At 35.7% G+C, this 72,089-nt stretch overlaps 3 protein-coding genes and 1 long non-coding RNA gene across 5 annotated transcripts in view; 2 read left to right on the top strand and 2 right to left on the bottom strand.

Annotated features, from left to right (window-relative positions):
• The first annotated feature begins 9,737 nt into the window (after positions 1-9,737).
• LOC109001564 lies at positions 9,738-12,952 on the top strand. Its single transcript, XR_001997891.2, has 3 exons — positions 9,738-10,053; positions 10,831-10,935; positions 12,713-12,952. It is a non-coding gene; the product is annotated as an uncharacterized LOC109001564 (long non-coding RNA).
• A 4,397-nt stretch (positions 12,953-17,349) lies between these two features.
• Positions 17,350-18,859, top strand: LOC109001586 (1-aminocyclopropane-1-carboxylate oxidase homolog 4-like). Its single transcript, XM_018978940.2, has 2 exons — positions 17,350-18,303; positions 18,510-18,859. Exons 1-2 carry the CDS (start codon positions 17,446-17,448, stop codon positions 18,786-18,788), a joined length of 1,137 nt encoding a protein of 378 aa, XP_018834485.1. The 5' UTR covers positions 17,350-17,445; the 3' UTR covers positions 18,789-18,859.
• A 1,504-nt stretch (positions 18,860-20,363) lies between these two features.
• On the bottom strand, positions 20,364-27,897 carry LOC109001584 (cyclin-dependent kinase C-1-like). Of its 2 annotated transcripts, XM_018978939.1 has the most exons (13): positions 27,640-27,743; positions 25,504-25,664; positions 25,307-25,388; positions 25,076-25,166; positions 24,939-24,968; positions 24,655-24,764; positions 24,490-24,562; positions 24,237-24,357; positions 23,946-24,063; positions 22,361-22,500; positions 22,185-22,242; positions 21,499-21,569; positions 20,364-21,206 (listed from the first exon to the last, which is right to left on the bottom strand). In XM_018978939.1, exons 3-13 carry the CDS (start codon positions 25,376-25,378, stop codon positions 20,660-20,662), a joined length of 1,431 nt encoding a protein of 476 aa, XP_018834484.1. In that variant the 5' UTR covers positions 25,379-25,388; positions 25,504-25,664; positions 27,640-27,743; the 3' UTR covers positions 20,364-20,659. The 2 variants fall into 2 exon arrangements, with proteins under 2 accessions (XP_018834484.1, XP_018834483.1); XM_018978938.2 differs by lacking the exon at positions 25,504-25,664 and having other exon boundaries at positions 27,640-27,897.
• Positions 27,898-50,958: 23,061 nt separating this feature from the next.
• The window catches only part of LOC109001587 (ubiquitin carboxyl-terminal hydrolase 4-like), a 22,938-nt gene continuing 1,807 nt past the window's right edge, over positions 50,959-72,089 (bottom strand). The window contains exons 2-6 of the mRNA XM_018978942.2: positions 64,562-64,678; positions 54,863-54,961; positions 53,253-53,441; positions 52,676-52,857; positions 50,959-51,726 (exon numbers count right to left, since the gene is read on the bottom strand). Of these exons, the coding sequence (XP_018834487.1) occupies positions 51,321-51,726; positions 52,676-52,857; positions 53,253-53,441; positions 54,863-54,961; positions 64,562-64,678 (993 nt within the window). The 3' untranslated portion in view covers positions 50,959-51,320. The remainder of the gene's footprint in view (positions 51,727-52,675; positions 52,858-53,252; positions 53,442-54,862; positions 54,962-64,561; positions 64,679-72,089) is intronic.

A 72,089-nucleotide genomic window follows, 5' to 3' on the forward strand; every position in this document is an offset into this window, starting at 1 on the left:
CCACTATTATCTTCGCCTTAATCCAAAATTTTGCTTTCTACATTACATCAAAAATAATTTTTTAGATGAATTGATTGTATAAATATTTAAATTTGTTACAAATAATAGGATTTTACCGCCATGGGTTGTAAACTTTTGATCAACTCAGCAACATCACAATTCTCGATTATTTCTCGTATACCAACAGAAGACAGAGATGTAGACGGGTATGTCAAGTATCTTGCAATAATACTCTCAAGTAATGAATCATTAATTACCGCCCTTAAAATTCATAAAAACAAATGCAACATAAGAAATAAAAATATGAAGATTTTAATATTCAAGTGGCATGAAACAAATAATGACTTATTTCTGACGATTACCACTCTTGCAATGAAGTTGCCTCAGGAAGAACAGGATTGATCATAAATTTACCTTTCGGACGTGATGAAAGAGACAATCCTTCATTAGAAATAGAGATCGTGATTAATGCAAACATATACAATATAAAAGAAAAATATAAGATTGTTAATTATTAAAAATACCATTATAAGAACCAACTCTTATTCTTGTTCCAAGTATAACTGGCTTTGTCCCAATTATTTCTGAGATTTTTTTGCATTCATCTTGCACAAATTGACCCCACATAGTTAAACATATGGGGTTTAAACTACAAAAATTGGAATAAAAAAAGAATTAACAAAATATACAAGAAATAAAGATTGAAACATAATTTTAAAAAAGTGAACTACCCAAAAAATATTTTTACCTTTGATCAATGACATATATTTCCTGAATAGTTGTTGGTCCATGCACTGAAGTTATCTCTCTACATGGCTTGATATTGATTGCAACAGCTAAAACATCTGACAAATAAGATTTAAATTTTTAATATTTTGATAATTAAATATTCTAAAATCAAGAGTGAATTACCTATTTCTGCAATTTAGTCTTTGTAAGCGTCTAATTCAATGAACGGAATGAGTTGGTACTTTGGTACCTCCAATTGTTCTTCATTCTTTGGAACTTCCTCAATTATCGTTTTGGAATTTAAGATCCATTGATATTCATGTGTTTCAATTCTATGATCCAGTGGCCTTACATATGCATTACTGATGTAATATGACCGGAAAATATGTAAAGTATCATCTCGCGAGTCTATATCTTTATCAAACATTGTTGCTTGTACTCGATTTCCCTGTATAGTATAAGAAATTGAAATAAATAATTTACAAAAAAAAATACTGTAATAAATAATTGAGTATAATAATTTTGTTTATTTTAAATTATTTTTGGGTTTTAAAAAAATAATATTTTTAAGATTTTTTACAAATTAGTAGTAAAAAAAATAAAAATACAAAACTTAATAAATATGATGCAAAAATAAAAAAATCATTTATCAGTTGTTAGTACACCAAAAAAAATAAAAGACAATAGATAGAAATAAATATTATACCTCTGAATCAATCAATGTTAGGCTTTGGTACTTCACTGGTGAGCGTTGGCCTGTTCGTTTGGGTGACTTGTCTGCCACGATCATTTTGATTTTCCAATTCCTTGTACTTGGAGTGATATCTTTTATCGATGTATAAACCGTCCGCATCTTTAAAACTGTTCACATACAAAAATATTAAATGTGTAAGTATAGTAACCCAATACTAAATTAAAAAAAAAATTACAATGAGAAATAAAGAACACAATACTAAACATACAGAAAAAAGAATTCTATAAAATGCATAATTTTGTTTAAGTAGTTAAACTCAAATTATACAATTGAATCATTACCTGTAGAACATTAATCTGAACATGCTAATCTTAATAATTCTGTATAGATAATATTTTTTGTGCAGTTCTTTTCTGATCGTTCAGTCGACACTGGCCGTATTAAAACCCTTACTGTAGATGCAGTCTTAGCCCTTGATAAAGCCACATATAATTGACCATGTGAGAAAACAGGTTGAGGTAAATATATTCCAACAAAATCCAATGTTTGCCCTTGTGACTTATTTATAGTCATTGCAAAACTTAATCTGATAGGGAACTGGGTTCGTTTAAATGGGAAACTACTATTTTCATCAAGATTTGGCAAGAATGGGATCCTTGGAATAAAGACTCTTTTTCCGCTATGGTGTCCAACTGCGATTTCTGCATCAATTACATTTCGATCAAAAGCCCGACAAATTAGACGTGTTCCGTTGCATAGTCCTTCTGAAGGGTTAATGTTTCTAAGCAACATGATGGGACAGTTTATCTTTAGTAACAATTCATGAGGAGGAAGTCCATTTGGGGTTAGAGTATTTAAAAAATCCTCCATAACTGATTGTTCAGATGCATCTATTGCTTCATCAAAGCTATAATATCGCCTAAGCTCACCAGGAAACCTATGAATCAGTAATGTATTTATTTCATCAACATAACTGTTCTTCGGTGTTAATATGGCCCAATTCATCATAGCTGAAATATTTATTGAATATTCATGAATATTTTGGAAAACAACATCTATTAAATGATCTAAAGAAGTACAGTCATCTTCATAAGGAACAAGCATGCCATTAGGAATTTTTACAGTTTCGTCAATTGTGATTGGTGGCATTTCGTTGCCTAATTCTAACACATATTCTGAAAAAACTGGATCCAATCTTGCTCTCATATTTTCAGTTAAACGAAGTTTGATCAATGTAGGCCACAAATAAGAAGAAACCAAACTGGCATCAACATGTTCTTGTCTTGTTCCTTTACGAACCACAGGTAAAACCTGGCAAAAATCTCCACCAAAAACGACAACTTTTCCACCGAATGTTAACTCTGAATCATTAATGTCTCGTAACATTTTATCTAATGCTTCGATGTATTGTTTTCTTGACATAGGGGTCTCATCACATATAATTAACCTTGCAACACGTAGTAGCTTTGCAATGGCACTTTGTTTACTGACACAACACATGCTATGTTCATCAGTATCTAGTAGAATCTTAAAGCGCGAGTGTGCTGTTCGACCTCCAGGAAGGATAGATGCAGCAACACCAGATGAAGCAGTTGCAAGTGCCACTAATTTTCTTGATCTTGCTGCAGCGAGAAGTGCCTTGTACAGGAATGTCTTCCCTGTTCCACCAGGGCCATCAACAAAGAATGTAGCAGTTTTATTTGAAAAAACATTTTCCAAAACTGAATTATAGACATGTCGCTGTTCACTATTAAGGATTTCTGATGCAGCAGTATCTTCTTCTGGAATTTCAACAGCCAATTCATCATCGATTTCCCTAGATTCGAATTGGTCTTCATCAAAACAAATGTTGTCATTAAGAAGATGAAATGAATTAATGTCTTTCCCCATTGATTCAAGTGTAAAAGAGATTGAGCGCAAAACTTGCATTATTACAGTCAACATAGAATCCTCAGTTGACCTAAAATCAATTGACATATCTTGCTCAAAACGTTCCCAAAGCTCTCTCGGATTGGTTGGATTACAATAAACCAATATAGTTGCAAATAGCTGTCTCAAACTGGACGGCATTTGATATAGAGATGCTTCATGTAAACAATCTTTTAAACCACTGTCTCTCTGTAGCATACCCTGCATAGTTGCTGCCTCACGAAAAGTTGGAGCCACAACACCATCAACTGTCCTAAGATCTTCGAATGACAAAGGTCCTCTTACATGATTTAGCAATATCCGTAGATAATACCTCTCACCTTCAAATAGATTTGCTGTAATAATTCGACCTATAACAGTTTTCTTTTTTCGACAAGTCCACTCTTTGTATTGTTGGCTCCAAACATAGAATTCTGGAAATTCTTTGTACAACAATGTCCTGGCATTCTCATCCACTCGATTTAATGCAAACAATTATGTTAACATCGATTTTGCAGACCGATCAGAGTTGAGAACATTGATTAAGTCTTCATTTGCTCGAAAAGTTACTTGGTGTTGATCCTCAAGATGTAAATGTAAGCTATACACTGCTGGGTACATTTCATTAACAACGAAACCATATATTCTCCACATAGTTTCAGGCGGAGCAATCCATCGAGCTGATTGGAATTGTTGGATTTCATCAATTTGTTGATTATTTTGTTCAGAAACCAAATTGAAAGCAACACGATCATGCCCTTTGTAAATGTACTTATAAAGATATTTAACTGCTGTTATAGTAGAACAATCTCGACGTTAATGTGACAGTCAAATGTTGCAAGCAAATACGGATTATATGGAACGACCTAACGGTTATCCAAATTATGACCACTCACTTTGACAGTTATTCCATTGTCAGAACGCCTATATATTGGGAAGCAATTATTTCCAACAGTCGTACTTGATGCAAAATTTTTTGGATAATGGCTTTTGCAATAACCATTTTTTTTCATGCAAACATTTGTTGGATTTAACACTCCACGTGGTCCATGTATCATATGCTTGACAACGGCGTTATGCAAGTGCAAATTCATATTTTTATCAGGTATTTATGCCGATACAATCTCATCAAAAGATTCAGGTGCATAAAGTTTCCAATCTCTTTGTAATATAATTAAAAAATGAGCATGTGGAAGGCCTCCTTTTTGGTGCTCAATAACATAAATATATGCTGAAACTTTTCCAAATATCTGTTGCTTGAATAATCGATCCTTTAATTCTTCTAATTTTGCATGAAAGACCCGAGCAACTAAATCAGGCCGATTTTGACTCTCCTCATGTAGGCGTAATTCATTTGAAATTTCTTGCCAATTTGGATTGCATGTCATTGTTAAAAAAATGTCTGGTTTACCATAACGCTAAACTAAAGCCATTGCTTCCATTTATCTTTTTCGCATGTCTCTTGGACCCCCAATAAATGGCGAAGGCAAAATAATCCGTTTTCCAACATTAGAAGCGTTAGTTTTTCCTAATGTAATGGTTTCAACAATACCTTGATATAACTCAGATCGAATATGTTGTTGTTTGTTACGGAAATAATCTAATCTTGACGTCTCGATCTTAACATACATATCAACAACGAATTGTTGCAATAGATGACCAGACAGCAACAAAATTGATCTGAAATTTTCTCTGATTTGTAATTTGTAGCAATAATATTCACGGTACAAAACAATTGGATCCTTCATTTTTCTGTTTAATGCTACAAAAGTTGAAGGGGAATGCAATATTAAAAAATTGGACGTGTACAAACTGAGCATTAGCATTGGTCTATGCATATGCATATGCAAAGTCATATTTGCATAATATGATCATAAAATCCTCCACATTGGCTTATGCATATCCAAATATTTAGCTACCTATGAACAGTGCTTATCCAAATTTGGATAACTACTATTCACCTTACAAATAATATTTTAATCATTATTTATCTCTCCTCCCACTCTCTCTCTCACAATCATTTCATTTTCTCCCTCTTTCAACAACACAACAAATTTTCACTTGCACATTCATTTTATTATTATAATATATTATATATATATTTTTCATTTTATTATATTTTTAATATAATATATAAAAAAAATTATATTTTTTATTATTGCATTTATATTATTAATGTCAAATGTATGTAGTGGATGCTAATTGCAAAATATATATAAAAAAATTGATTTTAGCAAAATAATAATAATAATACAATAATAATATTTTATTATTATTTTGTCTCAAATATGCATAAGCCAATGTGATATTTTTGCTTGAATGACAAAGTGGATATGTAAAAAAGGTGATTTTGCATATGCATATGCATAGACCAATGCTAATGCTCTAAGCACAAAATGGGAAGATTAAGATTACACTATAACCTCGTTGTTCTCTTGTAAGTAATTCTTCTGCTGACATTGATTGGTGAGAATCTATTGATCGGGTTGTTTTATTACATATTAATGTGCTTCATCTATTGATCATTTTAATGCCTTGGTGCCAACCAGTATCCCCAAAAGGAAATAACAGCGGATACTGAAGTGGATCATAGCAGCCAAAATAATACTGAACTATATGACTTCCACCAGAATGACTAAAGACACAAATGTCCCGTCCTCCCAACTGATCTGCATCTTCATTTTCAACCCATACTGCTGCAACTTGTAAAGATGTCGGGGCATTGAACACACGCTGATCTAGGCCAGCATCTGATCTTATATGAATTACTTGATTTTCAAAATTTGGCAAATCACCAAGAGATCGGAAAAACACAGAATATGGATTGATGCGAAGAATATCGATGAGTTGAGCTATAATTGATGGGTTCATTCTGTCTGAATCAGAAATACGATTTTCTAATTCATGCTCAGTATCATAGAAATACAATTGGAGAGAAGAAGGACGACCATTTAAAGGGACTAAATCATCGATATAGTGATAGATCTGTCCCTGAGTTCGGAAGGTATAAATCCCTATATTTCGTCTGCAAAGATCTCTATCGAATTTAACTCCAAAAGATGTAAACGCGAACTTGTTATTATAAGTCCGAACATAGGTCTTAAAATGCGCGGCTTCATTTGCATCAGAGGTAAAAAGATCATAAAGCTGATCAGGGACATCATTTGTGGCCAAAGAAATTGTCCCATCTGCACAACGAAATCCGTTTGTTTCATGATAGAATCGTTTTGCTTTACAATGTCTGCAACAAGGCACATACGGCAAGGAATATGCTTCAGATGGCACAACTTGCAATAGTTGTCTACGTCCAACAAAGTGACGATGCCCCTCACCTATTGAGTTTAAAAATGAACAGAAGACAATAGGCGTAAACCCATCGAATTGTTTGAATGATCTGGCTAAGGACACTGCCGGAAGAGTGTCAAGAGTTGACAATGGAATAAGAACGAATAATATAATTATACTTGTTTCTTACCCCTACGAGGTGATGGTATACTTGTTTCAAAACTTGACTCTTCTCGAACAACACATGGAGCCTATTTGAATAGGATGTTCCCAAATTTCAATAAAAAATAATATAAGGCTGCTTGAATAAGAAATATGAAAAAATAATTTCAAGAAAACCTGTTGAATCAAAAACTGATTAGAGACGGTCGTTTCATCTATGTTTGTGTTTCCTAATTTACGTGTCAGGAAATCCATAAAATCACTCGGACAATCAGAACGATTCGCCACATTGTTTAATGATGAAGTTGCCTCTGAATCAACTATACAGACATTAACACCAGGAGGAACACATATTTCATGAGACGAAACCAATTCATCGATATCAACACCAGCGCGGAAAATTCGTTGTCTCTTTGACACTTTTTGTAGAACAGTGAAATCCTGAATGATGTTTATATGTTGGACATAATTATTTGAAGGTTCATCAATTGACGTAGTCATTTGATCACCCCCAAATGAAGCTGAATCTTTTAATTGGATGGAATTGCTTCTAGATGCTTTTTTTTTTAGCATATATTTCTCTCTGTTTTCTACTGAGTTATTCTTTTTTCTCTTCAGGTAAATCTTTATACGAGATTTTCTTCGCCGGTTGTTTTCCATGATCTTCAAAAAATAGTTTCAAAGCTTAACTTTTATAAAACTAATATTACTATTTGAAAACAAAAGCTACATAACTCATTAACACAATCTTACCACTTCTCATTATGTTAACGAAGCAAACAATTCTTCTAAACGTTGGATAATACTGTTAAACACAACCCAAACTAAATGAATAATTAATAACTACTTAATGCGAAATAAACGTCTCCAAGGTAGGGACATATAATAATATATATATATAAAGGTACTTACAGGTCTTGAAATGAACAGCGGAGAGTCTTTTATATATTTAGATCTCTTGATAAGGAGGATAATTCCTTTTTAGACACAAAAGAAATTGTAAGTTTTGATTGCATTGTATACACACAAACACACACACACACACACACACATACACACACACACACACAACATCGTTGGTCTTTGAAGTGCCATTTGTGTATGTCGTTTAGGTTCCTATTTATTTGAGATTTATGTGGTTTCGGTTCCTATTTATTCGAGATTTTTTCCCATCTTGTTGTATTTTTCATGTCCATTTTTGCATTTCGATCTGGATTTGAAGGTTTTCTGGTATCTTTATTCGTTTTGCATTTCCATTTGGATTTGAGATATATTTTCATTTTGTTGTATTTTCATTGTTCATTTTTGCATATGAATCAGGATCTAGATGCAATATATTTTTTCATTGGTCTTCGAAGTGCCGTTTGTGTATTTTTGTTATTCATTTTTTTATCTATATTTGGATCTAAAGGTTTTACTCGCATTTTTTCATTTTCTTGCAATTTTTTTCATTTAATTTTTGGATGTGTAAAACCTATTATTAGAAAGAAAATTATAATATTAGCAAAAATGTTATGATTTTTTTTGTTGTATTATTGTATTTTTTATTTTCATATTTTCACTAAGTTGTGTTCGTTTCGTTAAGTTGATTTTGAGATGACATATGTAGTAGGCCTGCAATCCGAGCTAAAAGTATCGGATATGCTTTCTAATTGAACAGTTAGTCATGTCATAAGAGTAATATTATTATGTTTACATTTTTAAAAGACGAATATTAGATGAGTGATGCAAGGTAGAAATAGTCTTAGGACGTGTAAATTTCGCATAATATTTCATTTAAAAAAATTGGATAAATTTGAGACTCACATAAAAAAATTATTTTTATAATAATGAACTCTAACTTTTTTTCCAGAAATACATGGAACTTGCACATTCTGTAACTCATAAGTTTAGGTTTAGTAGTTTGACTAATCTAATGTAAAAGATTTTACTCATACCTAACCAAAATATGAATATGCATTTAAGTTATATGAAGACCTTTAAATATAATTATTATTTTCATAAATTTCTGTTTTACCACCGGTAAATAAATATCGAATTGCCTCTATCTCTAAAATAGAATTATTATGTGTCAATCTGATATATATATATACATATATAATATTATTCAAACTAAATAATTTAAAATACATTGTAACTATATATATTTTTTTAAAAACCATAATAGATTTAAGATTAACTATACCGGTTAAATAAATAAAATCACGTGACAAGCATAATCATGATGCTTCTTAACTCACTGGACCATGTGATATGAACCTCAGCGTACATTTTTAAAAAAAGAATGAGTTTATAATTAAAAAATATTTTTTTATGTAAATTTTATATTTATCTATTTTTTAGTATATTTAAAAAAAATTATTTTAAGATTTAAAAAAATTGAATTGTTTATTATATTTTATATATAAATTTATATCGATGAAATGAAATTAATTGAGATGAGTTAAAGTGAGTTTTAAATTAAATGAGGCGTTATTTAACCACTATAATATTTATTTTTCAAGCCGTTGATTTGATTCTAACACAAATTACTTCCCACCATTCAATTATAATGATTTGGAGTTATCACTATTGCTGTTTTTATTAATGGTATCAGTTAGATGAGATTGACTGAAGAGACACTCTAATTTTTAAATTAATTAATAATAATATAATATTATTATCATGAGAATTATAATTAACAAGTTGGACGATAATTATACCAATTAAATAAATAAAATCACGTGACAAGCAATGACTGACATAAAATGACATGTATTATTAGTGAAAGAGAAATCAAACAAGTATATATTCACAAGAAGTAATGACCGACATATTATTTAGGCGGGAAATGACTTTAAGTACATATCACGTGACAAACAAGAAGTAATGGCTAACATAATGTTTGGGTGGGAAATGACTTTAACAAGTACAATTCATAAAAAGCATTTATAACATATTCAGGCATTAAGCATATCTTCTACATCTTTTTCCGTCTCTCTCTCTCACTCTCACTCTCACTCGCATTCTTTTATTTCTTTTTTTCACTTTTATTCTTCTCCTTCTCTCATATATTTCTTGCTGTCTGATATCTTCCTCGATTTCTATTAAATAATCTTCTCATCTCCCTCACTCTCGCTCACTCTTTCTTCTTTCTTTCTTTTTCTTACTTTTCTTCATCTTCCCGTCTCTATCTCTCTATCTACCTCCCGTAAGCCCACTCTCACTTCTCATATTTTTGGCCACATTTGCTCTTTGCAGCTGTCTATATTTTTGTTTCCATCGGGGATCTGCAGGTAAATAAAGAGATATTTCCTACAGATCTAAGTTGATCTGGATTTTTTTAACACGTTTTATTTCTATTTTTTTTCTATAGATCTGAACAGCTTTAAAGATGTGAAAGATCAAGTGTTCTTCTTATTTTCAGATCATAAGTGTTCTAAAGATCAAGTGGATTTTTTTAACTCGTTTTATTGATATATTTTCTATAGATCCGAACATCTTTAAAGCTGTTCAAGCTGTTCATATTTTCTATAGATCTATTTTCAGATCTTAGTGTTCTTATTATTTTTTTTCTCTTGATCTTTATTTTTTTTTCTCTTTCACTTATTTTTTTGTGCTTTACTATCGGGTTATTTTGTTTTTCATATATGTGGAGATTTTTTTTTTTTCGGTGTAGGCAAATGAAGAAACCCTTTACTTACAGATCTACTTGAAAGATTTTTTTTCTTCAGTAGATTTGAAAGAATTTTTTTTCCAACTTTTTTTGTTGTAATCTGAACAGATCTTCATATATTTGAAGAGATCTTGTTCAGATCTTAGTGTTATTTTTTTTTCTTTCACTAATTTTGTTGTACTTTCCTATAGGGTTATTTTGTTTTTCATATGTGGAGATTATTTTTTTTTTTCGGTGTTAGAGAATGAAGAAACCCTTTTCATTCCTTATATATTTGAGTAGATCTGAAAGAATTTTTTAACTTTTTTTTTTGGTTGTTGTTGTAATTGGTCACGTTGATGGGATTGGGTTCATTTTCTAAGTTGGGGTAGTCTAACAGACAATTGTGTTTGTGCAGAGGAGAGTGTGATCTCTTACACGCCTGATCAGGTTTTGGTTAGCAACGGGGCCAAGCAGAGTATTCATCAAGCATTTGCTTGAAGTTTGTTCCCCCAGAGATGAGGTAAAGTACTGCATTATTAGTTTTGTATTTAATTTTTTCCATTTTATACAATTTGCTATCTTATTTCTTGAATATACACTTTGGTACAAGATTGCGTTTTGGGAATCTTCACTTTTTTTGTACTTGTTTAGCCGTCACTTCATTTAGGTTAAATTACTGAAAAGCTATTTGAAAGTACGTTTATACAAACCTGTTGAAATCTTAATTCTTCTAAATGTAAATAGCTTGACAATTTTGTAGTCTTAATTCCCCTAAATGTAGATAGCTTGACAATTCTGCATTCCGTATTAAACAAGCAAATAACTTGTTTAAGCTGTTCTTTCCAGATCACGTTTATTGGATGCTGAATGGATGTTTTTTTTCTTCTCTCATGCCTAGCTGTTTATGGTGTTGGTTTCTATAGATTGGTTACTGTGTGGATTTTTTTCTTCTGTTAAGTGTTGGGTTTGAACCAAACCAGTTTGATCTAAAGTATTTTTTTTTTTTGTTTGTATTTTTGTAGTAATTTTTGTTTGATTTCTCACTATATATTGTAAATAAGGTTACCTCTTGTAAATAAGATTATTACATAACCTCTTTTGTAGATAGGGCTTTCAGATGCATTTCTTTTATTTTTACTTGTCTGCCAATTTTTTTTGAAGTGCATTCACAGTTTCTTTTTGGTTTTGTATATTTAATATTGTGTTTGGTTTTTTGAACATGGTATAGTGTCTTTAAACACAAGACTAACGAAGCTAGAAACACAGTATCAAACAGAAAAATAATAAATTAAAAATAGAATAAAAAAATACAACATATGATTTTTTAAAGGCTTTTCTTTATCTCTATTATTGTATATTCTGTGTGAATACAATAGTTTTCTCTAACAAAATATCAACAAAGCGAGAAAGAGAAAAACAATAAATGAAAAAGGGGAAAAATAAATACAAAATAAAAATATTATATACTTACAAAGATAAGAATCAGAAATGTCTAGCACTAAAAGTTTTCAATCAACAAGACCTGAAAACAAATCAGTAATCCAAAGAAAATACTAAGCATGGCAGTAACCAATGAACAAAAAACATGGAAGTAAAAAAATATTTACTCTAAATAACTAACAGAAAATATTACACTAAACAATCATGCACTTACAATGATCAAACACTAAAAAATTTTAGTTTTTGAAATCTGCTGGTAAGAACACCTTAGAAGAACTGGGAAAGAAGCTGAAAAGAACTCATCAGTAGAAGAAATCATCAGTAAAAATCAACAGTAAATATTAAAAATCAGTAAAAGGAAAAAAATAGAGGATAAGAGAAGAGACAGTAAAGAAGCTGAAAAGATGATCAGTACGTAAAAGAAAAAAATGGAGTATTAGAGAAGTAAAAAATACAGGATTTTTCAGAAAATTACCTGTAATGAGGAACAATATCTGGAACCAAACAAAGAACACTATGAAAATAGGAACTATCCTAAAGATGAACACAACATCATCTTTTAAAGTATGTTCCCTCTCTTTCTAGGCGTCCTCTTTCCAGACCTCTTATCTATCACCCATATCACCCATCAGATTGCTGTAAAGTAAGTAAAAGTTGTAAAACCAATCAAATCAGACATCAAATCAGAGATAAAAAGAAAATCTTCCAAATCAGATAGGAAGAAAAAGTCTTGAAATGAAGTATGCATATGGATTTTTTGTTCGGCACATGTTTTTTTTACAGTTTTTATTATTCATTCAGTTGTATTTTTTTAAATTAAAAATTTGACATATATTTTATTTTATTTTATTTTGTAGGGAAGCTCAATTTGGGGTATGAGACAAATATATTTGTCTTGGCAGAAGATTTTGACCGATTGTTTTACAATATTTTTTTAATGTTTCCTTCTTCTGTGGCGATTTTTTCTTTTTCTTTTTTATTATCATTTTTAATTATTTAAATATGTAAATCGGTATAATTATCTATATTCATGTATTGATTCAACCTACTGACACAAGTAATTTTTTTTCCTACTGACACAAGTAATTTCTTTCTCCTACTGATACAAGCAATTTCTTTCTACTGACTTTTTACTGACACAAGCAATTTCTTTCTACTGACTTTCTACTGACACAAGCAATTTCTTTCTACTGACACAAGCGTGTAGAGATTTCTAATAAAATTAATTTTTTTCTCATAATTAAAATATATTCTGACACAAGTAATTTTCTTTATAATTAAAATGATATACTGACAAAAGAAGATAATAAAAAAATTTATACCGGAAATATAAAATTACTGACATTTTATACTGATACAAGCATTTACTGACACAATTCATCCTTTTTCATAATTAAAATAATATATACTGATACATCTATATATAAAATGATATTAAAATAATAAAAAGGCATTTACGGACACAAAATATAAAAAGCAGTATACGTGTGACACAAGTAATTTTTTTCATAATTATAATGATATACTGACAAAAGAAGATAATAAAAAAATTTATACTGGAAATATAAAATTACTGACATTTTATACTGATACAAGCATTTACTGACACAATTTATCCTTTTTCATAATTAAAATAATATATACTGATACATCTATATATAAAAAGATATTAAAATAATAAAAAGACATTTACGGACACAAAATATAAAAAGCAGTATACGTGTTACACGGATGTCACACAGAAAAATAAGAAAAGTACTATTTATTACTGTTCATTTGAGATAGGCTCTTATATAAAGATGAACACAACATCATCTTTTAAAGTATGTTCCCTCTCTTTCTAGGCGTCCTCTTTCCAGACCTCTTATCTATCACCCATATGACCCATCAGATTGCTGTAAAGTAAGTAAAAGTTGTAAAACCAATCAAATCAGACATCAAATCAGATATAAAAAAAAAATCTTCCAAATCAGATAGGAAGAAAAAGTCTTGAAATGAAGTATGCATATGGATTTTTTGTTCGGCACATGTTTTTTTTACAGTTTTTTTTATTCACTCAGTTGTATTTTTTTAAATTAAAAATTTGACATATATTTTATTTTATTTTATTTTGTAGAGAAGCTCAATTTGGGGTATGAGACAAATATATTTGTCTTGGCAGAAGATTTTGACCGATTGTTTTATAATATTTTTTTAATGTTTCCTTCTTCTGTGGCGATTTTTTCTTTTCCTTTTTTATTATCATTTTTAATTATTTAAATATGTAAATCGGTATAATTATCTATATTCATGTATTGATTCAACCTACTGACACAAGTAATTTTTTTTCCTACTGACACAAGTAATTTCTTTCTCCTACTGATACAAGTAATTTCTTTCTACTGACTTTCTACTGACACAAGCAATTTCTTTCTACTGACTTTCTACTGACACAAGCAATTTCTTTCTACTGACACAAGCGTGTAGAGATTTCTAATAAAATTAATTTTTTTCTCATAATTAAAATATATTCTGACACAAGTAATTTTCTTTATAATTAAAATGATATACTGACAAAAGAAGATAATAAAAAAATTTATACCGGAAATATAAAATTACTGACATTTTATACTGATACAAGCATTTACTGACACAATTCATCCTTTTTCATAATTAAAATAATATATACTGATACATCTATATATAAAATGATATTAAAATAATAAAAAGGCATTTACGGACACAAAATATAAAAAGCAGTATACGTGTGACACAAGTAATTTTTTTCATAATTATAATGATATACTGACAAAAGAAGATAATAAAAAAATTTATACTGGAAATATAAAATTACTGACATTTTATACTGATACAAGCATTTACTGACACAATTTATCCTTTTTCATAATTAAAATAATATATACTGATACATCTATATATAAAAAGATATTAAAATAATAAAAAGATATTTACGGACACAAAATATAAAAAGCAGTATACGTGTTACACGGATGTCACGCAGAAAAATAAGAAAAGTACTATTTATTATTGTTCATTTGAGATAGGCTCTTATATAAAGATGAACACAACATCATCTTTTAAAGTATGTTCCCTCTCTTTCTAGGCGTCCTCTTCCCAGACCTCTTATCTATCACCCATATCACCCATCAGATTGCTGTAAAGTAAGTAAAAGTTGTAAAACCAATCAAATCAGACATCAAATCAGAGATAAAAAGAAAATCTTCCAAATCAGATAGGAAGAAAAAGTCTTGAAATGAAGTATGCATATGGATTTTTTGTTCGGCACATGTTTTTTTTATAGTTTTTTTTATTCACTCAGTTGTATTTTTTTAAATTAAAAATTTGACATATATTTTATTTTATTTTATTTTGTAGAGAAGCTCAATTTGGGGTATGAGACAAATATATTTGTCTTGGCAGAAGATTTTGACCGATTGTTTTACAATATTTTTTTAATGTTTCCTTCTTCTGTGGCGATTTTTTCTTTTCCTTTTTTATTATCATTTTTAATTATTTAAATATGTAAATCGGTATAATTATCTATATTCATGTATTGATTCAACCTACTGACACAAGTAATTTTTTTTCCTACTGACACAAGTAATTTCTTTCTCCTACTGATACAAGCAATTTCTTTCTACTGACTTTCTACTGACACAAGCAATTTCTTTCTACTGACACAAGCGTGTAGAGATTTCTAATAAAATTAATTTTTTTCTCATAATTAAAATATATTCTGACACAAGTAATTTTCTTTATAATTAAAATGATATACTGACAAAAGAAGATAAGAAAAAAATTTATACCGGAAATATAAAATTACTGACATTTTATACTGATACAAGCATTTACTGACACAATTCATCCTTTTTCATAATTAAAATAATATATACTGATACATCTATATATAAAATGATATTAAAATAATAAAAAGGCATTTACGGACACAAAATATAAAAAGCAGTATACGTGTGACACAAGTAATTTTTTTCATAATTATAATGATATACTGACAAAAGAAGATAATAAAAAAATTTATACTGGAAATATAAAATTACTGACATTTTATACTGATACAAGCATTTACTGACACAATTTATCCTTTTTCATAATTAAAATAATATATACTGATACATCTATATATAAAAAGATATTAAAATAATAAAAAGACATTTACGGACACAAAATATAAAAAGCAGTATACGTGTTACACGGATGTCACACAGAAAAATAAGAAAAGTACTATTTATTACTGTTCATTTGAGATAGGCTCTTATATAAAGATGAACACAACATCATCTTTTAAAGTATGTTCCCTCTCTTTCTAGGCGTCCTCTTTCCAGACCTCTTATCTATCACCCATATCACCCATCAGATTGCTGTAAAGTAAATAAAAGTTGGAAAACCAATCAAATCAGACATCAAATCAGAGATAAAAAGAAAATCTTCCAAATCAGATAGGAAGAAAAAGTCTTGATATGAAGTATGCATATGGATTTTTTGTTCGGCACATGTTTTTTTTACAGTTTTTTTTATTCACTCAGTTGTATTTTTTTAAATTAAAAATTTGACATATATTTTATTTTATTTTATTTTGTAGGGAAGCTCAATTTGGGGTATGAGACAAATATATTTGTCTTGGCAGAAGATTTTGACCGATTGTTTTACAATATTTTTTTAATGTTTCCTTCTTCTGTGGCGATTTTTTCTTTTTCTTTTTTATTATCATTTTTAATTATTTAAATATGTAAATCGGTATAATTATCTATATTCATGTATTGATTCAACCTACTGACACAAGTAATTTTTTTCCTACTGACACAAGTAATTTCTTTCTCCTACTGACACAAGCAATTTCTTTCTACTGACACAAGCGTGTAGAGATTTCTAATAAAATTAATTTTTTTCTCATAATTAAAATATATTCTGACACAAGTAATTTTCTTTATAATTAAAATGATATACTGACAAAAGAAGATAAGAAAAAAATTTATACCGGAAATATAAAATTACTGACATTTTATACTGATACTAGCATTTACTGACACAATTCATCCTTTTTCATAATTAAAATAATATATACTGATACATCTATATATAAAATGATATTAAAATAATAAAAAGGCATTTACGGACACAAAATATAAAAAGCAGTATACGTGTGACACAAGTAATTTTTTTCATAATTATAATGATATACTGACAAAAGAAGATAATAAAAAAATTTATACTGGAAATATAAAATTACTGACATTTTATACTGATACAAGCATTTACTGACACAATTTATCCTTTTTCATAATTAAAATAATATATACTGATACATCTATATATAAAAAGATATTAAAATAATAAAAAGATATTTACGGATACAAAATATAAAAAGCAGTATACGTGTTACACGGATGTCACACAGAAAAATAAAAAAAATACTATTTATTACTGTTCATTTGAGATAAGCTCTTATATAATAGGGATAGATATACACATAAGCAGGCCATACATTGATACACAACAAAAATTATTCGGCTAGAAGTTGTACTCTATAGTTACTAACAGATACCCAAAAACAAACACATAATTGAAGCCCATGGCAGACGTCGACGCTGGTGCTACTCCCGCATACGACCGTATGAAAGAAGTCAAGGAATTCGACGAATCCAAGGTGGGTGTCAAGGGACTCGCCGACTCCGGCATCACCTCAATCCCCCGCTTCTTCGTTCACCCACCTGAGACTATCTCCGACCTCAAGAAACCCTCTCAAGCTTGCACCACAAAAAGCATACCGGTAATCGATCTAGCCCATTTGAAGTATTCCCCCCTCGAACAACAGAAACTTGTTGCTGAAATCAAAGAAGCAACGGCCACATGGGGCTTCTTCCAAGTGATCAACCATGGCGTACCGGTCTCCGTCCTCGACGAAACGATAAACGCGATCGGAGCCTTCCACGACCAGCCTCAGGAGGTCAGGGCCAAGCACTATAAGCGTCAAGATTCGCATGGTGTCATGTATGCGACCAACAACGACTTGTACCGAGCCAAGGCAGCCACCTGGCATGACACCCTCGCGGTGTGGTTGTCCCCAGAGAAAGTACGAGCAAAGGAGGAGGAAATCCCGGAGATCTGTAGGAAGGAGGTGCTCGCATGGGAATCGCATGCAACAAAGGTGGCTGAGGCTTTGCTCGAGTTATTGTCTGAAGGGTTGGGAGTGGAGGCTGGAAGGTTCAAGGAGCTGGGGTTTTTGGCCCGTAAACTGCTCGTCGGCCACTGCTATCCGTACTGTCCACGCCCGGATCTGACCGTGGGGATCACATCTCACACAGATTCTGGGTTGACAGTGTTGTTGCAGAACCAGGTGGCGGGATTGCAAGTAAAGCATGGCGATGAGTGGGTGAATGTGAAACCCATCCCTGGAGCTTTGACCATCAACATTGGAGACTTCATCCAAGTAAATATCTCATTTCCGTAACTCAGTCACAAAAACATGTTTGTTCATTTCATCAATGAACTGATCTAATAATTTCTTGAGCAAACTCTCGCTTAAATTCACAACATGCATCATGCATATTTGTTAAAGGTTTTCTCGTGCAGGGCGGTTCTTAAAACTTGAAGAAATATATATATTTGAGCTAGATTTCTATATATATCTGGCAGATAATCTCCAACGACAATTACACAAGCGTGGAGCATCGTGTTTTGGCTAATCCATGCAAGGACCCTCGAATCTCAGTAGTGATATTTTTTAACGTGGGGAATCGGGGCGATTCCGAGTACTTTGGACCACTGGAAGAACTAGTATCTGCAGAAAAACCGCGTCTTTACCGGAAATTTACAGTGCAGGAGTCCCAAAAAAACTTTCTCAGCAAGGGATTGGATAGCAAGTCTATCATTGAGCAATTCAAGCTACCGAGAGAAGCGGAAAAGTCGGCATGATTTTCTACCTTTACGTACTTGTTTTTCTAAAGTTGTTATGTACCTATGCAATTATAATGAAATGGAGTGACGCATCCTCTATGTTATTAAACATAAAAAAGGCACTCTTAAGTGTTTGTGAAAAATTCTCTTCATGAAACAGAGTGCAACACTTTGCTGCACAGAATTCTTCTTGTTTTTACACACTAGTCATATACAGTACTCAGAGTATCACTTTATACTACAAGTACTGACAACTCAGAATATTCCTCCTAATAAGCATATAACACCTGTTCATAAATTGTTACAAAGCAGTGTACTGAACGTTATAGAGTGGCTTGACAGTGTAGCTGTTTATTCTGAGTTGCACTCCTTTCCACTATCATCTGAGGAACAACTAGCAGTGTAGCTGTTCTGTTGAGTTGCACTCCTTTCGTTATCATCTGAGGAGTAGCTAGTTGTATAGCCCTTAATATATGTGATCAATTAATTTTCGAACATGATACCCTACAAATCAATCAATCTTTGGATTTGACACCATAGAAATAAGAGTCAGTGCTAAACACACAAAAGATTAGGGTGAACACGAATTGATACAACCGACCTCGTGACCCACGGCCTCGGGACAACTAACATTATTCTAGAAATAAGGGTGTATTAATGTACTACAATAATTCTTTTTATTATTTTTTTATAATCATATTTTATAACAAGAATATTCATATAAAATGATGTTTTTATAAGTTATTCTACACAAATGTCACTCAATTAAAATATAATTATATAAAATATTAAAAAATTGATCGTGTGTCTATCATTTTCCATCTCTAGAATAACCTATTATATGTCAAAATTAGGTAGGCTGATTGATCATGATCTGTCGGTCAGATAACCTTTATCTTGGCAACGTTTTTGGAACGCTAAGGCAGTAGTCATGATGTGCCAATAAAAAACAAATTAGGTAGAGACTTTTGACACTTTCTTCTTTTTATTAAGTGCTGAGAGCTTTATAGCCCCTTGCAACCTTCATGATTAGGCATCTAATAATCTATAAAAAAATTTATCTCAACTCATTATTATAATTTTTTAAAATTTTAATATAAAATATAATAAATAATTTAATTTTTTTAAATCTTAAAATAATAATAATATTAAAAAAATAATATTTTAATAATATTTTATCATCTCAATTCAACTCAACTCACTTTAACATCTAAACACAATGGACATTCTCATTTACAAAAGACTCACAAGCCTTGTGCATTTGAGACTTATCTCTAAAATTACTTTTTTTTTTTTTTCCAACTTCTCAATCTAGTGGTGCCTCTTCCCTAAAAGGAACTATGCATGGAGAGCAACATTGACTGTAGGATTAACCATAAGTTTAAATAAATAGATACATCGGGCTTTAAATAAAAACGACGGCTTCATTTTATATATTGACTAGACGGGTTTGAAACGGCTAAGGTCCAATACCACCCCACCCTCCATTCTTTCCCCATAACGTGTAAGTAAAGGATCTCTGACAGAAATCTTGCTGAAAAGTAAAAACTGCAACGGACTCTGCGAAGGAAAAGAAATTCATAAGAGAAGAAATGGAAAAAACACAGTTTGATATATTGTCTTATAAAACAGCCGGTGGAAAAATAATGTCATACAAATTTACTTCTCTATAATTCTCACCATCTTTACAGCTTCATGGAAAGAGGGAATATGAAAATCTCCCCAAAGAAAACTATATACATCATTTAAGCTTAAGAAACAATTAATGACTAACCAAATGCGTTCTAGACATCACACAAGTTGATCAAGTCTACCTTGGGCCATCTTCACCCTGGTTTCTATATTTCTACTGAACCATACCTATTCAGTTCAAATATCCTCTCGACTGTTTATTGCTGCCAACCATACTGTTGATTTCGGCTGCCACCCAACGGGTTCGGACCTCTACCACCAGCTGAACCTCCAAATTGACCACTTTGTGAATAATTTGGCGGGCCAACTCCGTAACCACTCGCAGCTCCCCTTTGACTGGGGGCAGGCATGCCACTCCCACCATACGGTGGTCCTCGTCCTTGCGATGGATATGGCCCACCACTGTAGCTTCCAACTTGGGCCCCGCGATTTTGGTTATAACCTCCTCCACTCTGATTTGCACTTGGAGGGTACCTATTTGGACCTCCAGGAGGGCCACGGGGCCTTCCATATTGGTTATGACTAGGTCCAGTAGACACGGGAGGCTGTGCATTGTTGATGGGATGATTAGGCCCATGCCAATGAGAAGGATGAGCCTGCCCAGTATGTTGTTGGATGGGAGGCAAACGGGCATGCTGCTGAGGGTGCTGCAATTTCTGTCGCTTTGCTGTCTCTTCATTTTGACGTTGCTGCTGCCTTTTTTTCTTTGTCTGAAACTCATGTGATGATTCATACTTGGGCAGGCTACATGATCCAAATATAGACATGGTCCAACATATTATAAGACTAAGAAAGAGACTACATCTGTTTGATAAGCAGAAATCTGGAAATTCCTTGAGGAGTTCGGGTACAAAGGGACATGTCTATGCAAGCATGAGAAAAGATAAAAAACAATTGTTTGCCCCGGGTGGCATATCACAAATGCCTATACATTTGGGGGACAAGGCTGTTCTCTGCATTACTTTTTTATTTGAATGAAATATATCAAGTTATCTTAGAACTCCTATGAGGTAATTTAAAGATGGGGGAATCATACCTCTTAGGGTCGCAAGGTAAAGGATCATTCCAGAAATACTCAGCAACTAGGGCATCCTGAGCAGATATTCTCTACATAAACAAAGGATCATTAATATAGAAGGAAACACAGGGAGGCAAGAAGCACAATAAGGTAATAGTAAGGTGTTACTCATTAATAGAGAAGGAAACACGGACGTGAGAAGCACAATAAAGGTAACAGTGAGGTGCTTGTTACATATATTATTTAGCATGTCGGGAATAGCTGGCTTCCTTATCCCAGTACTAGTGAACACAGAATCGGTACTGATATTCTTCCTCTAGGATTTATACCTATATCTACTTTATAAGCATGCTCAACCCATGAATAGAATACAAAAAACTTTGAGACCATTCTCAGAGAAAAGATAAAATGGCTAAGCTGTATGATTCTATAATAATGTTTCCATCTGTTTTGATTGCATATTACTTGTGACTTGTCAATGTATGGTCACCATATATGTCAAAACAAATCCAAAAGCTTCAATGGGTCTATATGAAAGAACAATTTCAAGTACAATAAGGATTTTTAAGTCCCAAAATGAAAAGTGGTAAACAAATATTTGAAGAAAATGCGAAAAATTATATTGAAAATTAAATAGTATATATTTAAAACACCAGTAACTATAATGAGGTAAGAATCATGTCGTAATCCAGATTCATTGTTACCTTATCTGGGTTCAGTGTTAACATGCTGTCCAGCAAATCTAGTGCATGGCGGTCAAAACTGTAAACCAAATAAAATTACAAAAAATTGACTTAGAAAATAAGTATTCCAATAACTTCTAGCTGACTAATATTTACCATTATTCTTTTATGCAAAAGATAAATCCATGTTTACTTACTGTCTGAAAACCTCTCTGATACGTCTCTTCATGGGCCTTGATGGCTTGAAATTATTGTACCAAGGCATCTTTGAAACACCAGGCCAGTTGATCTCATCAGGTGATCCACAAAGCTCAAATATCTTGTTCAGTTGCTCAGGCTAGAACAATTATGAATTATTATTTTCAACAGGTATAAATCAAAAACTATTTATTTCAGAATAAGCGGACAGAGATGTGTAACGATATGTATCATCATTTAGGGAGAGTTTGGATCACAAACTCATCTCAACTCATCGCAACTCATCATTACAACTTTTTCAAATCCCAACACAAAATATAATAAATAATTCAACTTTTTTCAAATCCTAAAATAATAATAATATTAAAAAATAATATTCTAACAATCTTTTATCATCTCAACTCAACTCAACTCAACTTACTCCAACATCCAAACACATCCTTAATCTCATCTACAGTCACTTCTTTGAAGGTTTCTCAAAATTTTGCAATGTTCTAATAATTTTTCGTCTATGAACCAAAAACTTCATACTTCGTTTTGGTTTTTATTTTTTTTATCAGTAAAGAGGAACTTTCTTAATGATAAAAGTAAGCATAGCCCAACTTCATACTTAATTGTAATCAAGTCATCATTAACTGCAGCTTGAGTGTTTAGCTTTTTGAAACAATGAAAGGCTTAGCTGAATACAGATAAAAAAAGGCCCCAAGGATTAGCACTATGAATCCTTATCCAAAATGAGGTCATGAGATGTTAGCGGCTTAGGGCTGTAAAATTTATTATGTAATGGAGAATGAGTAGATCTCCACTCTAACTAGACTGTCATTTGGATTTGTCAGCATAGGTTTTTTTTTTGATAAGTTGTCAGCATAGCTTTTATAATAGAAAACCCAATCATTTAACCCAAGCTGAAGAAAAACAGTTCCAACATAAAAGGAAAATTTGTGGCTCTCTCATAAAACTTCTTTCCTCTCTCTTGTACACTGGAAATAGAGAAAACACACAAGGAGAATCTATGGCCCCATTCTAATATTAGAAGCCTTTTCCTCAGCTCATAAACCCCCAAGCTAATATGTGTTTTAAAAAATGTACTTTTGCCAAAATATTCTGGAATTTATTCTTCACAGTATAAATTACTGTTTGAAACTAGATCCCTTTTCTTGATTGACACTGGGTGTCCGGGAACAGCATCCTAACTAATCCTAGGGGTGTACAGGCCCTCGGCAAGGAGTTTCCTCGCAAGTGCACCTCGGGTAATTCAAGGAGAAAATCCCCCAATCCAATGGCCCCTAGAGATTGTTTGCACCCAAGGGGATTTGAACCTTAGACCTGGGGGGATTTGAAACTAGATCCCTGCCAAAAACAAATCTCTCAAGGAAAAAGGAAGAAAAGGAAAATTCAAGTTGAAAAGGCAGGTTGCTGCAATCCATAACTGCAATCCAAAAGTCATATTCACTCCCATTTTACACCACCAACGATACTGAATGCAAAACCAGAATAAGGCTGCATATGCACATCAGAACATGATTCTACATACCAATTATCAGACCCCAAAAAAAAAAAAAAAAAACTGTGAACATATCTAACCTCATTTTTCCCAGGCAAGATCGGTTTTCCATTCAAAAGCTCAGCAAAAATGCAACCAACAGACCACATATCAACAGCTGGACCATACTTTGTAGCTCCTAGCAGCAACTCTGGTGGCCTGCCCAAATCATACCAGTCTGAACCAACTAAATGGAAATTGGGATGCTCAAACAAATTAACGGAAAATGAGGATATTCTTGAAAATATCACGGGCTTGGTGTAGGGAGAATCACACTCACTGACTGAAATTAATTTTTTTTTTTTTATAAGTGACTGAAATTAAATATTTACCTATACCACAAAGTAATAACACGATTTGTAAGATTCCCAGTGTGGTCAGTAGAAAATGATCGTGCAAGCCCAAAGTCTGCTAGCTTCAAATTTCCCTCATTATCTATCAAAAGATTAGAACCTGCGAGAAAGGCATTAGTCAAACATAGGCCCCGATCACAAAAATGAAAAATAAAAAATAATTATAATAATAATAATTAACAGCAGTATGGAATAATATATTTCATTTTAACTGAAAACACAACAAAATCACCTTTAATGTCCCGATGAAGAACTTGATTAACATGACAATAATGGAGCCCAGTCAATAACTGCTTCATATAACACTGGATAAAGAAATATATATCAGTAAATTTGTATGCATTAGGTGTTTGGTTACAAAACGCATAAACTCCTTTCAATTTCAAACACAAATTACTTTGATCTGGGGAACTGTAAATCTCAGCCCAGGACGATCAGCAAGACCAGTCAAGTCATGGTCCATGTACTCAAAAACCATGTAGATGCCTCCCTTAAACTTATTACCATCTGTAGTTCCAACAAACATATAATGATGTTAGAAATTACCATCTATTCCAGACTTTAGGTACCAGGACACCTTTAAACCACATGTACAACCTTAAGGAAATGAGAGGGATGACAAGCAAGAAAAAGTAACTAATAGAACCAACTAATCTGGAAAGCATACAACAGCTCTCTCACCTTGATTCCCTTGCTCATCTGTCTCAGGACCTTGAAGACAAAGGCAAAATAGAGAAGGTATGAACAAAATCAGTTTAATATTGTTGTTGAGAATCTAATGAAGATGGAGTTCCTCAAAGCTGAGAAAATCAAAGTACCTGGAGAGGTCACAATCTCTTTCAGCTTAATAACGTTTTCGTGATGAAGCTTCTTCAAAATTTTAATTTCTCGAATGGCAGTTATAGGAAACTGCATAAAGCAAAACATGGCTGACAAATTATTCAAATAATCATGAATCTGTATGCTTCAGTGCACACACACCTCTATGTTCTTTGGTGGGCTATAATTGACATAGATAAGAAGAAATAGTAAATGGAATGAGAAATTACCCCTTCTTTTTCATTGTCCATGCGTATCTTTTTCAAAGCAACAATTTCCCCAGTTCTGATTTCTCTGGCCATGTAAACTTGACTGCAAAATCACACATGCTCAAATATTCAATTGATCCTCTAGCGCGTAGAGACAATAGAAAAAAACCTAGGAAACAAAATGAAAAACTTGAAAAATCTGTAATTGCCTTACACACCCTGTTGCGTCTCACAGAAAATATCATCAAAACTCCATTTTTTATCGACAAATATCAGGCTCATGGCCCCTCACCACAGCTATTTAAGTTACTATCAAAATCTTCAAAAGAAAAATGAGATAATCACGTATTGTGTCCAACTCCATTCATGTTTTCTTTGCCTGACCAACCAAAAAGAATATGTCATGTTTATAGTAACATAATCAGTTGTTGATACAGTTTTCAAAGCTGTGCTTCAAAAATGTGGCACCATCTAACTACTTCCTATAAGATGAATTCCATGTAAAATCCTAGTCCACATTGAGAATGTGAATAACTCACATGGTGGCTAGGTTATAAATGCAGTCATGTGTGCTAAGCCTCACATTAGCCGCTTACTAGGTGAAATTGAGCTATATAAGTTGTTGGTATTTTTTAATAGATTGTATTTGTTAGTAAGATTTTTTTTAATATTACCGTTGCTTTCCTTAGATTTTTTTGTTGAGAAAGTTTTAAACCAAATCATTCAAAGTGCCAACAATCTGATGAAAATCTTCAAGTTTGTTTTTAACAGGTATGAAAAAAGACAGCCGTTTGGTTTGTTTGGGTGGTTTTCTAGAATCTAGGAGTAAGACCTGCATTTACGGCACATGATGAGATCTGGAAAAACTACCAACGTATAGTATTTTGGAAAAAAAGGGGGGGCTTTAAGAAGATAGTAGTGGGGTGTACGAAAGATTGAGAAAAAAGTTAGAAGCTATCTTTTTGTCCACTATTGTACGTAAAGTGAGAGTTTTTACAAAGATAAAATAAGGTAGTGTTTAGAGATTATTGAGAATTTTTCAGACAATAGAGAGGTGTTATTTTTAGAGGAGTTTTGGGCTCAACCACGTGTGCAAAGTTGGTTTGAGCTATACGACGATCAGTGGGGCTGTTGTATCCTGGAGGAGACAAGTCAAGAGGAGGTCTGCTGCACCGGTTCAATTGAAAATTTACATACAGCAGAAGCATTGAATCTCCTTAAAGAGAGCGAGATTTTCGTGCCTCAGTCCAAGCTGGTTTCGTTTGAATTTTTCATTTCATTGTAACTTTTCATTTTATTACTGTGTATTTCCTAATATAAGTGATTCAGGGGAAGCTTCAAATTTATTAATCTTTTCGAGGTTATTACGCTAGGTCGTTACACTATGTTTGATCCCAATCAAGTGTGGCCAGAATTATCATTGCTGTGCTTCAGATGTGTGGCACCATCTAACTACTTCATATATGCTGTACTCTACATCTGGAAAGCACTAGTATCCCGTGAAAAATGGAAACAAGAACAATTCTAATGACCCCCGGGATTAGTTGGGACATTGTTCATGGACACCCAGTGCCAATCAAAAAAAAATCTAATCCCTTTATAGTTTTAATGCCCAAACCCTCCTAGAGAAGCAAAAGCCTTGGCAAAAAGTTGTAGTTACATTCATTAGGGATTGAGAAACAATGATCACTTTAAGTAGTAACTAATAGAATCCCACTACAAAAAGGAAAAAAACCCGAATGTTAAAGTCATAAGCAAATATTTTTGTTTTATTAAGTAATGAACTGATAAGCAAATAAATGAAACAAATAAAACCTTAAACCATACAAAAAAGAAGCCAATGAGGCTCAAAAATGAGAAATCGAGAATGCTTAAAGCTCTTTATAAGAAAAACCCACAATTTTTCCAAATAAGGGGGGCTTCAACCATCAAACAACGAGATAAACCCCAATGAATCAATTACCCAAACTAGTTTTTGCCACAAACAGCATCCCAATTGAAAAAATAAGATACGATCTCGCACACCTACAGAACTGACCAAAAAAATTATATCTTGTCGAGAAAACTATTCGTCTATAAAACTTGTTCCCACTATTAACTATGAACCCACCAAATAAAAATCCGAGAATCCTCAAAAAATCATTAGGTGACATATTTCAAATAAGAGAACCCGCGGGCCGCAACCCAAAAATAAACCACCACTGCCGGATCCACGACTCCAACTAAAAAAACAACCAAGGCAAAACTATCTCTCGCGTAAGAGAACGAACCAAGAATATAAGAAACAAATAAATCAACGACAAGAGAATTATGTGTGGAGATACTCATAAAAAAATACTGTGGAGGGGACAGACCCGTAGGTGCCTTCGCCGATTTGCTCCAATTTCTCGAAACAGTCGACGCTACGGGACCCCCATGAAGGGTACTCCTCCACGTTCAGCTGCCCTGGTCCAGCTACAGCCATCTCGCTCTATTGCTTCCCTTGCTCTCACTCCCGCTCGCTGGTCTCTTCCTTTTCTGGGAGGGAAAAACGCAGCGGCTGACTCTGCTCTCTCCGGGGTCTTTATTTTCTGTTCTTCTCGTTTTCGGAACCCTTAGTTCGATGAATAATCATACTGGATGACGTGTACGTTTGTTGATATGCTTTGAGCAATACTACTATACTACACAACCTTCGCCCACAATATTTTTAAAATTTTTAATATTTTTTTTAGTTTTTATTTTGAGTTTATTCTTTTTAAATTAATTCAATTCTTCTATTCATTATTTAAATATTAAATATTTGATAAAAAAAATTAAAAAATATGATGTGTGGAGGTTATGTAAATAGTAGAAGATTGTATAGGATTTTTTCAAATAATAAGAGATCTTCTAAGTAACAGCGGTGTACACATTGCACATCATACATGACTGTTTTATTATTATTATTATTATTATTATTATTATTATGATTATTATTATTATTATTATTATTAATGCAAAACGTGTGTTTTGCAAAAATTGTTGGTCAGTAGTGTTTTCTTCCCAATTTGAATTTTGCCCGTGAAAATCCTCGTCATCTTCCTTTGCCCACCCGTTAGAGATCCCGGTATTGTCCCTAACACTAAAGACCACAAGCTCGCCTTGGTGTGAATGATAACCGAGTAACCTTGCAAACTTGCTTGGTCTTTGGCCAATAATAGCACGTAGGATGGCGCAATGATGTATTCTTAAGTTGATGAAGGTTTAGTGTTTGATGATAATGAGTTCGGATGATCTAAGTGATGAATATGGATGTTTAATGCTAAGTGGAATGGCTTGAAGGTTGCCCTTGATGTTAGGGCTTCTTAGATGATGATTAGGGTTGATATGGTGAAATGTAGCTAGGGTTTTGTGTGGTGGCCAATGATGATTTCAAGATTGGAAGAGATTGACTATGGTTGGAGTCTTGGATGAGATGTTAGGGTTTGAGAATGATGTGGATGAGAGAGGCTAGGGTTTGGTGGCTAGGGTTGGCCGACTTTGGGGTTGGATAACCATTAATATTAGGGTGGTTCGGTTTTGGCAAGAGGATTCAGTCTTTGGTTGACTACGTCTATGGAAGGAGTTGAGAGATTTAAGGATTGGATTTAGGAGATGAGATAAAGTTTGAATGCATCTAAGGTTATTCCTTGAGTTTAGGGATTTGCTAGGATAAGATAAGGAATATAGGATTTGGATTTGAATATAGCAAGAGGATGGTGTCTTTGGTTGATTAGGTCTATAGAATGAGTTTAGAGATTTAAGGAATTGGATGAGTGATTGGAGTTTGGCTAGGATGGCAAGTCACTGGTTGACTAGAGAGATTTTAGGAAGAGCGATTTAAGGGATTGGTTGAGTGATTGGAGGGATGAAATGATTCTAGGGAAGTTCCTAGAATTAAGGGATGAGATTGGATTGAGTCAACTTTCCTTGAATTAAGGAAGTTGCCAAAGAGGTCTCTTGATGGACGGCTAGGGTTTGTGTGAGTGGATGGAGGCAAGACTCCTAAAATGAATGAATTACCTTCTAGAGATTTGAGGTAGACGGCTAGGGTTTTATGGATTGAAGACTTTGGTGTGGTCGAATATGCAAGTGGAGTATATGGACTAGGGTTTTATGAATATGAAAATATTTATGGGCAAGCCACTTATGATAAGTATGACTCACAACTAGGGCAAGTTGGATGATGGGAAGTGGCAATTTCGGCTAGGTCAATGAATATGATGGATGAAGGGTAATTATGGAATGTGGCCAATTATGGAAGGTAGGACAACACTAGAGTTGGCCGAGTAGTGTATGTGGGAAATATGGCTAGGGTTTTATGGAGGGGCGGCAAGGTAATTTATGGTAAGTGGACTAGGGCAAACACTATAGTGGGCAAGACTTAGTGTTTGGGTGGATCAAATGAATGCAAGGAAATATATGGATGAACAATATGGATGAGCACGTATGAACATTCAATAACACAATGATGAACAATTTCACCACCAAGTCAAGAATGCACAAAGATGAATTGACTCAACAAAAGAATATGAAAACTCTTTTTGGTTTATATGAATATTTAGATATGAAAGAAAGTGTATATGAACAAGATGAAAAATAAGAATAATGAGGATAATGGATGAATAAGATAGCACTGCAACTATTGATCCACGGATTGCACAATAGTTAAAATAAATCTCCTAGATTGATAAATTTGAAAATAACAAAGATAACACAATTTGGATTCACGAATTACACCAAGTTGAAAGAACAAGATAAGTTGAATCACACATATTCACGAATTGCAAGATGATGATTCTCTACTAGGGATTCACGAACTGCACCCAAGTAGCCCAAGTGCCTAGCACCAAAATGGTGATCTCAATAACAAGTCTACTCACTTAGGGAATTTGACAATGGTTCAAAAGATGTAAACTAAATGCCTAAGGGTCCTATTTATAAAGAATATAAAGTGGAAACCCTAATAGGTCCCTTGATAAATAAAAATAAATAAAATAAATCAGTAAACAAATGATAATGGTGTGGAACCCATGGAAGCCCACGACATTGGCCCTTGGTGGCCTTGGCTAGCCCATGCATGCCTAGGACCATGTCCTAGGACGGTTTTTTATTGGGTCTTGACACCATTGCCACCGGCGATGTCGTCTCTCCACCTGCCGCCACCGGCAACGTTCCTCCGTCTGCACAACACTGTCACTCCCCGCTTCGCCTAGCTCTCCTCCCTCCCTATCGCCTGCCCATCTTCTTTTGGCTAGCTCATGCATGCCTAGGATCATGTCCTAGGGCGGCTTTTTATTGGGTCTTGACACCACCGCCACCGGCGATGTCGTCTTTCCATCTGCCGCCACAGGCAACGTTCCTCCATCTGCACAACGCTGTCACTCCCCGCTTCCCCTAGCTCTCCTCCCTCCCTATCTCCCGCCCATCTTCTTTTGTTCCTCTCCCAGAAGCCCCCCCCCCCCCCCCCCCTACCACTTGTGTTGCCCATATGGTTTTTTTGAAGCTTTTATATGTTATCATATATGCAGTTAAATCATCGACATGAGCCATCCACAAGAACCACACTAGCCTTTCTTCCATTTTGGGGATCCTTTACGATGGTTATCCCCAAAGGGTTCTCATCTGTCTCAAAAGCTTCTTTCACTGTTGAACAATTTTGAGGAAACCTTAGCAAGGAGGCTGAAAAAGCTAAACCCAAATGACAAGAAAGAAATCCTTAGCTTGTCATGGATGAAATTTGAAAGTTTTTTTAAAGCAAATGAAAAGACAGCCCAAGAAAAATCAACATGAAAAACTGAAGTCCTCTTTTGCATAATAGAATATCAACACCCAAAGGTTTCAAACTTTAATATAGAACTTCTCTGCACCTCTTTCTTTAACATCATCACAAAAAGAATCAACCAACCTATTCTACCAAAAATCGCAAAGATCCATAACAACAATTATCCTAACCAGAAATAAAGGAAATAACTCACCTAACCCTTAGATCTTTGAATCAGACCACTGATTAGAGTAATATGAAGCTGAAATTATCATCCGATTGTTAAAAATCAGAGGGGGAGGGGGTGGGGGGAAAGTGCAGACGGAAGGAACACAGGGGATGGGGGAGAGGAGGTTTGCTAGGAAGATTCAAATGGGAAGAACCTAATAGACGCGTGAGTTTTGTTGCAGGGAAATTGGTAATTATGGTAGGGTGTGTAGTGGCTGCTCTCGAGAATTTTTCTTATTATTTATTGAATAATTATTAAAGAATAGAGGAAGGGTAGGAAAACGTTCTCTCTCTCTCCCCCCCCCCCTCTCTCTCTCTCTCTCTGTGTATAAATGAATCCTAAAGTGCATTGGTCATAACTATCTTATCTCATCTAATTATTATAATTTTTTAAAATTTTTAACTAAAATACAAAGAATAATTCAAATTTTTCAAATTTTAAAACAAAAATTATATTCAAATAATATTTTATTTAACTTTTAACTTTCATCTTATCTCATCTGTATAATCAAATCAGACCTGAAATTCCTAATATGGGTTAAAATAGATCAAACCTTTTACCTATGGTCAGCCAAATAAGTTCAACATATTTGGATAGTACTATTTATCAATCATTTTACTTTTTATGTGTTTATTTCATTTCCCTTGTTTAGTCGGGTGGGGAAAGGACCTCATCTTGCTTTTCAGGAGATAAGGCCCCGGCCCACCCGACCAAAGTTATATATATATAAGCAAATTCGTAAATATAAAACGACATCATTTTGAAATAAAATTTCCAAAATAACGTCGTTTTGGTATTTAGCTTAAAACTACATAAAAAAAAAATACAAAATCCTAAATTTCATTTTATTTCTCTCATCTCCTCTCCTCTCTCTCCCTTTCTCGTTCTCTCCTCGCCTCTCCTCTTGCTCCTCCACTTTTTCTTTTTGAAGTTTGTGATTGTGAGACACGCACGAACTACAAGTCATGGCGTGGTCGTGGGTCTGAGGCCACGAATGGTCGTGGGTTTGCGAAGAGACTCACGACCGTTCATGGTTGTGGATCTTTGCTCTGACCCACGGCCACACGTGGTCTTGCCAAAGTAAATTCCAAAAGGTTGTATTTTTTTTAAGATGGATTTTTTTATTTATTTGTATTTGTAATTTTGTTTAATTGTTGTTGGATGTAGATTTGTGGATTTTAAGGATAGATCTGTGGATTTGGTGAAAAATCTGGGCTGGTTTGGGATTTTGTTGTTGTTTTCCAATTGTATTTCGTCATGGGTGAGTGAGTGGTGGGTGGGGTGGGGTGAACAACCATGGGGGTCAATCCGCCCCTCGACATCTGTACGAGGGCACCCTCCCACAAGGAATGGTGCCGAGGTTCGAGGGCCCAAATTGTTCCCCTTTCATGCCCATATGAGGGTAGCGAAGCCCCACCCAACCTGCCTCTGCATGGGTGGCCCGAATGCAGGAGGTGGGGTACCCCGCCCTCATCTGGGCCCCCGTCCACCTTTCCCCCGACCTGCACTGCATAATGTGTGTGTGTGTGTTTAAAAAAAACATATACAGATAGTAAAATGCCGTCGTTTTGGATAAACCCAAAACGACCATGTTTTCCTAATATATTAAACTCCCGCCCCATAACTCCATTCTCTCATATCCCTCTCTTTCTCAATATTGCCCCTCTCTCTCTCTCTTAGACCCTTATTCTCGCACCTCGTAGTCGCCCTTGTCGAGCATCCTCTCCAACATTTTGTAAGTATCCTCGATTCTGAGCCATTTTTTTTAGGTTTATTTCGAATTATGTGTTGATGTGGAGCATGAGATTGATGAATGGAGTTGGAGGATGAGATTGTGAATTGTGTGTTGTGTACATTTGTGTATTTTTTACTGAGTATCTAGGGGTTCAATCCGAACCCCTTAATTATGTTAGGGCTTCAAAATTGAAGCCTCGAACTGTTAGGGGTTTCAATTTTGAAACCACTGATTTAGTCTTGCAATATGGATATTCAAACCCCCAAATTTAATCAAGGGGTTTCAATGTTGATGTTAATGACTATATGATTTTATGAAATTGTGTTGTGATTTTTGCATCATGTCATCATGTCAGGTTTTTGTCAGTCAACAGGAATGAATAGTGAGTCAAATCCAATCACTAGCGTTAGTGCTAGCTCTTCTGGCCCTACCTAGATCCTACCACTACCCCTACCCCTACTCCTGACCCTACTCTTACCCCTACCCCTACTCCTATCCCTACACCCATGGACCCACCAAGTAAGAAACAAGTTTCAATTGTATGGCCTCACTTTACCAAAATAGAAGGTGACCCCAATAACCCTCAAACTAAGTGTAACAATTGTGATAAAGTGTATGGATGTCACTAAGGGAGATATGGTACATCTCAATTGAGGGTCCATTTAAAGAGTCTAATTAGACGTTATTTACAAGAAAATAGTCAATCTAGATTTGAAATTGGACTTAAAAAATGACGGATGAGAGTAGGGAAAACGATGAAGGGGTATACGAAGTATGATTCAGAAGAGTGTAGGAGATACCTAGCTCGTATGGTGATAGTAGACAAGCTACACTTCTAGTTTGTGGAGGGTAAAAGGTTCCAAGAATACTCTAAGTACTTGAAACCTAGGTTTGACATTTATTTTCGCCACACGGTGATAGGGGATATTATGAAACTTTATTGTGTACATAGAGAATTTTGGAGAAACCACTTGAAGGGTCAGAGAGTTTGCCTCACGACTAATACATAGATATCGGTCTAAAATTTTAATTATGTGTCTTTGATGACACATTTTGTAAATTGCGATTGATAATTAAATAAAAATATCCCACGTTCTATCAAATTGCCAATCAAAAGGGTGAGGCCATTGGAAAGGCTTTGGAGGCCGCAATAGATGAGTGAGGCTTGGAGTGGGTTGTTACAGTAATGGTTGACAATACTTCTTCTAACAACACCACTTTGAGGTATCTTAAGAATAAGCTTAGAAGCAAATTATGGTGGTGATTATTTGCATATGAAATGTGCTGCACATATTTTAAATCTTATTGTGGGCGACGGTTTGAAAGATTTGTATGATTCAGTTACAAGGGTTAGAACTGCAGTGAGGGTTATGAGACCCTCACCAGCACGGCTTGATAAATTTAAGGTTGCTGTAAGGGTTGCGGGTATTGAATGTAAGAAGAGGTTGTGTATTGATGTTCCTACAAGATATAACTCAATCTTCTTAATGTTGAAGATGACCTAGGACTTTAAAAATGCCTTTAAATTATTGGGTAAGGAAGACATACAATATGTCAACCATTTTAATGATGAGGGAGAATTCACCAAGCCTCATGATGATGATTAGTGATTGTTGAGATTTTTGTAGAATCTTGTAGGCTTTTCTACGAGGCCACAACCACTATTTCCAATTTTTTGTATGTTACATTTAATGAATTCTGTTAGCAAATATGTCAGGTGAAAGAATAATTGGATAAAATGTGTGGGAGTGACCAAACTAGCCCGTGGAAAATGGCAATGAGCATGTGGTCTAAGTATAACAAATATTGGCGGGGATTTAAGTAGGTTCAAAATTTTCTTATATGTGGGTATTGTTCTTGATCTCTAATACAAATTGATGGCATGATATATAGATTGACATTGGTGAACGAGAAGTCATGGACAGATCATATTGCGATAAAGGTATGGGAAACCCTTAAAAGATTGTTTGATGAGTTTGCTGCATTCAGGGATGGTAATATGGCATCTACACCTACTGCATCGCCTCCTCCCGAAGTCGGAATGAGGAAAAAAAACGTAGGTTAGGGTGAGGTGAGAGGTTGGGGTAGGTTGCCGAGCTTCATCAGCATTCAAACACATAGTTGGAATTGGATAGGTACTTGGCAACGGAGGTGCACCCATTTACACAGGAGTTTGATATCTTATCTTGGTGAAAGGTCAATGTCGTCAAATATCTCAACCTTGGAGACATAGCCCGAATTATTTTGGCCACCCCTATTACCATTACAGCCTCAGAGTTGACCTTTAGCATCGGGGTTGGCATATTAGAGTCATTCCAGAGTTCATTGTCTCTTATCACTGTGGATGAATTGATTTGTACTCAAATTTGGATCAAATGGAAGCCAATTCATATTCTAGATGTGGTAGACTTTGTGGGGACCAACGAGGAGAAGGGTGGTGATCAGCCTACATCCAGTAATCACTCTTACCAATGATATTGCTATAATATTACTTTTGCTTATAATATATTGTGTTATTACTTATACTCAAATTTAATTGCTATAGGGACAACTTCGACAAATGCCCCTAATTAGATCCACCATTACCGTTGATTTGTATAATGATTGTGACAACCCAGACTTAGCCAAGTCTTCATCTGTATTTCATCGCCAGTTTATGTTTAATTTTGGGCCATGCAAAAGGAGTAGAATACCTGGAGACCTTGGATCCTATTTGATTCTAATGCACTAGGCATTTGAGCCCATAAAATAGGCCCAACTAAGCCTTAGAAATTCGGCCAGCCCATTAGGCTAAAGCCAAAAACCCTAAGGGAACAAAGTGCACTCCCAACACATCACACCTTTAGGCCACGTGTCACACATGCAAGGCCCAATGGATCAAGGCATGATTGTGGGAAGAAGGGATGGGGTGAGAGACTTAGGTTTCAGTAACCCAAAAGCCCTAGCATGCCTACCAGGGCAAAGGCCACTTGTCTTGACACTTGTCCCACATGTAGAAGGTTTCTAAAAGGAGGTAATCATGAGGTGCCTAGGGAAGACCATGGATCACTCGGCCAAGGCACCCACTCATCAACCACCTACGTTTTCATTCCACTTTTCAAAACCATGTTAGTGATTGCATAGGGAAATGGTGCATGGGGGAGCTCAAGTGGCTAAGGCACATCCCACTAAGAGGATTAGGGTTTCGGTTTCAAGAAGGGCTTCACGCCTACCCAAGGGTTCCAACTACTTTTTGCCTAATGTCACTCATGCATGGGATTTTCTAGAAGATGGAAATGATTAGAATTGGAAGGGGCACATGGAACAAAAAAAATCCTAGTCCCTAGCTTTCGGCTACCACACCATTCTCCCTCACACACGCCACTTGCTATTCATATGGAAATCCTAGAAGAAGATTCATGGGGAAGAGGAAAAGGTGCTTAGGATACATGCACTTCACGCCACCCAAGTGTCTAGAGGAAAGGAGAGGAAAGGTTGCCTAGGAAAACATCACACATGCCACCCAAGTCTAGAGGAGAGGAAAGGTCTTGTGGGAAAAAACAAGGGGCGGCAACACACTCACACACATTCACCAAGGTTCTAGAAGAATCCTTGTGGGGAAGAGCAAGGGATGGGCGGCAAAAAGGAACTGGCACACATCCCTACATTCCACTTGCCACTTGACAAGCATTTACACGCCTAAGAAGCCCTAGGTCTAAGATTAAGGTTTTGTTAAATGACCAACATGCCCTAGAGGTCCCATGAACCTATACTACTTTATGTCAAACGCCTAAGGGCCCTTAGGAATTCAATTTTTATTAAGCAAAAAGATGAGCCACTTGTCACTTAAACAATAGAAGTCACTTGGACTTCCAAAAAGAGGAAGAGGAAGGATTTCGGCCAAGCCATATGACACATGGCATACAACCTTTGAGATTCCCTATGTCTTGAGAGTGTGAGAACTTATATAAGGGGAAGACCAAGGGTTGGCGCCCAAGAAAGGCACACACCAAGGGGACACTCTGCCCATTTGATTTTTGAATTCTCTCTCTCCCTCTCTCTCTCTCTCTCTCTCTCTCTCACAACCACCTCGAGAAGAAGTTCATATCTTCAATCTCTCACCAACCAAACACCATGTATGTATCCTCCACCTTCATCCAACCAATATCACGATTAAAGAAAGAAGTCGTGAATCTACCCAAGAGGAAGAAACACGCACGGTAAGGACCACTCAACCATTTTTACAACACACGCATGACCACTTAGAGTGAAAAGGTGATGAAAGGGTTTGGATCCATGTATTCTTTTGCACATGCACATTCGGGAAAGGCTAGGGTTTCTCCTCAAGGGAAAGACTAAACCACCACTAGCATTATACATATGAGCATGAGATCTTGGAAGGGAAGAAAGACCACAATCACCCTCTTGAGTTTGAACTAGTATCCTTTTCTCTATAGAGTTTTGGCCTTATAAATGAAGTCCGAATACATGAAGAACCGTTCTAGTAGTGAAATGGATTTCATAAGCCATGAGGGAGTAAACCCTAGGCACGACACACTCACACATGCACCCACTCGGATTAGGGTTTTGTGTGTGTCTTTGTCTAATATTGTTTAATATATTTTCAGCTTGCTATTTGTTGATTCTTTGGACTTTCAGTAAGTAGACTCTCAACCTACTTTGGATAATGTTTGTATATGCCGCATGAACGTTGCATTCTTATTTGTTAACATATGCACTCGTTGATTGATGATAACCTCTTGTTATGTAATTGGATTTATATGATGATCTTGTTATGCTTAATTGTTTATGATGTTTTTGGATATGCTTAGAAATGGTGGTTCAAGTTGTTGATTATAACATGTTTTTATAAGTCTCAATAACCCAACCATTGTCTATATGTATATGCTCGGGTTTAGACATTGTTCTTCCATTTTAGTATGTCATGTTGAGTGCTTTGCCTATATTGTAAACTGAGTATTTGAATGTTCTAATACTTTCAAGCCATAACCTAAAATGTTCCATGTTTGATTTCATGCTTATATGACTCACGACATTCACATATGGTCCATGAAAAGAAAAGTATTACAAGTTTCATGTCACATGCATTTGGGTTGTATATTGTTTTCAAAGAAAAGAGTAACATGTTCTATAACGACCTCAAATGTTAGGATGGAGCAATGTCCTGTGAAACTCTTATGTTCACTCTGAAGTGTTTAAATTGGAGTGGTAACTCCTGAATTGATAAAGTATCGTCTGCGGACCTTGAATGGATCCTTGTGGAAAGGATACCAGAATGGGGTATCACCTAAAGCTAGTGGGTGCCTCACATGCGTTATATTCGATGGAGGCGAAATTGCGAACTACCGCATAGTTAAGGATTATGACGTAATCACCATGATCAAGTGGGCCGTTGGATTATGTAGTAACTAGCAGGGAACCAACGGTGCATAGGGGAGCTGTAAGGTATCAAACTACATGTTACAAGAAGTGAACAAGGTAATGAATTAAAAATATATTACATGTATATTGTTCAATGTGCAAAGATGAAAATGATGTTTTATTTAAAAGTTAAGTTGCATAGGCCAAGTTTTGTGTCAAGTACATGTCTATGCATTCATTTCATGATTTGCATTTATATGCCTATGTTATATGTTGTATATTTTTTGTTTACTTACTGAAATTTCTTGAAATCTCACAATGGTAGTTTCTACTACCATTCCTAACTAGAAATGGTAGAAATTTTTATAGGACAGGAGACTGACTGAATATGGGAAAACGCAAGAGACCAGTACCTTGGATAGTCAATGAGGCCCCGAAGAGCCCTGAGGGCTTGTCAGAGCCATCAATAGTGGAAAGACTAGAAGTCGCTGATCAATTCATTACGAAAGTGCGGTAGCTCAGAAAAAGGAAAGGATTTATTGTTTACTTTTGGAGATCCCAGTTGTTTTTAGAGATTTCACAAAATTTTATATTCTGAAGTAATTTGAACAAATAAAATTTTTTGGGATAATTATTTTATGGTACCATGATATTTTACAAATTTCTCTAAATTTTACTTAGATTTAAATGAATTTCCGTTACGATTTGTTGTATACTGTTAGAATATAATAGGTGCATTGCATCTTAACTACCATGCACGAGAGTACGTAGCCTTGAGTTACATGTCTCGACGCTTCAATCACTGTCCAATCTCAAGCAATGGCTAGGGGCGTCACAATGATTCTCTTATTTATTTGTAGTATGTATATAATGTTTGTAATTCTAATTAATTTTCTTGTATTTTTTTCATCTTTTATAGTCTCACTTAATGTTTTGAATTTCGTACCGTACCAGCCGATATTTCGATTTTTACTTTTTTCTTCTATTTTTGTTTCATTTTTTGACCCTCCAATTCATACCAGACTATTTATAATTTATATATATTTATATAAAATTTATTCATATATAGACTATTATTTTAGAATATAACTTTTATATATATTTATATATATAATATATTCATATATAGACTATTTTGAAATGGTATCCGAAATGGTACCAGTACCAAAATATCTCATTTCAATGCCTCGACTAAAACAGTCACCGGTACAATATTCAAAACATTGGTCTCACTGCCACATGCCTAATCCCAATGATCTCAATCTCATCTTGGTTTGTAATTTTAATTTTTCAACTTTTTCACATATTTATATAATGTTTGTATTTATGATTTTTTTTTTCTTATTTTTTTTTTCAGGTTTTATAGTCTCACACCCTCACTTATCCAACTTAATCCCAGATTTTCAATGATAGTCTCACTTGGTTTCTACTTATAGTTTAATGTTTTTAACTTTTTACATATGTAATTATTGATTGTAATTCTAATTTGTTTTCCTATGAATGTTTCAGGTTTTATAATCTCAAAGTCTCACTTGCCCACCACCTCCCAAATTCCAATCTCAGGATTCAAAGTCATCTTGCTAGCTATTATTTGTAATATTGTAATATTATTCATTTAAATTATTTAACAATATTTGATATTTTATATTAATTTGTAATAGTTTTAGATCAATTTGTATTATTGCAGTAACTTAGAATTCTTAGCTTTTTATGTTTTAAGCTTTAACAACCTTTATTTCATTTTTTGTTATATGTAAAATATAATTTTTATATTTTTTTTGTTTTTAGACATTTTTTTTTTAAATTTGAGCCAAAATGGCCCAGAACTCAAGATGGCCCAGAAATAGGTTCTGGGCCATTATGGCCTAAAAATAGGTTCTGGGCCAGAGTGGGCTAAATGGGCCATGTGCCCATTTGGGTCGGATGGGGGTCAGACAAACCCGGTGTCCAAATCCACACCTCGGCAGCCAAATAGGGGCAAACCCCACCCCCGCCAAGGTAAGGGCGAGGTGCGAGAAGCAGGTGCACATGCCCCAGGGGTGCAAGTAGCACTAGGGTTGTAATCGAGCCGAGCCGAGCCGGTCTTTGTCTTGCCGAGCTCGGCTGACTCAAAATATTCGAGCTCGAACTCGGGCTTGATATTTTTTTTTATTCATTGTTCAAGCTCAACTCGATAAGTTAAACTCTCAACTCGAACTCGAGCTCGTCCCACAAACAAGTTCGAATCGAGCCGAGCTCAAGCTCAAATTGTTTATTTTTTTATTTTTTGAATAAGATTTAATAATTAATAAATTAAATAAAAAATAAAAAAATCTAATATTAAATTTATACAACTAACAAGTAGAACATCTATTGAATTATAAAATTTTAAAAAAATTATAAATAATTAATATCTAACTAGTTGATATTTATCCAAAATAACAATATATTATATGCCTACATATATTATTAATACATACAGTTAATATGATAGTATATATCTATTTCATATATGGTTTCCACATACTAGTATATGAAATTATTCAATTTTATCGACTAATTATTTTAAAAATTATAAAATATATGTATGAAGTATATTTATTATATAGACATAAGTAATTAGATTACATATTATATATTTAATTATAAAAGTGGTATGCTTATATTATTAGTTACTACATATATGTGTGTGTGTGTGTGTGTGTGTGTGTGTGTGTGTGTGTATACATAGGTGTATGTATATATTTATCAATATATGAATGAGTTTTAATTGAGTCGAGCTAATGAGTCGACTCAAGCATAAATGAACGAGCTTTAACGAGCCTTAGCCGAGCTAAGTCGAGTTGGGTATGTGTCATTTACAATTCGAGCGGGTATCTGCTTCCACAAACGAGCTTTTTTTTTCACGAGTCGAGTTCGATACAAGTTTAACCGAGCGAGTATCGAGTGGACTATCGAACAAACTAGTTCATTTACAGCCCTACGTAGCACCTCTATTCTAAAATAAATAAATTTTTTATTATTATTCAGAGTTTAGATGGATAGTCCAATGTGATATTAGGTTTTGAATAGGATAGATAAAAGGCAAAAAGTGTGATATTTGGCAAAATTTAACTAATGGATAGCCAAGCTGATGCTAGTACTCTAATACGTTGTTGATTCTAATCACCAAAAAGATGTCATCATTTAGGCTGTGATGCACACCTTTAATATATCGATATAATATGCTCGATATAAGTTAAAGAATGTATGTTTTTAAAATGTATCGATTTCAACAAGCATCTGTGTATCTCCCAAAGATATTATAGACTGTGGTAACCGAACCAACCCATTTGTTAATTCTAAACAATATCCAAGACGTGGGCCCAAACACTTTAAAATTGGCCCAAAAAGCCCAAGCCCATGGGAACCAAGGATCGGACTCCATGCCATGCACGTCTCCACGCTCATGCACTCATGCAAGTCTCTCCCATTTCTTTTCTCTACGGTTTTACCATCACCTCTATATATATATAAACACATATGCCTCTTCTAAATATAGAAATTGCCCCCATCTTCCTACTTCACACTTATTTCCACCATAAAAACAGCCACAAACTGCAACCAACATCTCCAGGCCTCCACGTCCAGGAAACGCGACAACCACATCAACAACTAACTATTTCTTCATGTATGTTGCCACCACCAGTCGTCCTTAAACAACCACCACCAAAGGGCAATCCTACTGCCAAGCTCTTCCACGCTGCAACCCCACATGACAAGCCCCCCTGCACAATGGAAGACACTAACTTACCATCTAGCTTCCATCTCGTAGCAGCAACCCGAACGGAAACTCAATCTCACTGTAGCACCCCCTGCTCAGCCACCGTGTGATAGCCACTGCACAACCACCAAGCACGACAACCACCTACATAAAGAAGTAACGGAGGCATCCTGTTTTGCTGTTAAACAATCGAGTAAATTTTGGAGTACACCATAGAGTCATGTCCCCCCTCGTTAGCCACCGCTTGTCGTCTAAAATGGCCACAGCTCGGTCGTGCTACCCTCATGCCACCATCGTCTCAGTTAGCACACTCCACCGTACGTAAGTCCACCTCACTTTCCACTACTTCTCTCTCTCTCTCTCAGTGATCACCCCTGTCAATCGCGGCTCCACCCCTTTTGGTGAGTATGGTCTGTCCGTCGCATGACTTGGTCTAGGTGGTTGTAATTCCATAAAAGCGGTTTGTGAATGTCAGCCTTCCCAAAGAGCCCTTTGTGTGTTGGCCATTTCCTAAAACACCTCTTTCATTAGCCGGGTTGTATATTGGACTTGATATTGTTTGTATATTACACTTAGGCTTTGTTTTAAATATAGGAACCTATAAAGAAAATAAATAAGGATTTAAATTATATTATATAATATTAATATTTATACAAATAAATTTCATAAGTAAATACTAAGTATGAAATTTATTTTTAACCCTTTAAAAAAGTGATTTGACTGTTTTTTTTTAAATGAAAATTTTCCTTTTACTTTAATATATTTTATTATAATTATGTTAAGAGATTATTGAGCTAAAGAGGTATTTTACATGGGCTTTGTTGTAATTGAGTACTTATGTTAGCCATACACTTTATTTTACCGTAAATAAGTTAGAGCTTAAATAGTCAGAGTTTTTTAAGTGAATATTGAGGTATATGAGAATTTATGATATTTTAGGATTTCGAGAAATTTAGAGTTTTAGGAAAATAGGTTACTTAGCGTTTCAGGTTTAAGTATTGAAAAAAGTGTTAATTTCATATATTTGTGGAAATTATGTGGCAATCTTATAGGAGACGAGTAATTTTCGTTCATCACTGTTTTGAAGAACTTCAGAAAGTTAAGAAATCTAGGTAAGCAGGATTCTTGCTAAACTTTGCATAAAAAAAATGAACTGAGGTTGGTTTATGAAAATGTGCTTGATATATTTTTTAAAAGGAATGTGAAAATAACCTAAGTTATTTGGCATGCATTACTCATGAGATCCATATGAAAGAGAAGAGTATTTTTGTCATGACTGGTGTAGACATAAGCTAATGTTGTGTATTCTGTTTTCTGAACTGAGAAAAATGATTGAATATGAAAATTTGATAATTTTTGCATGTGACGTGGAAATTTTTAGAATTTGTCTTTCAAGATGTAAAACGATCTGAATTTGTCCAGTACTCTGTTTTGATGTGTTGTGGCATCTGAAAACATTGGCATGATTTTCTAAAGCTGTATTCTGATTAAAGTCTGATTATGATGTTTCTATTCTGTTCCAATAAGAGCCCAGCCACGGGTGATAATAGTGGCATACGGCCCATGGTCTCAAGTTTTTGATATGCCAAAGAATTTTATTTTTGAGTATGAAGGTTTATGAAAGTTTTCGCTTTGATATTTTTGACAACATTTTTTGATTTCGCATTCTAAAAGTAAATATTTTGCATTCTGCATTCTGAAAGTAAATATTTTGTTATGCATTCTAAATTCTATAAATGCTCATTTTACATACTAGTATATGTTCTCTACTGACTAAATTATTGATAACTCACATCTTATCTTCATAATATTTTTCAGATAATTTTGATGCCTCAGCTGGAAGTCAAGAGTAGGAAGTGTTAGCAAAGTTTGATGATCGTAGAGGAATAAGTGTCAAAGCGGTACAATTATTTACGGTAGAGTCTTATTTAGTATGTTTATGATTTTATGTTATTTTAGTAGTTTGAGTCATGGATATTTATGAGTTTTTGTGAAGTTTTTAATTTATTTGATTGAGGTTTTTTATTTGGTGTCCTGGTGAAGAAACATATATATCTGGATAAATGAATTTGCATTTTATGGGGAATTTGGAGTATATAAATATGTTATGGAAGATGGTTTTAGGTTACAAGAGTTAACTCTCCGGACCTCCAAGGACAAGGCATTACAGTTGGTATCAGAGATAGATTTGAGATTCTGCATACTTTATTGGTTGTATTTTGGAAATATGAGGTTTAGGGAGTCTGCATACCTTAGGCTTATTTGCGGATTATAAAAAAGAATCTTTATAGGATTTGAGGTTTAGATTTTTCTTAAGGTGTACGTAAGCTTAATTAAAAGCTAGGTTTGAGGTTATACGGAAATTTGGGTATGAAGTTTTGGATTTCAGCAGACTTTTGGGAATAATTTCATATTTGAAATATAGAAATCTGCGAGTTGCAAGGGACAATTATTTTGATATTTAAAGTCATTGAATCGACAGGCATTAGTGATTGTGATCTATGAAATTTGAGGTTTTAGAATTGCTAAATGTTTCGAATTAAATTCATGAATTTTAAGGTTTAGATTATAAGGACGTACGTGAGGTTAAAGTGATGTCAAGTTTATGATTATAGATGGTGAGAATAGCATTACGAGTTGATTAAAGATATGATTAAGAATGGGTAAAACAAGAAAAATCTTGAACTTGTTTTAAATATTTATCTGGTATATATATTTTGTTTATAAATATATATATATATATTTTCTTTCATTAGAACGTTTAACAGAGTTTAAGTTCACAAGATGGTGGCTCATCACCGAGTTTGAAATCTCGAGGATTTGAATGAAACCAACAATGAGCGAGGCTACACATTCGAGCAATTTAATCGTACCCATCCTCCCACATATGATGGAAGAGGCGATTCAAACGCAGTGGAGGATTAGATTCAAGACATGGAAGAGATATCTAGCATCCTGGAGTGCACAGATCAGCAAAAAGTATGATTTGCAGCCTTTAAATTGATTGGGGATGCTAAGAGGTGGTGCAATTTTGAGAAAGCCATCAAGGAAGTTGAGGAGACAGGAGTAGTCAACTGGCCTCACTTTAAGCAGAATTTCTTTGACCGTTTCTTCCCTAAAGTGGATAGGGAAACTAAAGTTCGAGAGTTCACCAACTTGGTGCAAGGGACCCTGACTGTGTGCCAGTATGCTGCAAGATTTGCCGAATTATCACGCTCCACATCATACTTGATTCCTGATGAAGAGAAGAAGGCCAAGAAGTTTGAGGAGGATTTGAATCACAATATATATGAACGGATGATGATCCTATAGATTCATAGTTTTTCAGAGTTAGTGCATAAGGCGATGTTGGTTGAGCAGAATCTTAAGAGAGGTGCTGAGTTGCAAGAACATAAAAAGAGAGCTACTCCACAAAGATCCCCTAGTATAGACCAAGGGCCGTGGAAGAAGAGAAACGAGGGGAACAGCTAAGTCAAAGACAGATGCAGGGAAATCAACCGAATAACCACTGTAAGTTTTGTAATAGGGCACACACTAGAGAGTGTAGAAGGGAAATGGGGGCATGTTTTCGATGAGGTAAGACTGGTCATTTCATCAGAGAATGCCCATTACTATTGGAAGACAACAATAAGCCCAACCCACGTCCAGGTCCCTAACAGACGACACAGGGGAACAATCAACGTAGAATGTGACCGGCTTGAGTGTTTGCACTGACACCTAGAGATGCTAAGGATGACAACAATGTGATCACAGGTACCATACTCCTTTGCTCCTTGAAAGCAATTATTTTGGTTTAGTTAGGATTAACTATTCTTGCATTTTAATGGAATTTTGCTATGTTTCATAGCTTAGAAGGTTGAGATTTGGATTGAAGGGGATGTGATGGATTTCAAAAAAAAAAAAAAAGATTATTATTAGGCTTTAATTTCATTGTGGAAGTTCATATTTTTAAACTTGAACTAGACCTTGAGGTGTACGACGATTGACACTAGGTTTGTGAATATGGATGCCAGAGAATTAGGAGATATTTAAGGCACCTGGCACAAAACATGGGAAAGTTAGAATTTTAGAATGTTAGGTTCAACATAATTGTTGAGGATTAAATTAGGCGTGGAAACACTTTGCTTAAGTGCAACAAATTTCGAAGACGAAATTTTTTAAGGGGGGGATGTAACACCCAGGCCGAGCACCAAGCCCAAGCTAACCGTAGGTTCTAATTTTTTTTTTTTTTTTGGTTGATACGTATGAAAAGCCCACTTGAGATTTAACGAGTAAGTTTAAAGTAGGCTAGAAACCCAAAATTTATTTCGATGGTATATGAATTTTTATTGGGTTTGATCATTAGGTTAAAGTTATTTAAGGGAGCAAATGAGATATTTTTATTTTGGAATTGGCCCAAAACATTTACAAGAAGAGATTTGGTTAGTTTAGAATTTGAGTCGAGGCCCATTAATATTTAGTAAATACTTGATTCAAAAAATTTTTGACAAGCTAAAGAGATTATGGTGTGTGGTAATAGGACCAACCCATTTGTTACTTCTAAACAATATCCAAGACATGGGCCGAAACACTTTCAATTGGGCCCAAAAAGCCCAAGCCCGTGGGAACCAAGGATCAGACTCCATGCCATGTAAGTCTCCACGCTCATGCACTCATGCACATCTCTCCCATTTCTTTTCTCTAGGACTTTACCATCATCTCTATATATATACACACGTGTGTCTCTTCTGAATATAAAAATTGCCCCCTCTTCCTACTTCACACTTCTTTCCACCATAGAAACAGCCCCAAACCGCAACTAGCATCTCTATGTCCAGGAAACGCAGCAACCACATCAACAACTAATTATTTCTTCACATATGTTGCCACCACCAGTCGTCCCTGCACAACCACCACCGAAGGGCAATCACACTGCCAAGCTCTTCCACGCCGCAACCCCACACAACAAGCCCCCCTTGCACGATGAAAGACACTAGCCCACTGTCCAGTCTCTAGCTCGTAGCAGCAACCCGAACAGAAACTCACCCCCACCATAACGCCCCCTGCTTAGCCAATGTGTGATAGCCATTGCACAAGCTCTACGCATGACAACAACCTGCATAAAGAGTAACAGAGGCACCCTGTTTTGCTTATAAAAAACAGAGTAGATTTTGGTGTACACCATAGAGCCACATCCCCCTCGTCAACCATCGCTTCTCCCCAGAAACGGCCACACATCATGGCCACAGATCGGTCATGCTACCCCCATGCCACCATTGTCTCAGTGAGCACACTCCATCGTATGTAAGTCCACCTCCCTTTCCACTGCTTCTCTCTCTCTCTCTCTCTCTCTCTCTCTCTCTCTCTCTCTCTCTCTCTCTCTCTGTGCGCTCCGCCATCGTTATCACCGCTGTCCACTACACCCAGCTTTGTCACGGTTCCACCTCCACCTCTCTTGGTGAGTATGGTCTCTCCGTCGCACGATTTGGTCTGGGTGGTTGTAATTCCATAAAAGTAGTTTGTAAATGTCAAGCTTCCAAAAGAGCCCCTGCGTGTGTTGGTCATTTCCTAAACACCCGTTTCATTAGGCAGGTTGTGTATTAGATTTGATATTGTTTGAATATTACAATTAGGCTTTGTTTTAAATATAATAACTTATAAAGAAAATAAAGAAATATTTAAATTATATTATATAGTATTAATATTTTTACAAATGAATTTCTGAAGTAAATAGTAAGTATGAAATTTATTTTTAACCCTTAAAAAAACTAATTGTCAGTTTTTTTTTTAAATGAAATTTTTCCTTTTACTTTAATTTATTTTGTTATAATTATGTTAAGAGAATATTAAGCTAAAGATGTATTTTTCATGGGCTTCGTTGTAATTGAGTACTTTTATTAGCCATACACTTTATTTTACCGTAAATAAGTCAGAGCTTAAATAGTCAAAGATTTGTAAGTGAATATTGAGGTAAATGAGAATTTATGATGTTTTAGGGTTTCGAGAAATTTAGATTTTAAGGAAAATAGGTTACTTAGCATTACAGGTTTAAGTATTGAAAAATGTGTTAATTTCATATAGTTATGGAAATTACGTGGCAATCTTATAGGTAACGAGTAATTTTCGTTTAACACTATTTTGAAGAAATTCAAAAAGTTAAGAAGTCTAGGTAAGTGGAGTTCCTATGCTAGAATTTCCAACTTTCCATAGAAGAAAATGAACTGAGATTGGTTTTGAAAATGTGCATGATATGCTTTTTGAAAAGAAATGTGAAAATAACCTCAGTTATTTGTCCTGCATTACTCATGAGATCCGATGAAATAGGAGTATTTTTGTCATGACTAGTATAGACATAAGCTAATATTGTGCATTTTGTTTTCTGAACTGAGAAACATGAGCGAATATGAAAATTTGATAATTTTTGCATGTGACGTGAAAATGTTCTGAATCTGTTTTTCAAGATGTGAAATGATCTGAATTATTTCAATACTCTATTTTGATGTGTTGTGGCATCTGAAAACCTTGGCATGATTTTCTAAAGCCATGTTCTGATTAAAGTATGATTATGATGTTTATGTTCTGTTCTGATAAGGCCCCGCCACAGGTGATAATAGTGGCATACGGCCCAGTCACAGGTGATAATAGTGACATACGACCCAGTCATAGGTGATAATAGTGACATACGACCTAGTCACGGGTGACAATTGAGGCATATGACCCTTCCACGGGTTATAAATGTGGTTTATAACCCTACCACGAGGGTTAAACATGATATCTGTCCCGAGTGATGCTCTAATAGGATGAAGATGAGGTTTCAGATTTTTGATATGCCAAAGGATTTTATTTTTGAATACGAAGGTTTATGAAAGTTTTCACTCTGATATTTTTGACAACATTTTTTGATTTCGCATTTTGAAAGAAAATATTCTAATTCTGGATTCAGAAAGTAAATGTTTTATTCTGCATTTTAAAGTCTGTAAATGCTCATGTTTACATACTAGAATATGTTCTCTGCTTATTAAGTTGTTGATAACTCACCCCTTATCTTCATAATATTTTTCAGATAATTTTGATGCCTCAGCTGGAAGTCAAGAGTAAGAAATATTAGCAAGGTTTGATGATCGTAGAAGAATATGTGCCAAAAGGATATAATTATTTACGGGAGAGTCTTATTTAGTAGGTTTATAATTTTATGTTATTTTAATACTTTGAGTCATGGATATTTTCGAGTCTTTGTAAAGTTTTAATTTATTTCATTGAGCTTTTTTATTTGGTATCTTGGTGAAGGAACATATATATCTGGGTTGAATAAATGAATTTGCATTTTATAAAAGATTTGAAGTATATAAATATGTTATGGACGATGGTTTTAGATTACAAGAGTTAACTCTCCAGACTTCCGGAGACGGGGGCATTACAATCTGAGTGTGAGAAACCAAAATTTTTAAATATTTCATTTTTAATAAAATGTTTAGGTTTGCGTGCAAAAAGCGTGGATCTACTATAGAGTGAAAAGAGTTCTATCTGATATACGAAAGCAAGTTACGTTAATTTATAAATTTTACTTCTATATGATATATTTACGAAGCAAACATCGTCTTTTGAAAAAAATATAAACACACGAAGCAATCAAACCTTGCACACACACATTGTACTTCTAATTCCATTGTTGTTCTAGTAAGTCCTTAATCTCCAGAGTGGGAATGTAATTTCCAGTGTTTAAACGGGATGGAGTTTGCTGGTATATTCCAATTTACTTCATTATATACCTTTTTTTATGATGGGCTAATTTTGATGATGATTATCCGATCAATCTGGAAGCATTTTCGGATATACACATTACACATTTACAGGCCTACAGCAATGTAAAATCAAAGCCTCTGTTTCATTCTCTGGTAAAATTTAGGACCGGTATTGTCAACGTTTTTTCATTATTTATTTTTTTTGGCTTTGCTAATATTATTTTTGCATGAATGGAAAACTCAACAATTCCATCCACCCAACCTTAATCTTATAGAAAAATTCTAAATGGAATTACAAAAATAACAAATCACACACTAGTTATTACAAAAACCTTCCTTGTAGAATAACTCAAATCTTATAATACAGCAGCGCTAATATGAAGTAACCAAAGCAAACCAAAGGGGACAAAAACAGAAAAAAAAATAAAAATGCAGTGATCGAAATCTGTAGCATGTAGGGGAATAAACAGATCTGAGATAAGTATTTTAACTCCATTAGCTTTTAAATGTTTCAAGAATGGTTAGGGGTTGAATACTCTTGATTTCTAGGGGCCTTTGAATGGTTACAGTTTCTGAATCCCAATTCACTATCCAAATATACTGACTTGGGCTAAAGCATCAAAACATGATAAAATTGATTAAAGTAAATAGGGCTAAAGCATCCAAATATATTCACACCAAAAGATCTTTTCATAGGCAGGACTCCTAAATTCCTTCCCATGTATTCTTCTATGGAAAATACTCTAGTCACAAATAGATTACATAAAAATAAACTCACAAACTGATATGGTATGATGTGTTTCGTCATATTGTAAAATTACTTTTATTGTAAAATAGATCTATAGGATTATATGAAGCCATATCAGTTTGTGAGATTACTTTTGTGTAATCTTTTTGTGATTGTAGCAGTACTCTTCTTCTATTCCTTTCCCTTTCTGATTCAGCTTGAACATAAACTGAATTGTAAGATTTAACTCATCGCTATCACTCATGGCCCCAATCCAAAAAATGGGTGATCGCCCCCGACCCAAAAAAAATAAAATAAAGCATAAGAAGGGCATAGAAGATAACCTAAACTCAAATGCACAAAACTCATAAAAGGAAAATAAAAGTGAACAATGTTATATAACAGTTGCGAGCAGTTCCAATCGCATGGCATTTCTGTGATGATGATTAAACGCGATCTCAATCATGAAGAATACAAACTTTTCTCTGTCAAGTTCTCTCACAATCATATACACTGCTCTTTTCTTCTTATTGTGAAAACCAAAAGGACAGTGTGCTTCCACCATCCACTGTACACGGCAACCACCTAAGTATATATTTTTTTCATAACTCATAACATCTCATTGATATTGGACATCTCCTTCCCATAGGATGAAAAAGCGGGGAACAGGAAAAAAAAAAAACAGAACAAAACAGTAGAAAAATGAGTCCAAATAATTAAAATATCTAACCTTTGGTAAATTCAACGCCCCTCTACTTAACTCTTGTTACCATTTCCCAGACTCTCATAGAATAAAATGTACCCATGATCCGTGTTACTTGAATATTCCTGTGCTGACCCGAAGAATGTCTGCACAACAGACTCATCAATCATCTCCACATTTTCATCATCAAAAAATAACCAATGGTTATGGCTTTTCACAAGGCTGACATAGTGCCCATGGTTGGGCCCACTTCCAACATGGACAACTACTGCAAAGAGGGAATACTCAGAATCTGCATCTTCCATTGTGTTGCTCAGCTTCAGCTCGAGTGGGAAGACAACCCGGTAAGACAGCTTCTTGTAGCGACCCAGCTGCTCAATGTATTTAAAACGCTTCAGATGGATGACTAATATGTGAGGTGGCTTCTTTATCTTCATCCTCTTCTGTGCTTCTTGCAAACTGCATGTGATAGTGAGGTCCATTTTCAGTTACCAATGGACAAGACTAAAATATAAAGAATGGAAGTACAATGTTTCTTAGCTCTTTTGGCTGACCTCTCTTTTCCTGCAAAAAAAACTCTAGAAGCTGTGTAGTGTAAAAGGGTAGAGCATTGCTCAATATGGGAAATAATTAATCCAAGAAGAACTAGTGGGTGGCTGCACAGGACATAGCAGTTGGAATGCATAAAGCACTACATAATACAGCCATCAAAGAATACATTTCCATATGATGCCAATATTGTTATAATATAATTTTTAATATTATTATTGTTTTGGGATTTGAAAAAGTTAAATTTTTTATTATCTTTTGTGGGAGTTTGGAAAAGTTGTAATGATGAGATGAGATGAGATAGATTTGTGTATCCAAACCGGGCCTATCTTCCTATATCACCCACCCAGAGAAGCAAGTAGATGATGGTTTTTGCATATAGAAGAGATGAAGCTTTGCAGTGGCAGTGGGGATATATTTGTAACAGAAAAAGAAAGATTCATTATTCTCAACTTATCAAAACAAAAATCTGTCTCTTTCTTCGCCCGTGAAACAATCTGTGAAACTGATCAATTTATTGACACTGCAATAAATAAGCAGCCAATACAAAACTATTAATGTGCACATACCATAAAATCTAATGAATAGAACTTTTTTATAATGATGGCTATTCCATTTTGGAGTGCTTCAGCATTGGGTGCACACATAATCACTTCTACAATCATCACTGAGCTAAGACTTGAGCAATCACTCGGTGACTAGCTGAATAGCAGCCGAAATATACAATAGTATGATAAAACTCTAATTCAAAATTCTCCATATCACATGTATTCAAAGCTAATATTGTATAACTAATAAGAAGAAATGGAGATTTTTTTTTATAGGTAAAATTGAGCTTTTATGCATAAAAGCTACCCACCTACAGCATTTGTCACAAAAAAATTTGTCCTCTGCATTCAATGTCTCTGTTGAGCTGAAGTTTTTCAAACAGCTTGTAATTGAACTATTCTGTTCAATATCAAGGCTCAAGTCAAAGAATGTTTCATCCCTTGCTGTCACTGTCTCACATCTCAGACACCTTGTTTCATTGGTGAGTATTCCCTGACTCAAACAGCCAAAATATATTATGAGAATCTACAAAAAATATTACGAGAATCTTACAAGGGGCACAAACAAAAAGCATCTACATCATCACTGCCAAGCAATGTATTAAGGGAACTAAAATCCTGTTACTCAAATACATCAGCAGAGACACATCAATGTCCTACTCTATTTTTCTTTCCTTTTTTTTTTTTCCCCTTCCTTCAGAAGGGGTAGGGGGAGTACATTTACGGTATAACAGGGAAAGAGAATGCGTAGATATCAAGAATTAGACCAATTCCCAAAACAGTGAATCCCAGCCTATCGTTTGCACAAGTTGATGATCAATTCAACATCATACATACATATATATATATATATATATATATATATATGAAATGGCGGAGAAAAGTCACCTGAAAATTTTTGTGCACCCAGGTAACTAAAGGATCTTTTTGAGGACCATTAGCCTGAACACTTTTTGGCCCATTTGCAGCTTTATCAGAAGGTGACGATGTTTCCAGATCACTTTTTGCAGTTTGGGCCTCTTTCTCCAATATGTCGACCAGCTCATTCAGCAAAAAATTCAGAAATTCATGGGCATCCTACAAAAAATGAGAACATGTGTCTGTATAACGGACAATATACTTGATCCAATAAATTTTGTATTAGACCAGAAAAAATGGGAAAACATGAATCAAGATACAGTTAACATCATACTTGAATCATTGATAATAAAGATTTAGCAGAGATGCACCACTACCATTGTAAAGAAAAGGGAACATCTAGTTCTGAAATATTGTGTATTGTCATTTATTAAGCATCGTCTTGAAGCTTAAAATGTATTATAACTAAAAATGCTTATAGAAGACTACATTCTCAAACCTATACGTAGGAAAAACATGTATGGAAGCCCCGAATGCCATTTCGAGTATCTTGGAAGCAGAAACTTGCTTTATGATAATAGTTTTTTTTTATAATTACTTTATGACAATAGTATTTGCCAATATGCAACATCTACAATCATGCTTCTGCACATGGCTGCCAATTATTTTGTTTAACAACGGCAAGTTTCTAGCACTTATTATATGTAAAGTTTTTACCATTTATAAGTTTGTGAGATAGATTAGATTTATGCAAAGATTCATAATCACTTCGACTACTCTTGCATTTTGCACCATTCAAAGTATGTACACAGTCAGCCTTTGAAGCCAAATAGTATTCTGGGTCAATGTATGAAGTAGTGTGTTAATGGGCTTTGGGAAGGTGGCAATGAGGACTATTCTTTGATAATATTTGATAATAAATAATAGAAAATAAGACTGTTCTCCATTCTCTAAAATTTCTGTGAAATTCAAGGAACAGCAACCTTTATGAAGCACACATGATGGATCCCAGTGTACAACCCAAATGTACTTAAAATTCTATATTTACCACATCCTCAATTGGCTATCTGAACGTCACAGTCCAATTAATATTAGATTGCAACTATTGTAAACCAAGATCTGAAAGCTGAAAATCCAACTATATACCTGTCATTCCTGTAACAGGGCACCACCAAGCATTCACTATTTTTTATTTATAATTAAGGACATTTATTCAAAGTGCAGAGGGCACAACCCAAATACATAGGGCATATACAATAGGAAACACTCAACTAGGTGATAAAGAAGAAGAAAACAATTCCAAGAAATCTAGAAAGCTACAGGAATGGAAGCTATTGTGCGCCACCATACAAATACAAATACTAAATTTTGTTAACTGTCATTCCCCCAGCCAAAGCTAATTCTGCCTGACAGTCAAAAGTTGTAACCCAAGGAAGGTTTAAACCACATCTAGGCTCATACTCCAAATGGGCTAGTCAATGATACAATTGGAGCCCTTTAGAATAACTATAAAGAGCAAGAACTTCTCTGTTCTAAGCTATATGGGATCTCATTCACCACCTATACTCACTCAATATGTGATATCACAAAAGTACTATAATATACATACTCCGAGAAAAAAAGTACAATTATATGCATACCTGGTGCATGTAGCTACGGAAAAGCTCATTTTGTTTCTTCAGTCTCTGAACAAAACGCTTTGGAGCAATGACACCTGTTTTCTTCTTCTGCGAAGTTATCTACACAAAGGGGCAAATGAACTAATGCCCCCACTATCATGGCCGGAAATATTAACAAGTAAATATATATATATATGCGATAGCATCAATAGAGAGACTCCTGTTTTGCACAGGGAGAGGGGGGATAAGATTCTAATAGAACTAGAGAAGCTAGAGAGAGAGAGAGAGAGAGTGTGCGTGTGTGTAATGCCCCAATGGATGGCCCAAATCACATGGTCTGTACTCCAAAAGGACTAGTCAATGATACAATTGGAGACCCATTGGAACCTTATAAAGAGCAAGAACTTTTCCTTCCCAAGCAATGTGGGATCTCATTCACCACTTACCTTTATCCTTATCATATGTGGAATTTGTTCTACAAATATAGATATTACAATGAAGGAGACACTAGACTATCGCAAAAGGAGGAAAGATTCAACAGTAAAACCTGCGAATGAAGTACAAGCATATATACAAACAGTGCCTAATGTAGCAGAACTAATCCACATATAGATTGTCTACCCAAAAATAAGATAGGAGGAAAATATTCTTTAATCTCTCTAAATCATCAATCCAGTAACAAATAATACAATTAGGGTAGAAGAGGATATCCAAAACTGTAATCTGAAAACATTGGAAGAAATCGCAATATATTTTTTTTTTTATAGGTAATCATAGAAAATTTTATTAATAGAAAAACCCAAGTACACAGGTAGTATACATGAGAAAGAATCTAGTTTGGGTGTACAATCGAAAGAAGAAGGTCAAGAACATTGCGACCGTTACATACAATGGTTCCCGCCCATAAAAGCAAAGACTTGAAGAAGAAAATTTTTAGTTCCTCCATTGTTCACTCACAATCTTCAAAACTTCTTGCGTTTCTTTCCCTCCAAATATACCAGCACATACAGATAGGAATCATACGCCAAATGGCCGCCACCTGTGAGTTACCCTGAATCCCCCGCCAACTTGCGAGAAAGTCCACCAATCTAAGAGGCATGACCCATGACAAACCGACTAGTGAAAAAATCATCCCACATTCCCCTAGCCACCTCACAGTGTAGAAGCAGATGATCTATTGATTCCCCCTGCTTCTTACACATACAACACCAATCCAACACAATTACCCTGCGTTTCCTTAGGTTATCTGTAGTCAGGATCTTGCCCAATAAAGTTGTCTAAACAAAGAAAGCTGTTTTTGAAGGAGATTTCATCTTTCATATACTCTTCCACGGGAACCTAGTCAATCCAGTATTCGTTAAAGCTTGGTAAAAGGATCTAACAGAGAATTTTCCTTTCTTAGAGTGATTCCAGTGCATCTTATCCCCGGTGACCCCTGGTATACTTACTGAATACAATGTCGCAAAGAACTCTAAGATAATCTCCACCTCCCAATCTTAAGCTGCCCTACTGAAATCAATGTTCCATTGACGGGGTCCATCTGAAAGGATCAAAAGATCTGCAATCGCAACATCCTTTTCTCTTGCAAACTTGAAAATAGCAAGAAAGGTCTCTTGTAGGCTATGACCACCACACCAATGGTCATACCAAAATCTTATGCAAGAACCATCACCCACCACAATATGTTCATGTCCTTGAAAGGTCTCCCAATGTCCCCTTATATATTTACATAACTACACTTCATAAGTGCCTCATACCTCATTCGAACACCAACCTCCCCAAGCATCTCCAAATTTTTAGTCTATAACCAACTTCCAAAGAGTGCCCCTTTTGGTTTGATACCACCACAACCATTTACCCAAAAGAGCTTGATTAAATTTCGTCAAGTGTCGAATCCCCAGACCTCCCCCAGGAGTAAGGGTACAAACCATTGACCAATTAACCAAATGAAACTTGAACTCATCCCCCAATCCACTCCAAAGGAAATCTCTTTGTAACTTCTTAATACGATTAGCTACCTTCAAAGGAAGTGAGAACAAAGACAAAAAATAAGTGGGTAAGTTCGAAAGAGTGCTTTTGATCAAAGTCAATCTGCCACCTTTCGACAAATATAACCTCTTCCAAGAAGCCAATCTGCACTCCACCTTTTCGATCACTCCATTCCATATCCTTTCAGATTTAAAGGAGTCACCCAATAGTAAACCCAGATACTTTAGAGGTAGTGAAGATACCTTGCATCCCAATAGTGTAGCAAAGGACTCCACTTCATGGACCACCCCCACTGGCACTAACTCAGAATTCGAAAGGTTAAATCTCAAACCTAAAACAGCCTCAAAGCAAAGAAGTAGCGCCCTTAAGGCTTGAATGTGTCCAAGATGTGCACCACAAAAAATAAGAGTGTCATTGGCAAATAACAGATGAGAGATATTAAGATTGTCATTCCCCACCGAAAAACCATAAAGAAACCACCCATCCACCAGGCTCTCGATCATCTTACTTAGAGCTTCCATGATGAATAAAAAAAGTAAAGGGGAAAGAGGATTTCCCTGTCTCAAGCCACGAGAGGAGTTGAAGAAATCCACCAGTGATCCATTCACCAAGATTGAGAACCTTACTGAAGAGATGCAAAATTCTATCAATTTTTGCCATTTACCCCAAAGCCACATATCTCAAGAAGATATAGTAAGAACTGCCAGTTAACGTGGTCATAAGCTTTCTCTATATCTAGTTTACAAAGCAGCCCAGGTTCTCTAGATTGTAATCGACCATTCAAAACTTCATTTGCGATGAGAACATAATCAAGGATTTGTCTACCTTTTACAAATGCATTTTGTGGCCTCAAAATTAGCTTTTTCATCACCGAACTCAATCTATTTGCAAGCACTTTGGAGAGAATCTTATACACCCCATTCACAAGACTAATGAGGCAATAATCTCTAATGTCTGTAGACCCCATCTTTTTTTGGAATAAGTGCCAGAAAAGGAGAATTAAGGCTCTTATCAAATCTGGCATTAGTATGAAAATCATAAAAGACTTGCATAAGGTCTTCCTTGATCACCTCCCAGCATGCTTGAAAGAATCCCATAGTAAAACCATCCGGACCCTGAGCCTTATCACTAGACATACCTCTGATTACTTTGTGCACTGCATTTTCTATAAACGGCCTCTCTAGCCATCCTACACTATGTTGATCTATTGTTGAAAACTAGCCATCGACAGGTGGTGGCCCAGCCACTTGCTCCATAGACCCTTGCGAGACTTTCTGAACCTCTGCAGACAAGCACGCCTCAGACAACGCCGTGCAAAACGACGTAGACAGCAACGAATACTTGTTAATATTCGCAAGCGGGGGGTTTACTTCTTAATATGGGAATGATAAAATGCAGTGTTGAGGAGGCCTTGCAGAGGGAGATGGATTTCGAAACTGGCCACGGAGAAGGCCCCTTAAATGGGTCGTTTCTTGTTTCTGGGCTTAAGGTGGCTTCTGATGGGCCACATTTGCAGGCCACCTTTCCAGTGGCTAGCGGCCTTCTTATGGGTCTCATTCGCAGGCCTGCTTTACAGTGGCCCAGTAGCCTTCTAATGGGCCTCACTCGCAGGCCAACTGTCTTGTGGCCTAACAACCCAACTTTATGGGCCAGCCCATCTCTCAGGCCCAGGGCTCTACAGTCGCCTAGAGACGTAGGGCTCCTTACAGAGAAGCCCCTTCGTCATCCCAACGTCCACCGTCGGTGGTGGGTCAGGGTTCAACAGCGATGGCGGTGATCTCATCGGAGGTGGTGGTGGGTCTGTCGGAGAGTTCTGGGGCGATGGAGTCAGTAGGATTGAGGGCCGACGTTTCGAATCTGTGTAGAGCCGTTCCATAGCCGGAATCTGCTCTGAAGCAAAAACCTTCGACTTCCCTGACGTCGGCGACTCAAGTGATGGCAGCCACAAATTCGATATCCCAAGCGACGACAACTCCCGAGATAGCCAATGGCCCTACACAAGGTTTGTTAGACCTCGGGGAGTTCTTGGATGGGCCACCACACATTGTGGTGGCACAGACTATGTCGCCAGTACCCTCTGATCCTTCGCCTAACTCTCTGGTGGTGACGACAGCCATAGATTCGATATCCCAAGCGATGGCAACTCCCAAGGTAGCCAATGGCCATGCGCAAGGTTTGTTGGAACTCGAGAACTCGGGGAGTTCTTGGATGGGCCACCACTCATTGTGGTGGCACAGACTACGTCGCCGATACCCTCTGATCCTTCGCCTGACTCTCTGGTGGCTAAATCTCTACCGAAGTTGGCAGTTTCTTCGGGATTGGAGATGGTCGAAGATGCTAGCACTTTGATTTTGTTTTCTGATAACAGGGAGGGGGAGGATGAACCTACTCCAATCTTCTCTTTTCATCTCAATGTGTCAGATTGGGTTATTCAAAGAGCAATGAACATTAAGTATATGGTAGGAATCTCTAATGGGGATTTTGAAGCTGAATTTATGGCCCTACTTACAGCTGTAGAGGCTGTGAATGCCCAATCCAAGTCCGATCAATTCTTGGCTTCGGCAAAAAAAAGGGAAAGAGAACTCAGAAGGCTATATTGGGCAATGAAAGAGGATGGAGGTGAGAAGAGCTTTACTCGGGAGTATAGTAAGGGGAGGGGTAAAACAGTTGTTCCATGAAGCCAAAAATAATATCATTGAATGTGAGGGGGCTGCATGATCCTAATAAGCGGCTCCAAGTCAGAAATTTACTTCGCCAATGGAAATGGGACATTATTGCTTACAAGAGACTAAGTTGAAAGCTATCACAAGACAAGTAGTTCGAAACTTATAGAGAGGGCAACATGTTGGGTGGTCTTATCTACCTTCAAGAGGAGCTTCCGGGGGAGTTCTCATTATGTTTGATACAAGGGTGGTGGAAACGGTGAAAGAGTGTGTGGGTGATTTCTCGGTTGCATACTCCTTTTTTAATCTAGAAAACGGCTTCAAATGGGCTTTCGCTGGGGTTTACGGCCCAAATATTGATTCTAAGAGAAGATTTTTGTGGGAAGAACTGGCGAGTCATTAGTTTGTGGGAGCTTCCAAGTTGCATCAGGGGGGACTTTAATACATCTCGCTTTCCAAGCGAAAGGTTAGGAGCTCCCCACATCACTCCTGCTCCGAGTGATTTTTCTGATTTCATTTCAAAACAGGAGCTCATGGACATTCCACTATCAGGAGGAACGTTTACCTGGTCCAATAACCGAGATTTTCCTTCTTAGTCGAGGATCGATAGATTTTTGCTAACCTCCGATTGGGAGTCACATTTCCCGGATGTAGCTCTAAGAAGATTACCTCATTTATGCTCCAACCACTTCCCCATCATTTTAGATTGTGGAGGCATCCAAGGGGGTAAAAGGTATTTCAAATTTGAGCATATGTGGCTTAAAACTGACGGTTTTGTAGACAGGGTCAGAAAATGGTGGACTTCCTATAGTTTCCAAGGCTCTCCAAGCTTCATTATGGCAAAAAAGTTGAAAGCGCTAAAACAGGACCTGAAGCAGTGGAATGATCAAGTTTTTGGCAATGTGTTTTAGCATAAGCGCTCTCTTATTGTGGAATTACAGGGTCTAGAAAGTGAGGAGGAGGCTAGAATCCTCTCTGAACCTGAGAAAATTCATAAAAGGCAGGTAGTTGCTGATCTTGAAAGGATGACTTTGATGGAGGAGATTTCATGGAGATAGAAATCAAGGGTACTCTGGCTTAAGGAATGGGACAAATGCACGAAATTCTTCCATAGGATGGCTAACTCTCACAGGAGGAACAATGTTATTGATACACTGATTGTAAATGGGGAAGAGTCTTCGGATCAGATGGTTATCAAAAACCACATTGAACAATACCATTAACAACTCTTATCTGAAGAGCATAATTGGAGACCGAGATTGGATGGTTTATCTTTTTCCACTTTAGACCAGCAGTGCGCAGGGTGGTTAGAAAGGCCTTTTACAGAAGAGGAAGTGGGTAATGTTATCAGAGGTATGGCAAGTGATAAGGCTCCCGGTCCGGATGGCTTTATTTTGGATTTCTTTCAAGTTTGTTGGGAGGTGGTCAAGGAGGATATTATGCAAGTCTTTCATGAATTTCATTCTAATGCTAGATTTGAAGAGAGTCTCAATGCCACCTTTTTAGCCCTCATTCCTAAAAAGGTGAGGTCTACGGATGTGAGAGACTATCGCCCTATTAGTCTTGTGAATGGGATGTACAAGATTCTATTCAAAGTGTTAGCAAATAGGTTAAGCTCGGTGGTGGAAAAACTAATTTCGAAACCGCAAAATGTGTTTGTCAAAGGTAGACAAATTCTTGACTCAGTACATATCGCAAATGAAGTCTTGGATGGTCGATTGAAGTCTAGAAAATATGGACTGCTTTGCAAGTTAGATATGGAGAAAGCATACGACCATGTAAACTGGAAGTTCCTCCTTTACTTGCATGAAAGATGTGGTTTTGGGAGAAAATGGCAGAAATAGATAGAATTTTATATCTCTTCAGTTCGTTTCTCTATTTTGGTAAATGGCTCTCCAGTGAGTTTCTTCAACTCCTCTCGTGGCCTGAGACAGGGAGATCCGCTTTCTCCTCTTCTTTTCCTTTTTGTCATGGAAGCTCTCAGCAAGATGATTGAGGGCCTGGTGGATGGTGGGTTGCTCCATGGTTTCTCGGTGGGGAATGGCAATCTCCACATTTCTCACTTGTTATTCGCTGATGACACACTCATCTTTTGTGGTGCACACCTTGGACAAGTTCAAGACTTGAGGGCGCTTCTCTTTTGCTTTATTGTTGTGTCAGGTTTGAACATTAACCTTGCAAAGTCGGAAATAGTGCCAGTGGAGGCTGCCCCCGATGTGGAGATTCTAGCTACTACCATGGGTTGTAAGATATCTTCGCTTCCCTTGAAGTATCTTGGCTTACTGTCGAGTGCTTCTTTTAAATCTGAAAGGATTTGGAACGATGTAATCGAAAGGGTGGAGAGCAGATTGGCTGTTTGAAAGGCTATACTTGTCGAAAGGTGGTAGGTTGACTTTGATTAAAAGCATTCTTTTTAACTTAGCCACCTATTTTTTGTCTTTGTTCCAGCTTCTCATAAAGGTGGCTAATCGCATTGAGAAGATACAAAGGGATTTCTTATGGAGTGGATTGGGAGAAGAGGTCAAATTTCACCTGGTTAATTGGTCAACAATTTGTACCCCAATTTCGGGGGTAGGGTTGGGGATTCGCCACTTGATGAAATTCAATCAAACTCTCTTGGATAAGTGGTTGTGGAGGTACCAAAATGAAAATGAGACACTATGGAAGTCCGTTATAGATTCTCAATTTGGGGAAGCTTGGGGAGGATGGTACTCGAATGAGGTACGAGGTTCTCATGGAGTAGGCTTGTGGAAAAACATTAGAAGCCTTTGGGGGACCTTCCGAGGTCATGAACATTTTGTTGTAGGCAATGGTTTGCGTGTCCATTTTTGGCTTGATATATGGTGTGGCAACCATTGTCTACGAGATACCTTCCCTGCCATCTTTGCTCTTGCTAGAATAAAGGAGGCATCGATTGCCGACCTTTTGGTCTTTTCAAATGGCACCCCTCAATGGAATGTTGATTTCATTAGGGCAACTCATGATTGGAGTTGGGAGTCTTTTACGGAGTTCTTTGCGACATTATATTCTGCAAGTATTCCAGGAGGTTCTGGAGACAAGATGCTTTGGAATCGTTCTAAGAAAGGTACTCTCTACCAATTCTTTTTACCATAAGCTCACGAACTCCGGTTTGTTTATGTTCCCGCGGAAGAGCATATGGAAGACGAAGCTCCTTCAAAAGCAGCTTTCTTTGTCTGGACAGCTTCTTTGGACAATATTCTCACTACAGATAATTTGAGGAAACGTCGGGTTATTGTCCTAGATTGGTGGTCTGTGTAAAAAGCATGGGAAGTCAGTTGATCATCTGCTTCTACACTGCGAGGTGGTCAAGGCTATTTGGGATGATGGTCTTCTTAAGAGTCAGATTGTCTTGGGTTATCCTTGTAGATTAGTGGACTTTCTCGCAAGTTAGAGAGGACTTCATGGAGATTCTCAGGTAGCGACAATTTGGAGATTGGTATCAATATGCATGTGTTGGTGTATTTGGAGTGAGATAAATGCTAGATGTTTTGATGATCATAAGAGAACTTTGGTTGAGCTTAAAGCTTTCTTTTTTAAGTCATTGTTCCTATACTTCCTGTGTACCTGGGCCTTGCTTATTTCTATGAATACAATATATTTGATTACTTATAAAAAAAAAACAAAAATCTATAAATTAACAATATTTTATATATATCTTCATCTAACCTATCACTATTAACAATATAAAATTTTAAATATGTTATTAACACTTGTTAATATTTTATCAATTAACTAATATATAATATCAATTAGTTAATTATATAGTAATTATATAAATTAATAATGTAATTTCCATCTAATTTATTATCATTGACCATATAAAATATTTTTTATTGAATTTGTTACATAATCCACATTAATAAGTCACTTAGTTTAATTTAGTATTTTAAATAAAAAAAATTTATTAATTGATTTAAAAAAAGAAAAAAATAATTAGGCCGGACTGAATTGTCTGACAGGACCGATAGCTACCGGTCTGGTCCGGTCCCTATGGGTGTTCGGACAGGAAAAATGATGGACGGAAAATATTCAGTCCATCGCTGGACCGGACCGACCGATTTGCACCCTTACCCCTTTTTGCTTTTCTCTAAACCCAATGTGTGGTTCTCCCCACCATGCACTGCCCCTTTACTCCCTACGCCACCCAATGCCGCGTCTACATAAGACTTGAGCTGCCTCCCAACCTCCTTCCCCTCATCCATGGGTGGTGCCATAACAGACTTCTTATTTACCTAAACATACACAGGCAGAGCTAGTTTGATTTCCCTTGAGAGGTACTTCCAGCCCCCTCCTTCTACACCTTCTGGGATTACTAGAGGACCCCAACGCCTACTACCTCCATAATCAGATATCTCCAAGAAGCATCCAAAAGCATTCGGTCAACGCTGCACAAATAAAGCCTTCAATCCTTCCTGATATGACTTGTTGAAAGAATTTTTTCCCGCTGATAAGCTGCATTCTTCCAAGGTATTGGCCATCCACCATGCACTACTTAAACTAAAAACCATCTCCTTAGAGATCTTTCGGCTCCTCACCGTGATACGAAGACAGTTCCCACCCTCAAGTGATAGAGCAAAAATCTTCATCTCAATCAGTACTTGTTTCATAGGACCCATCTTATAAAGATGACAAAAGAACTTAAGAAGAATAAATCCAGGAAAGATCACCCGAAAATTCTACCAAAGAACAGAGTATTTTTTGCCATCTTTGTGATAGACAAGGCAAAGAAACGGAAACAGAAATCGCAATATTTGAAGCAAACACAATAAAGATTCCTCGATCGTGATGTCAGTCCATCGTTATTGATGACTTACTATTTAAACTGAGCCAGGCCTTTAGATAATTTATTCATATAAAATCATAAAGAAACCAACTAGTAATTGGTCTTACGACCAACTATTTCCAACAATACATATTGGAGACTTCTTGGACCATTCTCAAGAAACAATGCTCTAGACTCATTTATTGCTAAAGTCACACACAAGCACAGATAATCTACCGTGCATGAGTGTGTGTGTGTGTGTGTGTACAGGAGCTAGATATTTACCTGCGTAAATAGGTCTGCTAAGCATGTTAACAGATTTTCTTCTGCATCCCCAAAGTTTTTGTTATTTGCATAATACTCTAGCAGTTGCTCGCGAAATGGGACGCAAAAATAAAGTGCCTGCATTCTCAAACAAGAACAGAAAAAAGATGACATTTTTGGAGTACCATCACAAAATGACCATAAAAAATAATCAAAGTTCTCCATCCACCCATCATTAACAGTAACACGTCATATGTCAACAGGAAGTATTCACCAAGTCTATATGACACCATTCATATTGCCTGTTGACCACCTTGGATAAGCGTAAATACAGTTGGAATATCTACCTGAAAGCTGTTGGGTGCGAATCTTGCAAGGATATTAAAATGTATTAATAATTTAATTATATAAATAACTATATAAAAGTCCAAAAACAGGATTATATAGACAGATATGTTAAAAGAAATATCAATAAGGATATAAATTTGGAAACTGGCAGAATTTAAAAAATGGGAAAATGAAAATATGAACTTAATTTTTTTTAATGGTGAATCTATTAATCATCTTTTTCTTTATCGTGAGGTGGCTAAGACTTTGTGGAATGAGATTTTTGGTTGGGCGGGTATTGCTTAGGTGATGCCTAAGCAAGTGGTGGATCTTTTTGCATGTTGGAAAGCTTTTGAGGGGAGCCAACGTATTGCCGCTATATGGAAGATGATTCCTTCGTGCTTGATGTGGTGCTTATGGTTGGAGAGTAGGGGTGAAAATTTTTCGGTCCAGACTGAAAAAACCAACCGGACCGGACTGAATTTACCCCTACTCGGTCTCGGTCCATGGTGCCTCCAAAATTCAATTTTCGGTCCGGTCCCAATGTGTGGTTTTTTTGGACCAAAACCGACCGAATCACTTACATATAAATTTTTTAAATATATAATACATTATTTATATAGTAGTTGTATAAGTTAATTATGTAATTTTCTCTAATCTATCACCATTGATCATATAAAATGTAAAATAATATATGCTATCAATTAACTAATAAATCATATGATAATATATGTTATTATATGTAGATAATACTCTACTAAAGTACTAAGTTAGTAACTATTAATATCATAAATATAATTATAATTAATTATTTTTTAATGAATATGTGGCCGACAAAAGCTCTTTCAAAAGTAGTTTTTTTTGTTTGGTCAACAGCATTGGGCAAAATTCTCACCACAGATAACCTAAGCAAATGTTAGGTAATGGTGTTGGACTAGTGTTGCAAGTGTAGGAAAGATGGTGAATTAGTCGACCATTTGTTCCTATATTGCAAGGTGGTCAGGACCATGTGGGATGATTTTTTTACAGGACTTAGATTATCATGGGTCATGACCCTTAAATTGGTGAATTTTCTAGCAAGCTAGAGAGGTCTCCAAGGTAACTTACAAGTTGCAACAATCTGGAAAATGGTCCCTATATGTCTATGTTGGTGTATTTGGAATGAGGGAAATGATAGAAACTTCAAACGAAAACCACGAGAGAACAATGGAGGATTTGAAAGTTTTTTTCTTTAAAACATTGTTTTCATGGGTGGGGGCCATTATTTGTAAGGGATTAAATGTCCGTGACTTTCTATCATCAGTTGTAAGCTCTAGTTAGGTAATTCTCATGTATACTCCCTAGTGTACTTGGGCTTAAGGCTGAGCAAAAATCCGAAAATCCGACTCCGTACCAACTACAAGTTATTGGAGTCGGAGTTTTTTTAACCAAAAAAGTCGGAATCAGAGTCGGAGTCGGAGGCAGCGATGTACCGACTCCGATATTGTACATATTTTATAAAAATATATGTATGTTTATATATTAATCGTATATATTTTTACATAAGTATAACTTATATAGTTAATTAAATTCAATAATATACTAGTATGATCAAATTATTATAAAATAATATGCTTATACTATAATATAAATAGACTAAATTCACTAATAATGGTTTAGTATATGTAAATACCATACTATTAACTATTACTACCATGAAACACTAATGTATAATAACAACTAATGTATAAACACTATGTATACACACTAATGTATAATAACATGCAATACTAATTATATCACAACTTTTTTTTTATAAGTTTATATCATAACTAATGTATAAAAACCAAAGATTAAAAAAAAATTACTTATCAAAAAAAAAAAACACAAATATATAAATTTATAATGACATGTAATATTAATATATAATAACTAAAGTATAATAACATGTACTAGTAATGTATAATATCAATGTATAATAGCATGTAATATTAATGTATAAACATTAACATGTAATAACATATATAATAACAATAATTTGTACAAGGATTTATTTTTTCAATTTTGGTTATGTTTTAATAAAATTGAAATTGAAAAAATAATTTAAAAAAAAACTGAAATCTGGAAGTCCAAATCCGATTAGTGAGAGCCCAAGATTGTCTAATTGAAATTTCAAATGGGCTAACAAAAAAAACCCAATAAAAAAGCCCAAATCCGACTCAGCTTCGACTCCACTCCGACATTGTCAATGCTCAGCCCTAACTGGGCTTTGCCTATTCTTATGAATAAAATATCTTGGTTACCAATAAAAAAAAAATGAGTTAGTTACATAATCCATATTAAAGAGCTCACTTAATCTTGATTTTATTAATTTAATTAATTTTTTGTATTAGTTTATCTTCCAAAAAAAGAAAAGAAGAAAAAAATGTTCCTAGCTCGTATAGACCGAATTGGACCGATAGCTACCAGTCCAGTTCGGTCCTTAGGGTAATCGATCCGGCCCGAAAAAAGGATGGATATAAATTTTCGGTTCTTGATCCCGAACTGGACCGATTACACTACTATTGGAGAGGAATGGGTGGTGCTTTGAAGATAGAGAACGCTCGATGGGAGAACTTAGGGAGTTTTTCTTTAGTACCTTGAGATTTTGGGCCAAGGTTCTTGTATTGAATAGAGATAATCTTCTTGATTGCTTTAGTCGTTTTCAACCTCTAGTGTGTTTTTAGGTGTTTTCTCTTGTATACTCCATTTGTACTTGGGTTATGCCTATTCTTGGTAATAAAATACTCTTATTAATTTAAAAAAAAATTAATGGAGACAACAGAGTAATATTAAGGTAATTGATATTGCACATAACACATATGAAAAAATTGTGGTATGTAGGAACAGTGCACCATAAGAGTATAAGCATTCCAATTCATGTAATGTGCGGCAACAACCCTTTAATTGACTCATTAGCTCCATCTTGGAAGTGCAAAGCTATCGCACATTGTAAAATTATTCCTGGCATAAGGTAGATTAACTTGAGAAAAAAAATTAGATATGGTCCGTGTGAAGTCACTACTTGTCCCAAAAACTTAAATAATAGAAAGATGTAAATTTAATTATTTGTATTATATTCTTAACATTCCCCCTCACGCGTAGGCTAGACTCCCCTTCAATGGGTGACCCAACACGTGGAATATTTGATTAAACGGAGTAGAATGTAGAATTAGGGTTCGAACTAAGAACCTCTGCTCTGATACCATGTGAAATCATCACTTGTCCCAAAAGGTTAAGTTGATGGGAAGAGGTAGTTTTAATCATTTGTATTATATTCTTAACAGTCTGCACAATGAAAGTGAAGCATAAAGTAAATACAATAAGGTATATTAATTAGAATATAAGATAAAATAAAATAGAGTAGTGGACTCAACTCAACAATGTAGTGCTTTGTGTCCTAAATTGTATGAAACTGATCCCATGCTTAAAGACAGGAGTGCATTGACTTATGTGGATGACAAGCATAATCTTTAGTCACCTTTCATTTCTAAATTTTATAATGACAAAGTTACTACCTATAATAAAATTGAGTAAACGTTTGTTGTATCATATATTAAGGGTAGGTTTGGATAGTGAGATGAAAATTTTTAGTTTTAGATGAAAGTTTAAAATATTAATTTTTAATATTATTATTATTTTGAGATTTGAAAAAGTTGAATTGAAATTTGAAAAAGTTGAATTGTTTATTATATTTTGTGTGAGAATTTGAAAAAGTTATAATGATGAGATGAGAAGTTTGTGTCTCATCCCACTTGCCAAGCATACCCTAACACTTTCAAGAACTCATGAAATGTCAAAACAACGTAGATCTTAGAGAAACTACCACTAATAAACATAGAGAAGTGTTACAACCAGGGGGAGGAGGAATGTTATCTGCATTCCAGAAGGAGAGAGTGGTTGGGGATAGAGGAAGATGCGGTAAGTGTTTTTAGAGCGAGGCAAGGAGGGTTCTACCATGGGTGATCTTCTTGGTAGCGTCCAGCCGAGTCAGGGAAGGGGGAGCCGAGGCACTTTTCCTGGTCTTACAAGGAGGCACTCTCTCCGACGGTGCTGAACCATGTGAGGGAAGGAGAAGGTGGTGCGAGGGGCTCTGACAGAGGGCATAGGCGTCGCAAGGCTCCGTTGAAGTCATACTATGCATCGAGCCACACCCATGGCAGGAAGTCTGTGGTGAGTCAAGGGGCGTGGGAGGTCCGCAGGCTACTGTTGAAGATGCAGGGACAGTTGAGGTACCTGTAGAGGGATATGGCCGAAATTGTAAGGTTTGTCGGATTGTTTAAGGAAGGGGATGATCAGGGTGTATTTTGGGGAAGAGACCGTTAATGGGTGATGGGCTCAATAAAGCCCAATATGGGGCCCAACAGAAGGAAAAAAATCGTGGGAAGGGGCGGTCTGTTTGGCGCAAAGTTGGTGGGCCTGAGCCTCGGCCCAAGTTTCGGCAAAATAGAAAGGCTTCCATTCATGATGGGGCTAGGCCATCCCAGCCCAGGGCCCAAAGCAAAGGGGACGAAAGCCTTAAGGATTCATCCAGTGTTTATGGGCCAAACTTAGACGCCGAAAAAAGATTATTGTGGGAAAAAAGTGCACAATTGGTGGGACTTTAGTATATTGGGGGTGATTTCAATGTTGTTAGATTCCAAAGTGAAAGCTTCAAAAGTAGAAGAGTGAGGCCCACAAGCTTGGAGTTCTCGGAGTGTATCTTTGACCTGAACCTGGTGGATCTACCACTCGTAGGGGGGCCAGCCACATGGTCGAATATCCAGACTTTGTCTCGTTTGGATCATTTCTTAATTTCACCAGAGTGGAAAAGCAATTTTCCTGACGCATGGCAAAAGCGTTTGTTCGGACCATTGGCCTATCTTGCTTGATTGTGGAGGCCTTCATAGTGGCAGACTGTACTTTAAGTTCAAGAATATGTGGTTGAAATCGAAAGGTTTTGTGGATAGGGTCAAACAGTGGTGGATTTCTTACCAGTTCGATGGTACCCCCAGCTTCACTTTTGCGAACAAATTGAAAGTTTTAAAAAGAGACTTGAAGGAGTGGAATATACAGTCTTTTGGAAATATATAGGAGAATAAGAATATCAAGTGGATGGAAATCCAGGAGATAGAGAGGCTCCAAGAGGGGCAGCCACTTACCGAGGAAGAACAAATACAGAAAACTTTGCTGGTTGCAGATCTTGAGAGGATGATTTTACAAGAAAAAATGTCATGGCGCCAAAAGTCAAGAGAACTATGGTTAAGGGAAGGGGACCGAAGTACGAAGTTCTTCAATAGAATTGCAAACTCTCATAGAAGAAATAACAACATTGAGGTGTTGAAAATTGATGCGGCCGAGTGCAGAGAAGAGGAGGTTATTCAAAAGCATGTTGTTGATTTCTTTGAGAAGCTTTTTACTAAGCAAGTGGGGTGGAGACCTACTCTTGATGGACTTGTCTTTGATACAATTGGGCCGAGGGAAGTAGCTCGGATGGAGAGGGTTTTTGAGGAGGAAGAAGTGTATGATGTAGTAAGGAAAATGGTAAAAGATAAGACTCCCGGACCTGATGGTTTCTCTATGGGCTTCTTCAAAAAATGTTGGGATGTGATTAAGGAAGATCTAATGAAGATGTTTCAGGAGTTGTTCTCGGTTGAGAAATTTGAGAAAAATCTTAACACCACTTTCCTTGCATTAATATCCAAAAAGGTGGGGGCTATTGAGATCACGGATTTTCGGCCTAGTAGCTTAGTGAATAGTCTACAAGATTATTTCAAAAGTACTTACTAACCGTCTAAGTGAGGTAGGGAAGATTGTCACTAAGCCTCAAAATGCCTTTGTAAAAGGTAGGTAGATCCTCAATGCAGTTCTCATTGCTAATGAATGTCTTGACAGTAGACTGAAGGCTGGCAATACAAGGATTATGTGCAAGTTAAATATGGAGAAGGCATATAATCATGTTAATTGGGATTTCCTTCTATATCTACTGGGTAGATGTGGTTGGAGGCACTAAGTAGGATGATCTCGGCTTTGGTGTATAATGGTTTTGTAAGTGGTTTCCAGATTGGATCTCCGAATAGGGGTATTATTAATATTTCTCATTTGTTGTTTGCAAATGATACGCTTATTATGTGCACGATCAAGATCAATTGCGTGTTGTGAAGGCGTTGCTTCTCTGTTTTGAAGTTGTTTCTGGCTTAAAAGTGAACAATGATAAATCTGAGATGGTGCCGATTGGGGGTGTTCATAACATATGGGAGTTGGCTGGAACACTGGGTTGGAAGAGAGCTTACTTTCCTATGACGTACCTGAGGCTTCCGCTCAGGATAGCATCGAGGGCGTACTCGATTTGGGATACGGTGATCGAAAAAATAGAGAGGAGACCGGTAGGGTGGAAGAGAATGTACTCGTCGAAAGGGGGTCGGATTACTTTGATCAAGAGTACACTTTTTAATTTACCCACTTATTTCTTATCTCTATTTCCTATACCGGCAAGTGTGACGGCTTGTATCAAGAAGCTACAACGGGATTTTCTGTGGGACAGCTTGGGGGAGGAGTTTAAGTTCCATTTAGTCAAGTGGGAGATGGTGTGTCGTCCTATCTCTAGTGGCGGGTTGGGTATTAGAAATTTGAGGATGTTTAAGCAAACGTTACTTGGCAAATGGATGTGGAGATATAACAAAAAACCAAAAGCCTTATGGATGTGATTGAAAACAAATATGGTGATTTCGGGGGGGTTGGTGTAGTAGAGAAGTTAGAGGGGCTTATGGAGTGAGGCTATGGAAGCATATAAGAAGAGGGTGTGAGGTCTTCCATCGTCATACTAGGCTTCAATTGGGAGCAGGATCCAAGATCAGATTCCGGAATGATGCTTGGTGTGGTAACAGTGCCCTACAAGAATTGTTTACTTTACTTTTCCAAATTGCAAATGCCAAAGATGCCACAGTGGCAGAGGTTATGGGAATCTCAAGAGGGTGTATTCACTGGAATATCAATTTCAACTCGGCAGCACAGGATTGGGAGATGGCTAGTTTTGTAGATTTTTATAGTCTAATATATTCCATACGACCGAACATCCAACATGAAGATGGTTTGTGGTGGATACCTGCAAGGTGAGGGGTTTTTATTGTTCATTCCTTTTATAAGGCTCTCACACAAGAACCTAATGCACAATTTCCTTGGAAAAGGCTTTGGCGGCACGAGGCACCCCCCAAAACTTCATTTT

Source organism: Juglans regia, chromosome 10 (genome assembly GCF_001411555.2).
Source record: "Juglans regia cultivar Chandler chromosome 10, Walnut 2.0, whole genome shotgun sequence".
In the NCBI taxonomy this organism is placed as follows: Eukaryota; Viridiplantae; Streptophyta; class Magnoliopsida; order Fagales; family Juglandaceae; genus Juglans; species Juglans regia.

Excerpts from the sequence above, each read along its gene's own strand:
- LOC109001586 (XM_018978940.2), top strand. The coding sequence starts at position 17,446 with ATGGCAGACGTCGACGCTGGTGCTACTCCCGCATACGACCGTATGAAA. Across the intron at positions 18,304-18,509 it reads ACATTGGAGACTTCATCCAA|ATAATCTCCAACGACAATTA; the intron begins GTAAATATCTCA and ends TATATCTGGCAG.
- LOC109001584 (XM_018978938.2), bottom strand. The coding sequence starts at position 27,749 with ATGGCTGTAGCTGGACCAGGGCAGCTGAACGTGGAGGAGTACCCTTCA. Across the intron at positions 25,167-25,306 it reads TGGACAATGAAAAAGAAGGG|TTTCCTATAACTGCCATTCG; the intron begins GTAATTTCTCAT and ends TGCTTTATGCAG. Across the intron at positions 24,969-25,075 it reads AGAGATTGTGACCTCTCCAG|GTCCTGAGACAGATGAGCAA; the intron begins GTACTTTGATTT and ends TTTGTCTTCAAG.